General features: G+C 35.6%; 4 protein-coding genes across 7 annotated transcripts; 3 read left to right on the top strand and 1 right to left on the bottom strand.

The window, feature by feature from the left end:
* The first annotated feature begins 3,346 nt into the window (after positions 1-3,346).
* Positions 3,347-7,830, top strand: LOC136225618 (large ribosomal subunit protein uL6m). Its single transcript, XM_066013700.1, has 2 exons — positions 3,347-3,505; positions 7,172-7,830. The coding sequence occupies exon 2, from the start codon at positions 7,190-7,192 to the stop codon at positions 7,496-7,498; it is 309 nt and encodes a 102-aa protein (XP_065869772.1). The 5' UTR covers positions 3,347-3,505; positions 7,172-7,189; the 3' UTR covers positions 7,499-7,830.
* Positions 7,831-10,997: 3,167 nt separating this feature from the next.
* LOC136226337 (disease resistance protein RGA2-like) lies at positions 10,998-22,701 on the top strand. Of its 3 annotated transcripts, none has more exons than XM_066014778.1 (3): positions 10,998-11,234; positions 12,889-16,694; positions 22,473-22,701. In XM_066014778.1, exon 2 carries the CDS (start codon positions 12,918-12,920, stop codon positions 15,660-15,662), a length of 2,745 nt encoding a protein of 914 aa, XP_065870850.1. In that variant the 5' UTR covers positions 10,998-11,234; positions 12,889-12,917; the 3' UTR covers positions 15,663-16,694; positions 22,473-22,701. The 3 variants fall into 3 exon arrangements, with proteins under 3 accessions (XP_065870850.1, XP_065870849.1, XP_065870848.1); XM_066014777.1 differs by having other exon boundaries at positions 10,998-15,712; positions 16,620-16,694; XM_066014776.1 differs by having other exon boundaries at positions 10,998-16,694.
* Positions 22,702-29,259: 6,558 nt separating this feature from the next.
* Positions 29,260-40,092, top strand: LOC136226593 (TIP41-like protein). Of its 2 annotated transcripts, XM_066015168.1 has the most exons (9): positions 29,260-29,477; positions 29,857-30,042; positions 31,394-31,478; positions 31,918-32,028; positions 32,137-32,196; positions 32,297-32,338; positions 32,673-32,801; positions 35,386-35,485; positions 39,617-40,092. In XM_066015168.1, the coding sequence occupies exons 1-9, from the start codon at positions 29,338-29,340 to the stop codon at positions 39,622-39,624; spliced, it is 861 nt and encodes a 286-aa protein (XP_065871240.1). In that variant the 5' UTR covers positions 29,260-29,337; the 3' UTR covers positions 39,625-40,092. The 2 variants fall into 2 exon arrangements, with proteins under 2 accessions (XP_065871240.1, XP_065871239.1); XM_066015167.1 differs by lacking the exon at positions 39,617-40,092 and having other exon boundaries at positions 35,386-35,725.
* On the bottom strand, positions 38,428-39,605 carry LOC136226594 (zinc finger protein 4-like). Its single transcript, XM_066015170.1, has one exon. The coding sequence runs from the start codon at positions 39,577-39,579 to the stop codon at positions 38,998-39,000; it is 582 nt and encodes a 193-aa protein (XP_065871242.1). The 5' UTR covers positions 39,580-39,605; the 3' UTR covers positions 38,428-38,997.
* Positions 40,093-55,214: the final 15,122 nt, after the last annotated feature.

The following is a 55,214-nucleotide window of genomic DNA, read 5'->3' as shown; positions in this document are numbered from 1 at the left end:
ATAAATCCTAATTCTTTTAAGTGTTCAACAAAGTTTCCTTGTAATTATATTTGTGTAAAACATTTTACTGAAAACACCAGAACATTACTTCGAAAATCATTTTGTCAGAATAACATCAAAGTAACAACAGAAGAATATATTGAATAGAATAAATGTATTATTATAGAATTGTGAATCTTCACAAGTTAACAGAGAAGAAGAAACATGGATAGCATTTTAACTAATTTGAGTTCCGGGTTGTCAATCCTTTCCTCAAACTTTGTAGGTTTGTCAGACCCTAGGGCGCTTCAGCCGCTAGTTCTTCTCAATGAATCTTCGGAATAGAGATCGCCGGATCCACTACCAGAATGTGAACTTGTCTTCGAACAACTTTTAAATCTAAAATTGATATGGAGAAAGCTTACGATAGGATCGACTGGCAATTTTTGTTTGAAACCACTCGGCTTGCTGGGATTCCAGAGTTTTGGTGTCAGATTATTGACAAGTGTGTGCAATCGAGCTCGATGCAGGTAGCTATTAATGGGGAGACGACTTCAGTTTTCTATCCTTCTCGCGAAATCAGACAGGGAGATCCGATGTCCCCTTATCTTTTTGTCCTATGTATGGCTAGACTGGACCATATGATAAAGCATGCGATTACTTTAAAGAAAATTAATCCTATCAAGCTTGTCCGAGGGGGTCCGGAGATTAGTCATCTTTTCTTCGTTGACGATGTTTTGATTTTCCTAGAGGCTGATTTGGAGTAGGTTAGTGGCTTTATGGAGGTCCTAAATGAGTTTTGTTCTTTATCTGGTGAGAAGGTTAATATCCAAAAGTCTAGAATGATGATCTCTAAAAACGTCTCTAATCACCTTGCGCGTAGGTTGAGTTTGTCGTGTTCTATCCCTTTAACTAATTGCTTGGGAAAGTATCTTGGTGTTCCTCTTTTAGGAAGAAGAGTGGATAAGAATAGCTTCAGGGATACTGTGGATATTATTAGTTCTAAAATGAGTTCTTGAAAGCTAATAATCTTTCTCTGGCCGGGAGGATTACGCTTGTGCAGTCTGTCACCTCGACGGTTGCTAATCATGTGATGCAAATGAATATGCTCCCTAAAGGAAATTTGCGTAGGATTGATAAAGTGAATAGAGCTTTTATTTGGGGCCATACAGGGGAGAATAATAAAATCCATTTAGTTGATTGGGATTCGGTTTGTAAACCGAAGAGGTGTGGGGGGGATTGGTGTTAGGAAAGCGGTTGATTCGAATATGGTTCTCCTTCTTAAGCTTCTCTAGAGGATTTGGAAAGAGCCCCACACACTCTGGGCAAGAGTTCTATCTACAAAATATAGGAAGGATCTTATTTTTAGGGGATCGGTTTCAATTGCCAGTCGTCGATCCCATATTTGTCGTAGTTTACAATCAGTCTTTGATTGTTTTTTACAGGGTCTGGTTTGGAGTATAGGGGATGGGAAATCTACGTCGTTCTGGGATGATAGGTGGCTGGGTTCTTCCTGTCTTCGTGAGTTGGCTGTGCGTAGGGTGGAGGATGAGGACCTCAATTGGCAAGTGAGTGATGTGTTTGATGATAGTGGGAGTTGGAATTGGTGTAAAATTGAGCACTATTTGGATATCCCTACGTTGTTGTGTCTGAGATGTGTCCTTACGGCTCGTGATTCGGACATCCGAGACATGTCTAGATGGGTTAATTCTTCTAATGGTAATTTTACTTGCAAGGATGCGTATTCTCTTTTCATTGCTGATTGAGGTGGTGCGGAGGTGGATGCTCGGTTTGATGCGGTTTGGAAGATTAAAGTCCCTCGTCGTATCCGGACTTTCCTTTGGCTATGTCTTCATGACATGATTCTCACTAATTTGGGGCAGAAAAGAAGACATTTGAGTGAGGTGGATGTTTGTTCTATTTGCCATAGGGATCCTGAGTCTATTATTCATGTGCTCAGGGACTATCCTGTGGGCGTTCTTATTTGGCATGGGCTTCTTCCACCGAGTTCGTGGGGGTGGTTCTTTGAGATGGCTAAAGAATCTTGGCTTATTGACTGTATGGTGGGCTCTGATAAAATGTTTGGGATTCAGAACTGGGTGAGTCTTTTTGCTGTGACGGTTCATAAACTTTGGACTTGGAGGAACTTAGAGATTTTTGGTAATGGTGAAGGCATCCCGGGTGATCGAATTGCTTCGATCCATAGAACTTTGCATGGTGTTACTGCGGCTTGGGAGGTCTGGCCGAAGTTGACTGTAGGGGGAGGCAGGCGGAAATTGCTTCAGTGGCAAAAAGCGGATAGGGACTGGTTTAAACTCAATGTGGACGGCTCCTCTAATGTTTTGACGGGTCAGATTGCTTCAGGTGACGTGATTAGGGATAGTTCGGGGAACTGGTGTAGGGGGTTTACTCAAAATGTTGGTCAGGGTGATATTTTAACTGCTGAACTGCGGGGGATACATGCTGGTCTTAAGTTAGTGTTGGATTCTAATTGTCGGAGGTTGATTGCAGAGTCTGCCTGTCTTCAGACGGTTAGTTTGGTTAATTCAGATACGCTTAGTTTGGTTAATTCAGATACGCCTCTTCATCACCCGGCTCGTGCTTTAATTCGGGGTATTAAATCCCTTATGTCTCGGTTTGAGAATATTGCGGTGTGCCACATCTACAGGGAGTGTAATAAGTGTGTAGATTTTCTTGCCTCGGTCTGGCGATAGGTATTACGGTGTTACAGACAGCTCCTGCCTTGTTATCTCATCTTCTTTATGAAGATCGTGCAGACAGGTCCTGTTTGAGGCTTCTGGTTTCTTGATTTTTTTTCGATTCTGTTGCTGTTTGTTCTTGTTTTTCTGTTATCTACCAAAAAGAAAACATTTAGTATTTATTACAGTTGTTGCTTGGGAAGAGATTATAATTGTTTTTGCGTAGTTTATCCGATTTCTCGGTTCGAGGCTCATCAGACACCTTTTAAATAGATCATCTCCCAATTAAAGCTTTCTGCATACGTTAGAACTTGAACTTATCATTACAGCTATTTTAATAGTTATTTTTTTTTTAGTTTTTTTTATAGTTGAAAAAAGTACAAAACAAATATAAATTGGAAAAACTAAATTTATTACATAATTTTTTATTTAGTCCAAACATGAACCGAACCGAATTGATTCAGTTTGATTTTGATCAAACCATTTATTCGGTTCGATTCATAAAAATTCATCTTATTTGGTTCTGTCTTATCATATTTATTCGGTTTTTAAACTGAACCGGACCAAACTAACCTTATGTCCTAATTTTTTTAAGTTGGCATGGAAAACTATGTCGTTTTACCGTGCAAACTTAAAAATAATAACAAGAGAATCAGATTATTCAGACTCTATTTCTTAGAGAAACAAAGAAAAACGAGAGAGAGAGGTAGAGAGCATAGGAGGCGAGCAAGACCAATCTCAACCACGTCGACCGGAGAGAGGCGTCAGAGGCGTAGAACCGTCGACCGGAGACGAGGAGCAGACGATCGGCAACTGGAGAGAGTTAGGTTAGTTGATTTTTTTATTTATTTAGGGGTTTTCTTGCGTATATTTGTTTTAGTTAAATTAGGGATTGCTATTAGTTAGTTACTTGTTTTTGTTGTTAATTTTGTTTTGTTAATTATTAGAGATAAATTAGTTATTGAATTGATGTTTCTCTAACTCAAATAGTGTGGATTCTCCATCCTTGATATTAAATTGCTCCATTTCAGGAACTCAGTCTAGGCGAAATTTGTTCATTTTCATTTTCTTCTTCTTTTGTATTGGTGACTAAAGGTTTTTTTTTATCAGTTTATTCTTTTTCATCAGTGTCTGATTTTGTAGCCCCCATTCCATGTTTCTGATAGTTTGTTACTTGCTCTTAATTCAAATTTTTTGCTTAGTACTTGTTTCAGTTTATATCTGTTATTTGCTATGGAGAATCTATGTTTCCAATTCAGTTTGTTAAACTAGTATAGACTTCTAAGCCCTCAATGTAATGCAGTAGACATGCATTTTTGGCTCGTATTTTTCATGGTTTATCTGTCCTAGGGTGCTAACATTGTAAACCTTTTCTAATTATTGTGTGTGAATAACAGAGTAATTAGGCTTAATCATCCCTTGTGTTATTGAACCATTGATTGTGTGAAAAAAAAAATCAAAGCCCTCAATCGTTATCCAATTTTTTTTCTACATAGGATGGACTAGTTTGAGGGCGAGCCTTGGCGCAACGGTAAACGTTGTTGTCGTGTGACTGAGAGGTCACGGGTTCGAGTCTTAGGAGCGGCCTCTTGCCAAAAAAATTGGCAGGGGAATTCTTGCTCCCAGTACACCCTTGTGGTGGGACCCCTCCCCGGACCCTCGCTTAAGCGGGGACGCGTAATGCACCGGACCGCCCTTTATAGGATGGACTAGTTTGTGGTCCTTTATTTCAATGAGAAATCCAAAACCCAAAAACAATATGCAGATGATAACTCCTTTATGTACATTATCATCTTGAACATGTATTAGGACAAATAATTCTATTAATTCTAGTTGAAAGTTCAAAGTTGATGTTCAAACAAAGTGGGAAAATACTCTACAGAATTCAATAAGAATTCAACAACTGGAAAAGACAATTATCCACGGTTATCTACGGAGGATATACAGTATAGTGAGAGGTTGCAGGTTGATCAATTTAGTTAGGTACTTAGGTTAAGACGTTAAGTATATGTAATGTCTCTATGAAGTATGAACTTAACTTGGTGTTTTTGACATTTATTATTATTATTATGTTTTTATGTGGTTTTGTCTCATTTGTGTGGTCATAAGTGCATTTTTTTGGTTTACGCTTTAACTAGTAGTAGAGTATTTGTGATATTGATATCAAATATTGGGGTTAGGCTATGCTTACTTTGTTTTTGACAAAGTAATCCTTACTTTGTTTTTTCCATCATTGGATGGTGATGAACTTTGACAAGGTAAGCTCATCCAATGGTGGGAAAAACAAAGTAAAGCTTACTTTGTTAAAAACAAAGTAAGCATAGAAGGCACCCAAATATTGATATGCTTTAACTAGTAATAGAGTGTATATATATATGTATATATATCAGTGTTCTAAAAATCGGGCTAGGCTTCCGCCTAGGCAGCGATATCTACAACACCGATATGATTTTCAGTAATCGGGCGGTTCAAATCGGAACAGCCGATTTATTTCCAACTAGGTGGAGCTAGATGGACTGAGGTGGAATGAAGCGACGTTAGGCGGAGCTAGCCGCAAATCGCAGCCTTGCTATTTTTGCAGCGTTTTTCATATATTTGTGCATTCAGAAATATCCTAATTCCTAAAACCAAAAATTGAAGCCTCTAGAAAACCTAAAAAGTGCGATGAAATTTGATTCTATTTCTTGTTTTTGATTCTGTAGTGTAGCATTGAATTTGTTTATTAAATTGTGTAGCATTAAATTGGTGCCTTAGCGGGTATTCATGGTTAGTTTTCAGTTTATTATAGTAAAATGATGTTTATGAAGGAACTCTGGGGATAACCTGTTGTAACGTTGACTGTTTTCTGTTCTGCTGTAATTATATGGATCTTAAACCTTATCTGAGCTTTTGTCAAATAAGATTCCTAGGCAATTTAGGTGAGAAAATTTCTTGGAAATGTACATGAAGGATATGAAACTCCTGTAATTGCTTTCTTCATTCCAAGAGCAGTTTCAGTTCAGGGAAGGATTTGGATCCTAGATGATCTGTTAAACAGAAATAATGAATGAATTTTCTATTGCATTGTTGGGTTGCAGGGGAACTATGGCCTTTAGGCTTTTAGTTTCTTGTTACTTGAGAGACCGGGGCGACTCCGGAGTCCCTGATTGTTATCAGTTAATGGAAAAGGTGTGTTTGAGTGAGCTACAAAGTTTAATTACTGAAGCAATTACCAGTACTCTTGATATGGGCAATTCCAGTGTAGAGATGCTCGAGTAGTTGAACTAGAGTTGTCTTAGATTTAACTTGTCATTTTCTTTCAACTACAACTGAGGACTTTAGTATTAGTATTAGCATTTTACAATATTTCCCTTATTATCTAACTTATTTTTTAAATTTATGTTGCTATGCTATCTTATGGTCCTACATATAGTGGTACTTTTTTTTTATTCATGAGCTTAGCATGCAAGTTTCAGCTTTGAGTTGGTGCCTTAGAGTTCAGGGAAGTTTTCAGTGTCTTAAGAAATTGCTGTGATTTTCGCTCTTTGCACAGAGTTCAGGGAAGTTTTCATATTATTTCTTAAATTGCTGTGATTTTATAGAGTTCAGGGAAGTCTTTATATTATTGTTAAATTGCTGCGATGTTCGCTCTTTGTCTTAAGAAATTGTCGGTTTTAATACAATGTACATTGAGTCAATTTGATGTGTATATTGAAATTTCAGTACCTTTGTTTGGATATTGGGTTGTTTTAGATAGAATTCATATTTTAATTGTATTTATACAATAATTTATTTAATAAAAATTCAAAAAATTCAAAAATTCAAATCCGATTAATCCCTAAGGCCCTTGTCCGTGTGACTAGCGGCTAGCGTCTTTTACAACCTTGATATATATATATATATATATATATATATATATATATATATATATATATATATATTATTTTCTGCGCTTTGAGCCTAGTCTCTAACTAAGACCCCTTAGCGCCTTAGTGGGAGGATAAACTAAGTCTTGCTGACGATCAGCAAACTTACGAGAGTTTTACTCACTTGTCTTTTCACGAGGTTCTGAGTGCCTTGCTTTATTGGGTTGCTTAAGAGTGAGTTCTTTCCTTTCGCTCGCCTTTAACAACTATGATTGTATCGCATGTGCGATTTGATTTTCTCAGTAATCGAATTAGTGAATCAATTGCCTGATCCATGATTGGTTTGATGAATGTGAGATCTAATGAACTTTTCAGCAAATGTCTGAAGCCTTTTCTCTTATGCTTTGTGCTTGACTGCTCGGGGCTGTTAATCGAACCTTTTGCTTTGTGCGTGATTATATTTTGTAGTATTCTATGAAACAAGAAGCTTTCTAAAGTTAGACTTTCTCAAATGATATACTTAATTTGCTTCAAGAACAATGTTTTTCAAAGGGTATTTACTGTAGATGTTTTTTCTGTTTTCCAATTCATAACATTTTCTTATCTCAACAATGATATAACAAATTTACGCCTCTTATTTCATCTCAGGGTAGTTAAGGTGTCAAAATGGAAGCCAAATTTTTCCGATTTCTTAAGATTGTGGGCGTTGGATACAAAGCGAGAGCTGAGGCAGAAGGGCGACTCTTATACCTGAAACTGGGTTACAGTCATGAAGTTGAACTAACAGTTCCTCCTGCTGTTCGCGTTTTTTGCTTCAAGAACAACGTGGTCTGTTGCACGGGAATAGACAAGCAACGGGTGCACCAATTTGCTGCTACTGTTCGTGGTTGCAAGCCTCCTGAAGTATACAAAGGCAAGGGTATAATGTATACTGATGAAGTGATCAAGAAGAAACAAGGAAAGAAGTCAAAGTGATGCAGACAAGGACATAAATTCTATAATCTGAGCTTTGATCTCTGGTTTTTTTTAAGAGCTTGCAACAATAGAAGGTGCATTCTATAAATGAGATTTTTAATCCTCTTCAAAGCTTTAATTGTAATCATAAATTGCACTGAAATTTTAAAGCATTAGGCATCTGGTTAACCACTTGGAAGTCTTATGTTCTTCTTATGACTTGATTGGATCATTCTTTAGTTATGATAGGACTTAATAGTTGTTTTCATTCTTAAATTATGCTTTATAAATTTTACAAGTTTTGTAATTTGGATTTTGAATCTTGCTTCTATAAGGATTCAACTTTTGTAGCCTATTCAAAGTCATTCTTTTCCGTTCGGTAAATTGTTTGGCTTATTTCTTTTAGAGTGTAGTGAAGATATGAATCGTGATCCTCGGTCAAATGTAGTTCGGTTGGTAGTCACTTGAGTCTGTTTTTAGCTAATAAAGTCACTCAAGTTTTATTCTGGTACTAATACAGTTACTATAAACGGATTCGGCGAAAAGTCTTATCGGAAACTTGATATGACGTGCTAACTAGAAGTTAAAATTGCCACATCAGTGTCAGTCTATAAGACGTGTTGTTGATATGTGGCAAGATAAATTTTTTTAAAGAAAAGAGTTAATTTTGTGTCAATTAACTATAAATAAGTTATTTACACCATTATCTTAGAAAAAATAGTAACAAGATAATTTTTTTTAAAGAAAAGAGTTAATTTTGTATCAATTAACTATAAATAAGTTATTTACACCTTCATCTTAGAAAAAATAGTTGTTAATAGCTTTGAATTTTTAACACACTATTTAGTCTTAGACCGTGGACATTTAACTTATTACTATATTTGTAATAACTTATATGACAAACAATGTGTATATTAGAAGACATTTTAAATCTCGCAATATCTACCACTGAAGTATATAATTGAACTATATTTATACTAAAACTTAGATGGCAATTAACGTGTGTACAAGACATGCTAAATCTCACGTGAAAAGTCATATGTGACACGATAGATAAATGAAATTCCATAGTAGAAAGGAAGATAATATCAATTAGTATAGAGATAAATTAAAGGGCAAAAGCCAAAAAAAAAAAAAAAAGGCTTTATTTTGTACAATTTGCAAACACATTCACGTATTTTAAAAGTTTGGAGATTCAAGTTTTTATATTATATCGTTAGTTATTAAAGGTTTTTTAGTGACGCCATTAAAGAGGTAGAGAAAATTTACTATGTGGTATGCCAGGCCATTAAAAATATGACATCTGTCAAAAAGCTAACAGGTCATTAATACTAATTAGAAAACAAAAAAACCTTTATACCACGGTACAATTACGAAGTCCTTTGGTTTCTCAAAAATAACTATCCAGTCATTCGCCTTCTTTGCCTCTTCTCTTTCGTTTTCTGCTTCTTTTCTCAAAAATAACTATCCACTACTTCTCCTTCTTGGTCTCTTCTCAGGGGCGGAACTAGGGGGGTTGGCCGGGGCTCGAGCCCCGGCTGGCCGCCCGAGAATTGAGAAAAAAAAAAATTTAGTAATGGTGTCTCGTAACATTTTGGAGAGAATTATATTGACTCTATGTAGTATTATTTCAATATATAAAGGTAGATGAGATGGTTAAGTATGCTTGCTTTTATTTAAGAGGTCTTGTGTTCGATTTCCTTCGGTCTTATTTTTTTAAAATTTTTTTTATTTATTTTAATTTTATTTTTCAATAATTATAAAAACATGTTACCATTATTAATTTAAATGAACTCTTTATTTTTATTTTCATAACACTTTTGAATTCATTTTTAATACGCTCTTTACAAAAAAAACATATTTAATATTTATTTTTATTATGTCATTACCATTAAAAAAAGTAAACATGTTTAATTTTCTATTAGTTCAATGCTAGTTTCTAAAAAAAATGATAATATTTTTACAGTTTTAATACGTTGGAGGCTAAAAAAAGAGTCCTAACGGGCTGGACTTTGAAAACTTACCGTCAATTGCACAAGTTAATTTTGATTTTTTTTTTTTTACGTTTTGAATTTTTTTTATTGATATGTTTGAGCCCCGGGTTATCCGGAGTCTTGGTTCCGCCACTGTCTCTTCTCCTTGGTTTTCTGCATCTGTCAATGAGATTCATCTCTCAATCTCTTTTAGAACAACACTCCGGCATCCAATAAATTTCATGTGCGTTCTCCTTCAGGTCGCCGTCGCTTGTCCGTTCGTATCTCCACCTGTTCATTCTCCTCCGTACTATTTTCCATCTGCTCTTTTAATTCTCTTCCATTGCCGAAGTAAACGCCCCTTGAACCATATATGCCGGAGATGCAAGAAGAAGCAGCAAGTTCTGGCGGAAAATGAATTGGATCCAGTGTATTCTATTTTATTTCTTTTAGGCTTTGATTGGATGAGAGGTTTTGAAGGGTAATTAAAGGGAGGGTATGGAAGGGTAGGGAAGGGGAAGGAGGGGGAGAGAGGGTATTACCCTTACCCTTATTTGGGAGAAAGGGAAGGGTTCATCAAAACCCTTCAAAACACACCGATTTGGTGGGTTGAAAATCCATTAAAAACCTATTGATTTTGAACCCTTCAAAACCCTTCATTAACCCTTCAAAACCTTTACCCTCCTATTTTTTAATCTTCCAAACATGGGTTTCCATTAACCTTTCCCCACCCTCCCTTTAATTACCCTTCAAAACCTTCCATCCAATCAAAGCCTTAGTTACAGAGTCAATTTCTTGTTTCAATTTTTAATTTCATTTCTATTAGTTTCATATAAAGTGGGTTTTTAGAGTCAATTTTTAGTTTATTCCTTTTAGTGTGTAAATTTTTGAACTGTATTTTATTTTCCCTAAACCGAATTGCTCAAATTCATGCTTAATTTTGAGTAAAAACTGTTGGTAAAAGGAAACTGCCTTAGCTTTTGCTTCATAATTTTTGTATAAATTCTTATGTATCCACCATTAACTCAAATAATATTAGATTTTTTTTTTTTGAAAATAAATAATATTAGATTATTCTTTCATGGATGAGCTTTACATTTGATGGTTGGGGATGATATGAATGATTTTAACATGTACTGATTCTAACTTATACTAAAAAACAAAAACAAAGAAAAAACTGAAAATTATTACTAATTTTAACATTAATTGAACAACACAAACCAGCAACCTACCTACTTGGGCTAATTGTCTTCGAAAAACTAACAAATAATGAGAATTAAAATATCCTGAATATTGAGGGACTTGTTAGCAATAACATTTCTCATAAATAATTTAATATTTTTAATTATTAAGAATCTAACAGATGTAGGTTCAAAAAAAAAAAAAATCTAACAGATGTCATGTTTTTAATGGCTTGGCATACCACATAGGTGGTATGCCAGGCACATAGTAAATTTTCTCCAAAGAGGTGATGTTTGGAAAAACGAGGAAAATAAGAAAATGAAAAAAGTAATTTCTTAAAAAACAAAACAAAAAAATAAGGGAAAATAAAGAAAAAAAAAAAAAAACGAGAAGACGAAAAAAATGGAGAAACTGAACAATGGGAACAATGAAGAAAACGAATTCAGTGTTGAGAATCAAGTTCAAATGCTCGCCGCCAATCTCCAATCCATCCAAATTCCAAACTGTGCTCATCGATTGATGATATTTTGGATGGATGGAGCTTTCCAATTCTCAAACAACAAGTTAAGGGAGATGAATAGGCTCTGAAGCCTACAAGGAAGGTATGCTCTTTCATCCTACCTTTTCACAAGGTTGCTTTACGCCATTGTTCTATTGCTATTAAAATCAAAGATCTCGATGTAAAACTGTATGTTATTGCTACCGAGATAGATTATTGATGGACAAAAAATGAACTAGTTGAAGGATCTAGATGAATTGCAAAGTATAGTTGAGAGTATTCTTGCTTATTCTAGATGATGTGTGGAATGTAGATTCTAATAAGTGAAACAATTTAAGAATTGACTGAAATGTTGTTCAACTGGAAGTATTGGTGACCACAAAAGTGGCGGAAACTATGGAGAATCTGTGAGCACTAGCCTCCTTACAGTCGTAGAAGGATATAGTTGCTATAATAGGAATTAACAAAGTATTAATTCAACTTTTGTACTGCTGTCTTAAACAGTCCTAATGAGTCCCATAAGTGAATCTGCATGTTTCTTGGACCGGGATCTTAGTTCGACTCATTCCTGACAACTTAAATGACTGTGTTAGAGTATGTGTTTCTTGGACTCGTTGCATGTTTCTGGTAAAGAACTGCGACCAGATGGGGAAATTTAATTTGAAGTTTAGAAGAGCACTTAGTGGTAGTGACTATTAAACTGTTGATGCGTGTTTACTGATATTTTGATTCACTTACTGACTGCAATCTGGAATCCCTACTGAAACTAAATGGAAATTCAGAAGGTAACTTTAGGCTTTAATTTCATGATGCATTGATTTAATGGAAGGTGATTCCGTTGGAGACCTCAATTCTTTTCTCAAAATGGACTCCATACTGGCAGTCGAGCACGAATAGGATATATGGGTTTTACAAAAAATCTGGCACATTTGTTACTGCACATGTGTAGATTTATTTGGGTAACAATTGGCGAAAGATTCTTGTTCTTCATTGGTTCATCTTCATGCAAATTCAATTAGGTTGAAGCATCCTTAGAAACTGCTTATGGAGTTTGAGTTTAATTTCATATATGATATATCCTTAACTTGATTCCTAACTATTAATTGAATGAGATTCTTGCTTCAAACTTCAAACTTTCCAATTTTACTTATGGAGTTTGAGTTTAATTTGCATATCCTTAACTTGATTCTTAACTATTAAATGAATGAGATTCTTGCTTCAAACTTTATACTTTCCAATTTTACTTATGGAGTTTGAGTTTAATTTGCATATATCTGAATTATTTGTGTTCTAGCAACTAATGCAATTTCTTTGAAACTATAAATCCTAACTGTTTACAACAACAACAACAACAACAACAACAACAACAAAGCCTTAGTCCCGAAATGATTTGCATAAATCTTAACTGTTTAATTAGCAAAAAAATTCAAAATTGGAAATTTATATATACCTTTCGTAGACCACCATCAACTAATATTCTCCTTTTGCACAAAGAACATGAAACTGAGATAAAAAGAAAAGTAGAGAAATGCATATAGACAAATCATAACAGAAGTAAACCATTAATTTGCTTTAGCAGCAAGTGAAGAATTTATGTCCTAACCTTTTCGTGCTCTATAAATTTCAAAATGCTGACCAATATTATTATCACAACACAACCTTTTGAAAATATTTTCATCTGAATTTTCCCCTCTTTCATAAATTGAAAAACGCCCCTCACATTTCACTCTCACCAACCTTTTCCAAAATGGCTGTAGCCGATGCACTTGTTTCAAAAGTGTTGGATATGCTGATTTCCACCATTGGTAGGGAGATTGAGCAAGAGTTTCGACTTGTTGTTGGTGTCAAGAAGCAAGTCAAAATGCTCACGAACAATCTCCAATCCATCCAAGCTGTTCTCATTGATGCAGAGAGAAGGCAACTGAAGGAGGCAACTATTCAACTCTGGCTTGATAGGCTGAAAGACGTCTCTTACGACATTGATGATGTCTTGGATGAATGGGGTTTTTCAATTATGAAATCACAAATAGAGGGGGATCATTATGCTCCTCAGTCTAAAAGGAAGGTATGGTCTTTCATCCTATCACCTTGCTTTTGCTTTCGTGAAGTTGGTTTCCGCCACGATATTGCTGTAAAAATTACCGAACTCAATGAAAGACTAGATGTTATTGCCAATGAGAAAGATAAGTATGGCTTCTTATTATTGAAAGGTAATAATGAACAAGTTGAACGGCCAGTAACTACCTCTGTTGTTGACATATCAGAGGTGAAAGGTAGAGAGGTCGTTAAAGAAAAACTTGTAAACACGTTGTTGGCTGAGAGTACTGAAATGCCAAAGCTCCATCTCATCTCTATAGTAGGGATGGGAGGGATTGGAAAAACTACTCTAGCCAGACTAGTCTACAATGATGAAAGGGTGAAGGACCATTTTCATAAAAGAATTTGGGTCTGTGTATCTGATCCCTTTGATGAGATTAGAATTGCTAAAGAAATTCTTGAATCTCTTCAAGGTACTGGCCCAAAACTAGTTGCTTTTCCAAATATAATGGAGAATATTCAAGAGTCTATTAAGGAAAAAAAAGTTTTAGTTGTTTTAGATGATGTGTGGAATCAAGATCCTAAGAAATGGAAACAATTGGAAGATTGTCTAAAAAGCTGTTTGCCTGGAAGTAGAATTTTGGTGACCACACGTAATGAGAATGTGGGAAGAATCATGGGTTGTTTAGAATCAAATATATTCCGAATTGGATTGTTATCCAAGGAGGAATGTTGGGAATTATTTTGTATGATTGCATTCTCCAGGAAGTCTAGCCAAGAAAGGGCAAATCTAGAAAAAATTGGTAGAGAAACTGTCGGAAAGTGCAGGGGCTTGCCTCTTGCTGTAAGGACGATAGCAGGTCTTTTACAATTTAAACTATCTAGTTTGGAGTGGCAAAGCGTGTTAGATAGTGAGTTATGGGAATTGGAGGAAGTTAAAAGAGATGTTTTAGCCCCATTGTGGTTAAGTTATTATGACTTGACGTCACCTATAAAACAATGCTTCTTGTATTGTGCTCTCTTTCCTAAGGGCTATACAATGGAGAAAGGTGAGTTGATTGAGCTATGGATGGCTCAAGGGTACATTAAGGCAACACAAACTAATGACATGGAAATGATTGGTGATGACTATTTCCAGAATTTAGTCATGCGATCTCTCTTTCAAGATATTGAAGTAAATGATGAGAACATAGATCTCATTACTTACTGTAAGATGCATGACTTCGTGCATGATTTTGCTGAGTCACTAGTGAGAAAGGAATGTCTGGGCATAAAGGCTAATAGGGTTGAGGAGACCATTAGTAAAGAGGCTTCATTTAGTGATTTACATCATTTGAGTATTAAGTTTGGAGAAAGAAACCAATTTCCTGATTCATTTTATAAGCTAAGAAAGTTGCGTAGTCTCATTGTTTTAGGAGACCCTAGATTATTGATTGGGGAAGCTCGACTCAAAAGTTTGAATGAACTGACTTGTTTGAGATCACTAAAGTTAAGTAATTGTGGCATTGTTGAAATTCCATCCAATATAAGTAAACTGATTCATTTGAGACATCTTAACTTGATTAATAATAGACGTTTGAAGGAACTGCCAGAAACAGTATGTGAATTATATAACTTGCAAACCTTAAATGTGAATGGGTGTAACAGCCTAGAAAAGTTGCCCAAAGGGATAGCAAAATTAACCAATTTGAGATATCTACATGACATTGGAATAAACTCATTGCTGCCAAAAGAGATAGAGAGATTAACTGGTCTTCGAAGATTAAACTATGTAAACATCGATGTTGATAATGAAGAAGCATTTTCACTTAAAAATCTAAAGAATCTCAATCAGCTTAGTGGGTCATTGGTAATAACTTGGTTGAAAAGAAGTGATGGAAATGTAAAAGATGTTAAGCAAGCACATTTGATGGAAAATAAACACATTACTGTATTGGGATTATGGTTTAAGTTTAATGATATTGAAACAGATGAGGAAGAAACAGAGCATAATGAAGAGTTAGCTGAAGCTTTAAATCCGTCTCCAAATTTGGAAGACTTAACAATAGCGTCGTATGTAGGCACAAAAAGTCCAAGTTGGATCAACTCACTAACTACTTTGAAAAGGCTGTACCTAATTGGATGGAGTAACTGTGAGCATTTTCCTCCTTTGGGAAATTTGCCTTGCCTTGAGGTTCTGGAATTATGGGGTTTTAGAAGTGTTAAAAGAGTGGGTGTTGAGTTTTGGGGGATGAATGAGATGATGTTGTCGTCTTCATCAATTCTTCCTATATTCCCTAAGTTGACAACTCTGAAGCTTTCCTCTATGAATAAATGGAGAGAGTGGAATGATATGGGTGGAGATGATGAAATAATAATTATGCCATGTCTCACTTATTTGAAAGTTGAATCCTGCCCAAAGTTAAAGGCATTGCCAAATTTCATTCTCAAAAAGACTGCATTGAAACTGGAGATTTACCGTTGTGATGCTCTGCAACAATCTACCGCTACATAGAAGTTTGAAGGGAACCATATATCATCATTCAGCTTGTTGAATTAATTTAGGTAATTAAATACATATTCAATTTTTACTTTTATTCTTGAGCTTTGTAGAGACGTGTCAAAAACTTTGATTATTGCTTTGGTTTTGTGTCACTTTCTCAGTAGCTTGTTCTTTTGGATGCGAAAATGAACGGGTTAAACGCATCGTTGGGCCGTGAACTTTCTCAAAATGGTTACGCAAGTTCAATTTGTCTGAATAAAATCATCTAACTTTGAATTTTGTCTCAATTAAGTTACTCCATCGATTTCGAGAGCAAAAAGACGCCGGAAAAGTGACGTGGCCACCAAATCAGCAGTAGTCAACTTTCATCGATGACTGAAACGATATGTAACTGCAACCTAGCTGACCGATACGATACGTGATGCTACCTAGGTGGAAGCCATGTGTAATCTAGGCGGCAGCCACATGTAGTTTCGGTCGGTCAGGAGGGAAAATTGACTAGTGCTTACATGGAAGACACATCATATTTTTGTGTCTTTTTACTCTTGAAGTCACCAGAGTGACTTTATTGAGAAAAAAATTCGAAGTTTAATAATTTTATTGAGACAAATTGAAGTTGATTGAACATTTTGAGCCAACCATTAAAGTTATCAACGGTGTATTTAACCCGAAAATGGACTTAATATTAGATTTTCTCATTTCAATGCTTATGAAATTAATTGTTTTTTTTTTCTTTTAATTTTCCTTTTACGAAGTAAGGTCTACTTAATTTGTTGATAACTGATCTGAAATCAAGTTTCATATATCTGATTTGAAGTTTAGAAGATCACTAACTGATAAGTTTGATTAATTGTTTGCTGATCGATAATTTGTTGTAGCATGAATGAAGAAACATGAGAAATTGATTTCAGAATTTTGCAAATAATTTGGATAGATACTGATGATTGATATGTTTTCTTATTGTGGAAGTGAAATCACGGAGAAAGAGGTGTGTTTTGTTCTTGTTCTTCATCTATGTGGAAAAGATCATTTGACTGCAAAATGGTTAGTACTTGCACTTTGTAGTATGTTTGTTGTGTCTTTTTCTATCTTTTCTTCTTTTAGGACAGACTCTTGGAGGTTTTTTTTAGGGAGGACCGGGTCCTCCCAAGACACCCCTTGGAATTGCGACGCATGTTGCAAAATCTGATGGGGTAGACGTGACAATTATGTAACAATATGATTCTCAGTGATTGTTATTGATGATAAGTTTAGTATTTATACAGAATACAGTTTACTCTAGGTAAACAACTATAGCCAACAAACTAACCTATATTCTAGGCTAGAGATAAGTAACAAAATAAATACAGATAAGTAATAACTAAATACATAGTCTAATACACCCCCGTAGTCGAAAGGTTCGGAGGGCGAACATTGAGGCTATTTCGAAAATCTTCAAATAGTGTCGATGGTAGACCCTTGGTAAAGATGTCAGCAATTTGATAACGAGAAGACACGTGAATGACACGGACTTCTCCTTTGGCAACTCGTTCTCGGACAAAGTGAATGTCCATTTCCACATGTTTGGTGCGGTGGTGCTGAACCGGGTTGCCTGTCAAATATACGGCGCTGATGTTATCACAATACACTAGTGAAGATTTCTGAATTGGGCAGCCAAGTTCCAACAACAGGTTTCGGATCCAGCATGTCTCAGACACGACGTTGGCAACGCCGCGATATTCGGCTTCTGCGCTGGAACGGGACAGCGTTGGCTGTCTTTTTGTGGACCATGATATGAGATTGTCTCCTAGGAATACACAGTAGCCTGATGTTGATCGGCGAGTGTCGGGACAGCCTGCCCAATCGGCATCCGTATATGATATCAATTGACTGAGAGGAGATGCTAGAAGTGTGAGGCCGAACTCAATAGTTCCGTTAACATACCTGAGGATGCGTTTAAGGGCAGCCATGTGTGTTGTTTTGGGATTGTGCATGAATAGGCATACCTGCTGAACCGCATATGAGATGTTAGGTCGGGTAAGAGTGAGGTACTGAAGTGCACCAGCCAATCTTCTGTATTCAGTTGGGTCGTGATAAGCAGAACCAGAAGAGATACTGAGCTTTTGCTTGGTGTCCACTGGAGTGGTAGTCGGATTGCACGAGCTGAGTCCGGCTTTTGCAATGATGTCGGAAGCATACTTTCGCTGAGAAAGGAAAAGAGAGCCTGGAGAGTGAGTTACTGATATTCCCAAAAAATAATGCAGAGGACCCAAGTCTTTCATTGCAAATTCGGAACTCAATTGGGATATTATGGAAGCCTGAAGTGTGTCAGACGAGGTTATTAACACTATATCATCAACATACAGAAAAAGATAAGCCGTGTCCGAGCCTTGTTTGTAAACAAAAAGTGAGCTGTCAGATATGCTATTGGAGAACCCAATTTTGAGAACAAAGTTAGCAAAACGCTGATACCAGGCCCGAGGCGCCTGTTTGAGGCCGTATAATGATTTCTGTAGCAGGCAGACATGATCAGGATACCTGGAATCCCGGAAACCCAATGGTTGATGCATGTATACTGTTTCATGAAGATCCCCATGCAAGAAAGCATTTTTGACGTCTAATTGCCGAATTTTCCAATTTTTAGACAGCGCTATGCTGAGAACAGCACGAATAGTGGCTGGTTTAACCACAGGGCTAAATGTTTCACCACAATCAATCCCTGGCAGCTGTCCTGAACCATTTCCAACCAATCTTGCTTTATATCTCTCAAAGGAGCCATCTGACTTTGTTTTGTGCCTGAAAATCCACCAACTACGAATAATGTTAGCACATTTTGGGCGGGGTACAAGTACCCACGTCTTATTTTGAATAAGAGCCTCAAATTTATCAGTCATGGCTTGTATCCAGTTTGGATCACTTAATGCAAGAGCGGGTGATTTTGGAATAGGAGATATGGGAGATTGGGTTAAGACAGAGAGATTTAGCATGCGACGGGGTTTGTGGATTCCATGTTGGGCTCTTGTTGTCATTTTGTGAGTATTAGGAACCTGTAATTGAGAAGAGATGACAGGATTATCAGAAGATGTTTGTGGTGCAGTGGAGGAGGATGGGGAAGGTGAGACTGACTCGAAGGATTCTGTTTGCACTGTGCGCACGGACGATGGTGCGGCTGGACTGATATTGCGCGACGAGACTAGAGATGACATTGACGGACTGATTAAATTCGACGGGACAGCAGAGGATACAGACTGATTAATGGGAGTGGACTTAGAGACAGACGACGTGGATTGATTCGACACGACAGTGGACGACGACGCTGATTGGTTTGACACGACAGGGGACGATACGATTGACTCGGGGCTGACAGAATTTCAAAAATGAATAGCAGGTAGAAAATTGTTGTCCGACGCGGAATGAATTGGAGGGGAGGGATCGCGATTTTGAGGCGCGGTAGAAAACGGAAGTGTGGATTCGTCAAATACAACATGTCGGGAGATTATGATTTTGTTCTTAGACAAGTCCAGACACTTATAGCCTCTATGATTAGATGGATAGCCTAAAAATACACATGGATGAGAACGAGATTCAAGCTTATTTCGTGTTTGGGATGGAATTAGAGGGAAGCAAAGGCATCCGAAGACGCGCAGGTGGGAGTATGTAGGTTCCTGGTGATATAGAATTTTGGTTGGTGATTGATATCCTAGGACCTTGTGAGGATATATATTTAGAAGGTAGGTTGCTAATTCGAGGGCATGGTGCCAGAATTTAAGTGGAATGGAGGCATGATGCATGACTGTTCTAATCAGATTATTAATGGTGCGAATGGTGCGTTCTGATTTTCCATTTTGAGGTGAGGTGTACAGACATGAGAACCGGAATTGCATGGCGTTAGTTTGACAAAATTGTTTGAAAGAATTATTATTGAATTTACCCCCATTGTCACACTGAAAAACTTTAATTTCTCTTTCAAACTGAGTTCTGACATATGACCGAAAGATAAGAAAAACGGAATATACTTGTGATTTGTGAGCTAACGGAAAGGTCCATAGAAAATTAGTGTAAGAATCGAGAAATAGAACATAAAAACGATGACCACCCGAGCTAAGAACGGGTGATGTCCAGATATCACTATAAATTAAATCGAATGGCATACAAGCAAAATTGTTCGAGGACTGAAAATGTAATTTTACTTGTTTTCCATTAATACATGAAGAACAAACAGAAGAATCCTTAACTTTATTAAAAGAAATTAAATTCTTATTGACCAGGGCGTTCAAAACAGGAGGCCCTGGATGACCTAATCTATGATGCCAAACGGCGGAAGATAAAGCAGTAAAAGCAGAGTGAGACGACGATGAATTGGGGAAGCTAGAGGTGACTGGATATAGATTGCCGGAGCTTTTACATCTCATGATAATATTGCCCGTCCGTAAATCCTTCACAGAAAAACCGAAAGGATCAAATTCCACAGAAACTTGGTTATCTTTAGTAAATTGACGGACAGAAATAAGATTTTTTATAAGATGAGGTGCATGCAAGACATTGATTAACTTTAAAGGGTGATGTTTAGAAGCTAGAGTTGCATTACCAGATCCACAAACAGGCATACAATGACCATTACCGACAATTATGATTTCATTGAGACTCGAATTAAAATAAGAAGTGAGTGTACCTTTGTCGGCTGTCATGTGTGATGTAGCTCCTGTGTCCATGTGCCACTGATCAGAAGGTGGAGTTAGTGTCATGGTGTGCATAGCTTCAGCAATATCTGTAGGCACATATGATGGTGATTCCATATGGAGGTGTGCTTGTTGCATGTGAGGATGTGGTCCTAGAATACCAGACTGAGACGGTTGCCTGCCTGATGTGGGATAGGGGCAAGGAGGAGATGCCCATGATTGCGGTGGTGCCCAAGGGTAGGTATATCCCCAAGGAGGAATAGCAGCAGGGCGATAGTGCGGTGGCTGAGATGATCGGTGGTGGTGTCTGCCGCCTCTATCGCGATAGGGACGGCCACCGTGTCTGCCGCCGCGGTACGAGGAAGAGCCGCGATATTGCGCAGGTCGGGAAGATTGGTGTTGCGGCGGCGGAACAGTAGTGTCACTAGACGACACAGTTAATGCAACAGGTTCGGACGGAGGGAGATTCTTACGGGCACGAGCAGTTTCCTCCAGAATCAGCATGGATCGAACTCTCTGAAAAGTGGGAAGGGGATCCCCATGTCTAATTTGAGTGCCGACAGTATCATACGCGTCAGTCAGACCGGATATAAGCTGTAACACCATCTGATCATTGGTAACTGGGCAATCCACATTTGATAATTGATCAGATAGGGATTTGAGGTGCTGACAGTATGTGGAGATATCAGAATAGTCACTGAGTTTGGTTTTGGAGAACTCTTGTTGAAGAAATAAAGCCCGAGAATTTTTGTTGTCTGAGAAAATCTCCTGAAGACGGCTCCAGGCCCTGGCGGCTGTGGAGTCGGCTACAATAATAGTATGTAGAAGGTCAAGGGAGATGGTGCTATAGATCCATTGAAGAACAACAGCATCAATACGAGTCCAGAGAGCAGGATTGGATTGTTTGAGAGTATTAGCGGAAGGGTCTGTGGGTGAGGGAGGAAGTATGTGGTCCAGGACCTCAAATGCCGTGGCATGGAGTTTGAATAGGGCCGCCCAAGTAGGATAATGTCCCTTTTCTATGTCGAGGGTTATTTTGATGAAGGTAGATATGTTGGATACGGTGAGGGAGGGATGGTGATTAGGGTTTGTGTCTGTGGTGCTAAGGTTTGAGTTTGTGCTGTTGAGGTTCGAGTTTGTGTTTGGTGGTGTTCCGGCGGTGGAGTTTACCGTGTTGGTACTCGTGATCGGCGATGGGAGGAGAGGGATGGTGTTTCAGTTTGGCTGGATCGGTGGAGATGGTGGCCGGAATCTGGGACGGTGGCGGCGGCGGCCGTATATTGGAGAGGAGAGATAGTTTTTCGGTGAAGGTAGGAGAGAGGGAGAGGATTAGGGTTAGGTTTAGGTCTCTGATACCATGTAACAATATGATTCTCAGTGATTGTTATTGATGATAAGTTTAGTATTTATACAGAATACAGTTTACTCTAGGTAAACAACTATAGCCAACAAACTAACCTATATTCTAGGCTAGAGATAAGTAACAGAATAAATACAGATAAGTAATAACTAAATACATAGTCTAATAACTTATTGTGTTCCAGCCGTGTCATTTTCGGATTCGTGTTAAAAAGAACAAACCCAAATCCAACCCAAAAACTTTTGTGTCATATCGTGTTAACCTGTTCGGGTTAGTGTCGACTTTGTGTCGTGTTTTCGGGTTACATGTAATTTTGTTCTGCATATATATTAATGATAACTTTTAAAAATATAAGAAGATATGATACTATTTTTAAATACTTTATGTCATTTTTAGATTACTATGCAAAGTCCGCTAATATTATGTTAGGGGTCATGTAATTTGTTTATAACAATTTAGGTTTGAATCATATTTGCAAGTAACAATTATAATTTTATTATTTTTATTAATAAAGTGACATAACAACACGAGAGAATATAATAATAATTTTAAATATTCGTGTCATTTCCTGTCGTTTTCAGATTAACATATCAACCCTAACCCAACCCAAAAATTTGCGTGTCAATTCAAAAATGACACATTACCTACTAAGTTAAACCTAAATACTTGCATGTCAGTTTCGTATAATCAGGTCGTGTGTGCTTTTATCACCTCTAGATGTGGCAAGCAATCCAAGAGGTCCCTAAAATTTCCCTAGACTCTTATTATCAGACTAACTTAATTTGTTTGATTGATGTAATCCAGCTGCCATTGTTGAGGAGCATATGAATCAAATGGAGCATTGGTTTAAGTGGCATAATTGGGTGAAATTGTATAGCACACTTGGTGCATTGCGCCAAGCCAATAGGAAGAGATTACTTGTCAAACTTATATTTCTTTACACCTGTGTATATAACTATGTATCTTTTTTTTAATTGATGGAATCGACTCTGTATATATCTATGTTGTATATAACTACCTATCTTTCTTTTAATTGATCGAATCGACTATGTATATAACTATGCATTTTTCTTTTAATTGATCGAATATACTTACTGTAAAATTGGCTAACCACTTGATTCGTATATTCTTCTTATGACTTGATTGGATTTAAATAAATGCTCCATTGATCACTTAAGTTCGTTTTAAGTTAATAAAATTACTAAATTCATTCAAGTTTATTATGTATCAGTATTTAAGTTAATAAAGTTACTAAATTCATTCAAGTTTATTATGTATCAATGAAGTCACTGCAAATAGATTCGGCATAAGATCCTTTTAGAAAATTGACACGACGAGTTAACTTGAAGTTAAACTTGCCACATCAACGTTACATTGGATCTCTAAAATAAATTTTAGAAACTATTTGGAGTCAAAGTTACCCAATGTCACTAAAGTTTAGTGTTTATGTGTTGGTGATTAAAATTTATTTCATTCAATTTTTTTTTAAACATATATCATTCAATTCTAATTATATTAAAAAGACTTAAAAACACTCCTTTAGCTTTCACTTGTAATAAATGTTTGCATATATTTAACCTATTATTTTGTAGTATCTACTCCTGAAGTATATAAAGATATGTTAAATCTCACGTGAAAAAGCCAAATGTGACACAGTGGATGAATGAAATTCCATGTTGGAAATGGAAATAATATAAGTTCTCATAGAGATAAATTAAAGGATTAAGTAAAGAAAATCTAGATGTTTGCCCGATTTGCGAATGAATCCATATGGTTTAAAAGTTTACAAACTCAAAATTTGTAGATTGCACAATTAGCAATTAGAGGTTTTTTAGTCACACATTCAAAGAGGATTATATAGCAATTTAACTGAAAAGAAATATGTTTTAAATCCAAAGACATAATAATAATTAGGGAAAAGTACAGAAATAAACCTTGTGGTTAGACCCATTTTCGAACAACACCCATGTGGTTTAAAAGTTTGCAAAGTGGTGTCATGTACTTCATTCCGTTAGCAAACACATACCAAATTGACTAACGGTGTTAAAAGTCAAAAGAAAAAGAGTTAATTTGGTCCTTATATTTATTTATTTTTATAAATTGACCCCCTTATTATCTAATTATCACAAACAAACCCCAAAATAAAAAATAAAAATCAAATATACCATCTTCTCCATCTCTCTTTAATTTCTTTTTTTTTTCTTTTTTCTCTCTCTAAAATAAAGCTATATCCATTAAGACTTTCAAATTTCTATATATAAATTTTGATCATATATATATATATATATATACATGTCTTTCTTTGCATATTAATTCACCACACATCCCTTAATTTCTACTCGGACCCTTCCTCTCCCTATTATATAAATACACTCTTCTTCCCACTCGTCTCCTCACCACCCTTCTTTCATTTCATTTATGCCCTTAATTTCAATGGCAACACTTACTGATACTGTTTCCACTGTCTTCAATCACTCCACCCAAACCAAAAAACTTTATCATTCTTTTCTTTCAAACCCAGGTAACAGCTGGAAGAAGGCTGCTGAACCTATGCAATGTGCTCATTTTGATGAGGTTTTTAGAATGATTTCAAAATTTGATCATTCTCAAACTGTTCAAATCAATGGCACCAATCTCACTGTTGCCCAGGTCACTGCCATTTCTCGGAGGAGTCAAGTCAAGCTTCATCTCGACCAAGCTACTGCTCGTGATCGTGTTGCAAAGAGCACTGATTTGGTTTCTCTCAACATTTCTAGAGGAACCGATACTTACTTACGGTGTTACCACTGGTTTTGGTGCTACATCTCATCGGCGAACTCATAAAACTGCTGACTTTCAGGCTGAGCTTATTCGTTTCCTCAATGCTGGTATCATCGGAAAAGAGTTTCTTCCCACTAGATATTCCAAAGCTGCTATGCTGGTGAGAACCAATACACTTATGCAGGGCTATTCTGGTATTCGTTGGGAAATTCTTAATTCCATGGCCATGCTTATCAATCACAACTTGATCATATATATATATATATATATATAGAGAGATCAGGTGTGACACATCTTTTATGGTGTGACAAGCCTTATTGTGTGACAATGATCAATTTTATAATTAACCAAAAGGAGGTGGCAAATTTGTAAATAAAAGGAAAGAAAAAATTGTTTTATTTTTTTTCTTTAAAATGCATTTTCCCGACTTTTCCAACCTTGTTTTTCAAAAAAATTTATACCGTTGGACTCGTCTTAATTAAACGGTCATTTTAAGATCCATGAAGCTCAAGAAAAAAAAAATCCGGTGAACGGAATCCGGGTGGGCGTTTTCTGGCAAGAAAAAAAGTGTCCATAAAATTCTCAAAAAATTCCAGAACATGTAAAATATTATTCTAAGAAACTTTAATTCTTGGGTCGAAACGAGATTTCTTACGGTTTAGTTTCAATAAAACTTTTTCCTTAATTTTATCTATTTTACATGCTTCAACAATTTGTTGGGTAAAAACTGTAAGAAATCTCGCTTTGAGCCAAGAATTAAAGTTTCTTAAAATAATGTTTTACATGTTTTGGAATTTTTTTATAATTTTTTGGACACATTTTTTATCCTACTTACGTTGTTCAAAATCAATGTACATTTGTTCCAACATAATACTCATATTGTTCCAACAGAAAATTGTTTTATTTCTTTTCTTTAAAATACATTTTTCTAACATTTCTAACCTCGTTTTTCGAAAAATTATATACTATTAGACTCGTCTAAATTAGACAGTCATTTTAAGATCCCTGAAGCTCAAGTAAAAAAAATTCCGGTGAACGGAATCCGAGTGAGCTTTTTCTGGCAAGAAACAAAAATTGCTTAGAAAATTCTAAAAAAATTTCAAAAAATGTAAAACATTATTCTAAGAAACTTTAATTCTTGGGTCGAAGCATAATTTCTTACGGTTTAGTCCCAATAAAACTTGTTCCTTAATTTTTTCCATTTTACATGCTTCAACAATTTATTGGGTCAAAACTGTAAAGAATTTCGCTTTGAGCCAAGAATCAAAGTTTCTTAAAATGATGTTTTACATGTTTTCGAATTTTTTGATAATTTTCTGGGCACGTTTTTTTATCCTACTTACATTGTTCCAAATCAGTGTACCATTTGTTCCAAATCAGTGTACTATTTGTTCCAATATAATACTTGCATTGTTCCAACAGAAAAATGTTTTATTTCTTTTCTTTAAAATACATTTTTCCGATATTTCTAACCTTGTTTTTCGAAAATTTTTATACTATTAGACTCGTCTAAATTAGACGGTCATTTTAAGATCCTTGAAGCTCAAGTAAAAAAATTCCGGTGACCGGAATCCGGGTGGGCGTTTTCTGGCGAGAAACAAAGTGCCCAGAAAATTCTCAAAAAATTTCAAAAAATGTAAAACATTATTCTAAGAAACTTTAATTCTTGGGTCGAAACGGGATTTCTTACGGTATAGTCCCAACAAATTGTTGAAGCATGTAAAATGGATAAAATTAAGGAAAAAGTTTTATTGGGACTAAACCGTAAGAAATCCTATTTTGACCCAAGAATTAAAGTTTCTTAGAATAATGTTTTACATTTTCTGGAATTTTTTGAGAATTTTCTGGGCACTTTTTTTCTCGCCGGAAAACGCCCACTCAGATTCCGTTCACCGGAAATTTTTTTAGTTGAGCTTCAGGGATCTTAAAATGACCGTATAATTTAGACGAGTCTAATAGTATAAAATTTTTCGAAAAACGATGTTAGAGATGTCGGAAAAATGTATTTTAAAGAAAAGAAATAAAAAAAATTTCTCTATCATCTCTTTCATTTTATTTACCAATTTGCCACCTTGCCCTTTTTAATTATCATCAAAACTACGTAGTTTTGTTATGTCACACAATAAGCTTCTTGTCACAACTTAAGCCATTGTCACGCTGGATCTCACCAACATATATAAATATATATATATGTGTGATGGTGGTAGCTTTATTTTAGAGAGAGAAATTATGAGAGAGGAGAGAGAAAGAATAAAAAAAAAAAGAAATTAAAGAGAGATGAAGAAGATGGTACATTTGATTTTGATTTTTTATTTTTGAGTTTGTTTGTGATAATTAGATAATAAGGAGGTCAATTTATAAAAATAAATAAATATAAGGACCAAATTAACTCTTTTCCCTTTGACTTTTAACACCGTTAGTCAATTTGGTATGTGTTTGCTAACGGAATGAAGTACATGATACCACTTTGCAAACTTTTAAACCACATGGGTGTTGTTCGAAAATAGGTCTAACCACAAGGTTTATTTTTATACTTTTCCCTAATAATTATTTATAAGTATATTTTTTTTTTTGAAAAAAAAAAACAATGAATTAATGAGCCAAATCATGACAAAATTGTAATAATGAATTAGAAACATAACTCGGTAATAAATTAAAAAAAAAGAAGGGCAAGTGGATAAACGAGAAAACTGTGCCAACACATGTATCATCCCATTCGCTTGCCGTCGTATCCATTTGACTGGGTAAGAGTCATTTGATGTTAGAATCGATCGTATTTGAATAATTCTATCCCCAAATTCAGAATCATCAACATAACTAGAATTTATTGCGTCAATCACTTGTTTAGCATCATATTTGAAAACCACATTCCTTATTCCATCAGCTTTTAGCCATTGCAGAACATGTAATAGAGCTTCGGCCTCACATTCTCGTGTTGTCGGACAACATAACAAACCCGCACATCTCCCCATTACAAACTGCCCATTTGCATCTCGTACTGCTACTCCCATCCCTGCACGACCATCAGCGTTAAAGCATGCGACATCAACACAACACGAGAGAAATCCTTCCGATGGCGGGTGCCAAGCCGTGCAACCGGCAGATGAAATATTTCCTGCTACTGTATTCCCGATCCGCTGTTCTCCCGTACCAGTCTGATTCCTCAAGGCATTTGCTTCTGACCAATCATTAAGTACTGTGCAAGCTTGAGCCACTATTTGATCTGTTGTGCGAATCTCATACTGCCAAAGACGGGTATTTCTAGCCTGCCATAAACTCCAGAGGTGCATCAAAAATGTTTTTACAATTTATTCTGGTACTGCTCTAATCATATTCTTTTAACAATTGAAATCTCAATAGTATTATAATTGAATAAGTTTTGGGATTGGAGGCTCTCCTAATTAGGAGGCCTTAGGCGAACGTCTAGACCAGATTCCTCTAGAGCCCACACTACACTCAATGTTGCCATTTGCTAACATAAAAGTCTCATATGAAAGTGAACGATCTTAAAGTGAAAAAGTCTTGGAATTAAAGTTGTTTAAAACCACATTTCATATTGAACCACGTCTTCAATTTTCCAACTCACGATTTTCGAAAACAACCATTTCCTCATTTCTAACTAAAACGATTTAAATGGTCTTAAAACTAGAAAGTTAAAGAATTAAATATAATTGATGTTGCAATTAAGAGAAGTACAAAATAAGTCCGAGGAAACACCAAAAACAGATTGACCCTTAAAGACGGGTCATTCTGGGAAGCCCAGACCACAAAAATCAGAAAAAAGAATGTCCTAGATGCCTGCAGAATGCGCATCACACTCATGAAGACCTAAACTCAAACTCCCTGCGTAGTTTGCCATCCAATCAGCTGCCCCGTTCCCTTCCCGTAGGATATGAACGAGCCGCACCTCCTAATCTCTGTCATATAAATCACGACATGCCATAATAAGCCAAGAAAAACGATGACGTTGAACCACCTCATGACTAATAAGTTGAATTACTACCAAAGAGTCCATTTCGAATACTACCTTGCGGTAATGCCTAACTCATGCGTACTTGAGGCCAAAATACAAACCCTATAGTTCTGCCAGTACTGCAGTGCAAAAACCAAGATTCACCGCCACACCTTCTAACCACTGACCATACTCATCACGTAGGATCCCTCCAGCTGAAGCGAGCACGAGTTCCCCTTGCTTGCACCATCATTATTAAATTTAACCCATCCTGCATTCGGGGGATCCCACCTAACCAACACCTCTCTAATAGGTCGATCACAGTACCTCTGTTCTATATGAAACGCCTTGGTAATTAATTTCGCCTTAACCAAAATAAAATCCAGCTTATTGGAGATATGAGACCTAATTAAAGTGAATTAGCAAGCTCAATCCCCCTCTTCTCTCGTTGTCGTTGCCTCTCCCTCTCCCTCTCAATTTCGATTTCATATTTTTAATTCGTGGATCATTGTCTCTCCTCCTAATATGTTTCAGTGTAGTTAATTCATGATTTTTTTTTGAATCAAGTAATTCGTGATCTTAATACACAATTAAGATTTGTTTTTCCATTGGAACCAACATAAACAAATTTCGAGCTTTAGAAGATTATCCATAAATTTATTTATTTAAATTAATTATTGATTAATCCCGACAATAGAAAATAAAAACATTTTTCTATCCTTAAAAAATAACCTGTCCTTTATGAAATAAAAATAATTCTCTCTTACTTTTATATATATATATATTTTTTTTTATTTACCAAACAATAAAAAGTAAGAAATCGTAAAAGAAACGAAAGCTTTTCATATATATAAAAATATAAATATCGGAAACCCGAAGAAAAAGGTAGAGACAAAAGAATATAAAAAACCGGGAACCGGGCTAATCGGTAATTTCAGAACAGAAAAGCTGACGACGATGGCACTGGAAGTAGATGAGAATGACCTCAAGGCCGCCGGCGCCGAGCTACTGAACGACGATCGCCATGGACTGCGTATCCATGGCTGGGAAATCGCTTCTCACAAGGGCACCATTCTTAAGTCTTCCACTCTTCAAGAGTAATCTCTCTATTTGCTTCTCTATTTGATTGTAGGCAGAAGTTATCAAACGTTGCAGTAGCTTTAGAAAGTTTGGCTTGTTTATAGTGTAGTTGATGTAAATTTAGTGGATGTTGACGTGTTATTTGGTCAAGGATACTGAAATTACGGACTTAACTTGATTTTCTCATATCAATTCTTGCGAAATTTTGTGTATGTTTTTCCGAAGTAAGGTGAGGTCTACGATGTTAGGTTATTGGTCTGAAATCAAGTTGCATTTCCAATTCCATATATAACTTGAAGTTTAGAAGATCACTAACTGATAATGAGTAGTGATAATTAAGTTTTCCATGATCAAACGTGAGAAACTCATTTCAGAATTCTGCAATTATGTTTTCAGGTGGGAGCAAAATCTTCAGACATCTCACTTGCCGGAGATGGTTTTTGGGGACAGTTCTTTAGTTCTTAAACACATAAAAAGTGGCACCAAAATTCATTTTAATGCATTTGATGCTCTTACGGGCTGGAAGCAGGAAGCCTTGCCACCAGTTGAAGTTCCTGCTGCAGCTCAATGGAAATTCAGAAGGTAATTTAGGGCTCTCTCTTATCCTTTATACAGTCCTGTGTTCATAAATTGACTTCATACTGTAGTCTATCACTGTAATTATTTCTTTGTCTGGTGGGAAAAGAAAATTCATTCAGGGAAAAGGTGGTTATTACTTGGAGGTAGTAGCATCAAATAGAAAAAGCTACTAAAACTACTGATAATTAGTTTACTATAACCCACCAATCAAATTGTATAGCATTTGAAGTGACTTTTGTGGAAGTACCTTTGTAGTAGCTAGTAGAAAGCAGGAACAACATTCTGTCCTCAATCGAACAAAAGATGCAGATCGAAGCTCTACCATTATCATGTTGTGCATTCTTCTCTGCCTGAGTACTTTTGACTTTTATTTGTGCAATATCTTGGGTTTTTGTCCATAGGCATGTGTGCTCCACTGCTGGGACTGTTTTAGTTACATGTTGAAAATAAATGAATAAAACAAATGAGGTGAGTGGATGTGGAGGAGAAGGAAAGAGAGAAAGCTGTTACAGTTCATAAAAACATTCAGCATTGCAACACAAGTCTTTACTGTTAAATTATATATTGTTGGTTATTTTCCTACATATGAGATGTGAATATGATTGCCAAGAGCTTAAGTAACTCGTAGAGAAAGAGGTGGAAAATAATGTCATCAAATATTACTTATTCAGTTGGACCTTTCTGTAGCAGTGGCTTCTGTTGTCTTTTTCTTTGTAAAATGTGATTGCATCTACAGTCTCTGAACAAGACTTCTGATTTGATTTTAAACTTGTTAAAGCCTTGAATTCCCAATTTATTTAACCATTGTTTTACCTTTGAGTCATACCAAATTCTAAGGCAGTAGTAATATCAACTTGTAGGGCTTAAGCCAAGCCAACATAATAATTGTGATATAAGCAGCTCTGAATTCCCAGCTGTTACACGTCAAGTTCTTGATAAATTGATGAGTCATTTACATATGTTAATAATAATCAAGGTTGGGAGCAACTCGCTCTTCAATGTGAGCTCATTGGTAAGTGAAACTGTTATATGCCATTGACAGAATGATCTGGACCTTGCTTTAATCACTTTTTCCTCTTGTCTTTTCATGGTCTGATGGTGGGATTGTAAGAACTTGCTGCATCATTTCAATGGCTGGCATTTAAATTTATGCTGTCGGACATAAGATAATTGTAATAAATGGGTGCATCATTTCACATGTGCAACTTGAGCCTTTGCAATTCTTTTTTTTCCTCTGAATGTCTTTCATTCTCTTTTTTTTACTCTTTCCTTTTTTCTTTAATTGATATAGCAGAATTTACAGACTGAAAAGATATATCTCTTGCCTCACATAGCAACTGCTGTGAATTTGCAGCAAACCATCTGAGCAGGTGATACTAGATTATGACTATACATTCACAACACCTTATCGTGGAAGTGAAACCATTGAGCTGGAGAAGGTATGTATTTTTCTTAATCTATATGAAAAACAGATCCATGAAGCAGAAAAATGCTAGTTTTTGAAGCCCCTGCTTCTGAGGACTTAGTATATGGGGAATATTGTCCTCTCCATTCTTCAGAAGTTTGCTATATCTTTTTCCTTTTAACTTCTTTTTTAAAATTCACAAAAGATTCATCCTTGTCATTGTTTTAAGGTGCCTTTGCTTTCTTTCTGTCTTTCTGTCAGTCTAGCTGCCACTATCTTTTTTGCTTGCATTGCATCATCATCGTTTGGTGCAACAGCTAGAATTTTTCAAAGTTTGTATTTTTGATGTGATGTTTCTTTATCTATGGAGCAAGGAGAAGTGGTTAAATTTAGAGTTTGGGATCTGAAATTTTCAATAGTGTTACCTTTATCAACTTAGCTAGTGATGGTGCTATCCTTGGTGTTGTAATCAGAATGGAAGCAGTGAAATCTCAGAAACAAGCTCACTTTGTTGGGAGGATTGCAAGGAGCAAATTGACGTGGTAGCGCTGGCATCAAAAGAGCCCATTCTTTTCTATGATGAGGTAGTCAAATCGTATTATACTAAAATCGGACATAGCAAAGTTCCACATATATATTTTGTTATTGGTTGTTTGCCTGCCATAATGATAATAGTCTGTTTTAAAATGCAGGTAGTCTTGTATGAAGATGAGTTAGCTGATAATGGAGTGTCCCTTTTAACTGTGAAAGTGGTAAGTACCTATAAAATGGTTGTTTTCTAGATGCACTTTACTTGAAAAAATTAAAAGTGGAGCTTCCTTAGAATGAAGACTTAACATTCTGGTTTTGCAGAGAGTCATGCCAAGTTGTTGGTTTCTTCTCTTGCGTTTCTGGGTGAGTATTTTGATCTGATCCTGGAAGTGTAAATCCATTTCTATATAATACAACTAATGATGCAAAATTCTCTATCTGTCCCTCTATTCACCTCTCATGTTGGTACATGGAAGAATGATTCACGTTCACCTGCTTTGGGTGCTAAAATATTAATATCTTTTACTAAGATATAGCCAATTTCTTGCCACCTTTAGAAAAGGAATGTAGTCAACAGGGCACTTAGAATGACATCATTCACTTTTTCCCTTGTTTGACTGATTTCATCAATTTTCATCTGCAAATACCTTTAATTGTATTATCTTCTTTTTGTTCTCTTTTCTGGTTATGGTCACAGCTTAGAGTTGATGGAGTCTTGATGAGATTGAGGGACACTCGCATGCATTGTGTTTTCAGTGATAGTGGTAACCCTATCATTCTTCGAGAAAGCTGCTGGAGAGAAACCACATTTCAATCTATTTCTGCTGTAATCTCTCTCTTTCTCTCTCCACAATTTTAAAATGATTATGTTCACAATCATGTGCTTGCACTGCATGCATATTTATGCCTATTTGATGGATGAGTAGTCATTTTACCTTTCATACATCCAGGTCTGCTAAATGCTCTGCTGCTTTTCTATTCTTTTTGGAGTCAAACATATATTACTTTTTTTCGGTCATGGAACCATCTTTTTGTAGTCTGCACTTAGTATGTACAATATCTACATTTGATACAAACTGGGTCTCTCGAGGGGAAAAGGTAAGAGAAAGAAATAAAAGGGTGAAATAAGAAAGAAAAAAAAAACAGATTGTGGAGAAGCTAGAGATTTTGGCAAGCTACAAGCTTGAAATTTTAGGTAGAATGGTTCTATAATGTGATAGCAAAGGCTACCAAGCTCCAAGGTATATAGTTTGAGTCTTGCCTGACCATATGATAATGAAAGTTTCAGCACATGGTGGGATTGTGTGCCTATATATTCTTTGATTCTTGCCGGCCCATATATATGTGGGTGGAGTGTGTTAACAGTTTTAGAACTATTCTTGCCTTCGTCACCCACAATAGATTGTTTGTTTCTAGTTTCAGCACATGGTGGGATTGTGTGCCTATATATTCTTTGATTCTTGCCGGCCCATATATATGTGGGTGGAGTGTGTTAACAGTTTTAGAACTATTCTTGCCTTCGTCACCCACAATAGATTGTTTGTTTCTTTGACTCGCATATTTCTAGTGTAAGATCAGCTGAATCCAAGGGTAAATTGCACAAAGTGCAACACTAAAGTTTGGGGTCTGTTACAGATCATTGAACTTCATTTTCTTTCAATAACAACAACAAAGCCTTAGTCCCGAAAATTTCAGTAAAATGGTTAAATTTCAGTCATTCCGGCCAATTAATGAATAAAAACTCATTGGAATGTTGATGTGGATAAAAGACAGTTGACTATATGCCAATTATTATGTCGGACAAGGATGTGATTTTCTTTTTTGTGGCTTAGGATGTTTCAAGTGGCACATACGTGGTTGCCACCTTTCTGCCACGTCAACCATCAAAGTCAGACATGTCCAACATATAGTCAATTATCTTCTATGCCATGTCAACTTTCCAGTGAAATTTTGCACATAAATTGGCGGAAAAGATATTATTGAAATCAAATGTGAAGTTCAAAGATTTATTGTGTTAAGAGATTAATATAAAGCTATTCTTGGGCCTTAACTACCAGCTTAAACTTTTGGTTCAATTGGTTTCATGACATGGTATCAGAGCCTCCTTGACCAAGTGGTCGTGGGTTCGAATCCAGACAACCCCATTGGTTGGTGAAATTTCAAACACATGGTTGGATGGGCCTGTATTATACACGCTTCAAGCCGGGGTGTGTTAGAGATTAATATAAAAGCTATTCTTGGGACTTAACTATCAGCTTAAGTTTATGGTTCAATTGGTTCCATGACAAATTGAAAGAAAATGAAGTTTAGTGACCTTTGTGAAACACACCCCAAACTTTAATGGTCATGGGTGAATTTTACCCGGATCCAAGAAACTTAGGATGTAAATGTTGTGCTGTTTAAAACAAGTGATGCATCATTGATAATTCATCGTTCACGTTGTTACTCAATTCAAGAAATAAAAAACAGAATCTCCATTGTACTGCCTAGGATTTTAATATGTTGGGTATGCTTATCCTATTGAGTTATGGCTACTACATGTGAACGCACTCCATGCTGAGGGCTCTTTGTGGTTCTATAGTGGAACTGTGAACAGATGGGCAAATATAATCTTCATGATACCTTTTGTCTTCTGTGTGTGTGTATGTAGACTTTTGGAAAATAGGCTTTAGACTTTTTGGAAAATAGGCTAACATCATTCTTTACAGGGTAAATTACACCCATGACAACTTTGCCCTGGCCACTCAACTTCAAAAATGAAAGTCACTCAACTTTGCCATTTACTAACATAAAAGTCCCTTAACTTTTGAACACTCCAATAGCAAGTAACTCTCCATTATAGAACTGATGGAAATGATATTCTTAAGCAACTTTAATTCTTGAACTATTTGGTTTTGAGGTCATTTTGGTGTTGTTTGGTTAGGAGAGAAAAAACGGTTGTTTAGAGAGAAATCTCCGAAAATGGTATTTTATAAAATTGCAAACTGGGTTCCATGTGAAATGTGTGGTTCTAAACAACTTTAGTTCTTGGACTTTTCCATTTTGAGGTCGTCTAACGGTCATTTTGAGGTCCTTAACTTTCATAAGGGACTTTTTTATGCTAGTAAAAGCAAAGTTGAGTGACTTTCATGTCCGGTTTTGAAGTTGAGTGCCCCATCAAGTTAATAAGGGAAAAGTCGAGTGGTCCTAGGTGTAATTTACCCATTCTTTGCATTATCAATGTTCCTTTGACAATATATAGTGGTTTTGCTTGCTGATTCATTTTGGTACTTGGCACTTCAATTAGATACATGTATCTACTTGCACTGTCTTACTTGCCCAATGATGTGACGAGTTATTGTTGACAGTTTTGGTTTCTAAATATTGTTATTAGGGCCTTCATGAATTGATGTTTCATTATTATGGTGCAGAAAGGGTATCCTTCTGATTCTGCTGCATATAGTGATCCAAGCAGTATCAGCCAGAGGCTGCCTATCATCTCGCAAAAGACCCAAAAGCTTAAAATCTGTGGTAATTCGTGAGCCTGTAATATTCTTCATGCAAAAGATTTATGTTATTTGTCATGGAGAAATCACATTCTATCATGTGGATTGTATTTGCAAAATGCTTTTCCATTTTTCTTTTCTCAATACTTGTTTAAATTAGTGAAGTATTTGGATGAGTTTATTTTTGAAGAGTATAACAAACAGAAGTGTTGTAAGCCATGATATCATTGCATAATCTTCTATTTCACTTCTTATAATTATTTCATCATTTTAATGAAATTGGCGGAAACATAGAAGCAAAATGAAGGCTTAATACATCTATTACTCCATGTACTTGGCCCAAAACTTCAACTGCCCCTGAACTTTCAAAAGTTCCAAATAACCTCTATTCTTGTCCAATTTCATTCAATAACCCCCTATTCTTGCTCAATTTCATTCAATAACCCCCTATTCTTGTCCAATTGCATTCAATAACCCCCTATTCTTGTCCAATTGCATTCAATAACCCGTGTTCTTGTCCAATTGCATTCAATAACTCCAAAACTTCAACTGCACCCTGAACTCTCCAAAAGTTCCTAACCTATTTGTCTATTTGACACGTGACGAGCACTTTGACACGTGGCGGAGTGCGTCTCTCATTTTCTGCATCTAACAAATTCTATTGAGAAATAAAGGTTATTGAATACAATTGTACAAGAAAAGGGGGTTATTTGGAGCTTTTGAAAGTTTAGCTGTTGAAGTTTTGGGCCAATTACAAAAAGCAACAATAACAGATGCATCAGGCCCAAGAAGAAAGAGCATATGCATGATAGCACTTGGACAAACAAGCACGTATAAATAACTTTTGGATAACGATTTGAGCAAAAGTAGCTTTGAGTTAGAACTTGGAAACCACTCACAGTAGTCAGTATGTGAAAAAGCACAAGTGAAACCTCTTGGAAGGAAAGGGTTGAAAAAGACTCTTTAGGATAAAGGTTGGAATTATTTTAGGGAACCTATAATGCTTTTTGAGGTTGCATCAACTGTAACATATGATAAGGTTTTAGTGCTTGGAGGACAGAATGTTCAATGGGAAGACAAGGACTAGTGAGGCATATAGTTATTTATTCAATTAGATTAAAATTAGGTAGGTCAACTGTGCACATTTGGAGTTGCTGAATAATAGTGATGGATCATTTCCTTTTATCTGGGTCATGTACGATCTATACTAGATCTGACCAACTGTTTATCTTACCTCCTCTATGTCTTTGACAGCCCATCTTTGTCTCAATCTTTCAGTGGCATGTTTCGGTCCTCTTCCCCTTTATTTAGAAAAAGTGAGCCACCAGTTCGGGTACAAGATACTATCATTATTCCCTGGACAATTAGACATCCAAACTGTAATCGCAATGATCCAATTGCAAGAGCGGAGCTCTACCAGCTGGGCTATACCCCACCAAGCCAAATGGAACATGCATGAAGAAGTCAAATGCTTATTCTATTCTTTTCTTTGGCGCAGCTAGGCCATTCTGGACTTGAAGCGGAGACTTTGTCGGTGAAGTGAATCATTGCACGTACACTCCAACCAATTGGGAGAGAATCAATAGATTCCTTTTTCGGGAGCGATTCATCCTTTCCAAAGGCAACATACAATTCCTTTGTTATACTATGCTTTCCAAGTGTGTGCTTGATCTCTCCTGCCTTATTATGGCAAGTCTTTTTGAAATAACTTTGATAAGAAGAAAGAAGAAGGCGTTAAGAGACCCTCCTGGCACCACATATTATCAATCAAATAAAGATTCAACAACTAAACGAAAGAATGAGTCTTTGGGATCTTACGAATAGAGATAGAATCAGACCATTCTCTAAATGTCTTTCTAGATATTCCTCAATGTCAACTATTCACTACCTGGGCTGTAGTAAGTATGTTCCAAGGGTTGGGTTGTTCGCCCATTAAAGTGGTACACAAGCTGGGTCCAGAGTGTCGTGAGACAGTTTGGTCCATATCCGATTTGAACGTTAGAGCATTGACATGACCTTCCCTTAGTATGAGAGGGCCAGGAAGGATGCTCATGATGTCTCTCAACTATCTTAATGCAAGAATATGGACCTCAAAGGTGAACTAGGAGAAAGATTCGAGATGCTTAGAGCATTGTATAGATTAAACACATTCACATTGATGAATGAAGAAATATCGAATCTAAAATATTAGAGAACTTGATTCAAGGTAGATATGAGCCAAGAAGATGGATGGATGGATGGGCCATAAATGACATGTTTTGAGTTGGGGATGAAAGAAGGGGAGTTGGGTTTATTAATAATAGGAGTATCAAAATGTGTTATTATCGTATTACGTAATCAATATATTCCACGTGAGTATATATGTTTATAAATGACACAAAAACGATGATGATGTCAAACAGGTTATGTCAATCAGATTGTTTTTGTTGATCGTGTTATCGTGCCAGAAATTGACAACCCTCGATGTGACTCCTGATATAATTAACTTTAAAATGATTCATTATTTACCAATTTGTCAAGTAGGTTGTAATCGACAATCTATTAGCTGAGATTTTTATTCTTTCTTTCAGCTGTCAAATTCCCTTGGCGATGTCATAGCACAGGGTCAAAACTCTGCTCATTATAGGGACAGCTAATTGCTTGAAATTTGTTGAAGTTTTTAGATATTTCATGACATTTAGAAAATATCTGGTTAGTGTAGCGAAAATTTGAAATTTTAAAATAGAAGGTACTGCATTAGTTAGTGAGTCATGAAACATCCATTTATTTAAGCCTTATAGTGATTGAACTTCTGAAGACCTTAACACTGTCAATTTCTGACATGACAACACGATTTACAGAGACAACTTACCTGACACGACCCGTTTGACACAATTATTATTATTGTTGCATTTATATCATATGTAATCATATAGAATATATAGATAATCATATAGAATATACAGATCATATAGCACAACAATCCATTTTGACACCCCTAAACCTGATAACAATTTGACATCATAACTTATAATTTGAGCCTTCTGATGATTGAACTTCTGAAGACCTGATAACAATTTGAGCCTTCATAACTCATGGTTTATGCCTTATGATGATTGAACTTCTTATGCATAGAGAATCTGCGGTTTGTTGCTCATGTTTGTAAATAACATGATACAGGAATTGAAATGTAAAATAGTTTCTGGAAAACAGTTGCTATCAATGTCAAAACAGACATGAAGTAGAACTTTGTGATTCATAATTCGGATACAAAAACCTGTACAGCTTGGCTATAATATAGATAAGGGCATGGAAATTTATTTTTCAGGACGAACGAATAACCGGAGCATTTTCTTTTATATGTTTTGTGTGCTGAAGCATAAACAGAAGATCATTCTTCATGTTACTTTAATGAGGAAGACCATTCTGTACTTCGAACTTTTCAAGTGGGGTAGTTTCCCTTTCTATGCTAGTTTCTGCAGTAGAGTGTTGGAGTTCTGAACTGTTACAGTAGAAGTAACATGATAAGAACTTCTGAACTAGAAAAGTCGGGATGGTCTAGAGTCGAAGGTTTAAGTCAAGGTTGCGTGTTTCTGATGGATGCTCCGGTAGTCTATGGTCTAACCGAAAGCTACCTGGCCACATCATATCCATTGCGTCCGCAAGAGTGAAGGGCACACAAGCCATTCCGAACCCTGAATTAGCTTGGTGAAACCTTGGTGAAACGGTAGTTCCATCCCTACTCGGCTTGTGCACAAGTGCATGAGGTTGGACTGCTAATGATCTGTTCATTGGAGCATTCATAGGAAAACTCATTGCTGTCGTCATCATCCTCCGAGATTGATATCTTCTGGCAGCACCTCTCTCTCTTTTGTGAGCATTTTGATGACCCCCGAGCGCTTGCGAACTATAGAACTTCCTCCTGCAAAAGTTGCAGGAGAAAATCTTGCTAGAAGTAGGTCCTGACCGGATATCGGTATCTCCTGCTGTTAAGATTGAATTCCCGTTCCCACCTAGGCTCAAACTCAACCACTCTTCTGGATTGCTGCTTTCATCTGCTTCATTGTTGCTGGTTTCTAATTCATCTTGGTGTTGTTTGTTTGTTGTTATTTCATTGAATTCCTCTTCCTTGAAAATCATTTTTCTCCAAATATCAGAACTGCTTCCTTTTCTGCAGAGTGTTGAGGAAGATGAATTATGAGTGCAGAAAAGGTGGATTAGTTGGGAGAGACTTTTGAAAAGCTTGGATCAAAGTAAGTGAGAAATAAATGGAGAAAGGTATCACATTTGTGAAGAAAGTTGGATTGGATTGGATATTTTTAAAGCGTAAGTGCAAAAATAAAGCTTTTAGTTTCGCACATTTGCAAACACGTCCCTGCAGTTTAAAAGTTTACAAATACAAGTCTGAGGTTTTCTAAACTTGCAAAGATGAGACTTTTTCACTAGAAACTGTTAGTCAACAAGAGGAATTTGAAACCATTTTGACAAAATTGGATGATTTTAGTGAAAAAGTTGTCCTTATAGATAGAGGAAACCTCAGACTAGCGTAGCAAACTTTTAAACTACGAGACTATCTTTGCAAATACATGAAACTGCAATGTTTATTTTTATAAATTATACTATAATTTCAATATAGTGAACCCACTTGAATGATGCTTAGTGGTCCAAGTGACAATGTTTATGTCATGTTAACTGTTGCCTTCGTCAAGCTTCTTAGGATTCCCCACTAGCATTCTCTTTCTTCAAATCAAACCAACTTTACATAGTTTTCTTTTTGGAGTAACTAAAGATTAGATCCCCCAAGATTTGAAAATGCAACAAAGGTCAAAATACCAAGAGTGCTTTTTATCTTCAAGTAAACATATCAATATCTTCTTTCTTTTTCTTTTTCTTTTTCTTTTTCTTTATCTTGGTGTGCTGTCTTTTAGTTACTGAGCTTTATTAGGTGATTGATAGATCCATAGCCACATAGAAGAGATACACGTACTTGGATTGATGCCTTTATGGAGCTTCCATGTGTGGATTTAGCAATTAGAGTCTCTAGTCTCTTAAACTAGTTCTCATAGAATCTTTAGTCTCTTAAACTAGATTTCGAGTTCGATTCTAAGTAATATTGGAAAAGAGGTCCTCATAGACCTCGAATTAATTAGATCCTCTGACCCAAAAAAAAAACAGAAGAAGACGTCGAATAGGGTTGCAATCGAGCCTAGCTGAGCTTTTCGCTGCTCAAGTTTGGCTCGTTAAAATTTACGAGCTCGAGCTCAATATCTTGTTCGTGAGCTGCTCTTTAATTCTATTCATGAACTTTGCTCGCGAACAACTCAATAATTATGTTAATTTGGAATTTTTTTAACACAAATTTACGTGGTTTTGAAACCTAACAAACTAAATTTTACACAAATATACATTGTTTTACATTTCCCCCTTTATAGAAATATTATTATTAAAAAAATAATCGAAACAAGCTTGTTCATGAATGTGTTTATAAACATTATAATCAAACTTGTTCATGAGCTTGTTTATGAACCTATAATTGAGTCTGTTCGCGAGCTTTGAGACTGAGTTTTGCCATACTGAAGCACGACTTGTTTATAAATCAAGTCGAACACGGTCGAGCGAGTGGTTCAGCTCATTTGCAACCCTAACTTTAAATTTGAAAGGAGAAACATAACATCAATTTAACACTCGAAGTGAATATAATATCAACGAGATCTTTTTTTACTGTAAAATTGGATGAGATTCACAATAAATAAGAGTTGATGGCTAAGTTGATCTCTTTTCGACTTGATGTACTAATTTACTGTCAGGTGTCTACTTTGAAGGTCAAATTGATATAGAAGTGGCTTTATGCAGCTTTGATAGCTAGTATGTATAGCTAAGGGTGAAAGCGGTTTGGTTTAATCCGAGGATTTGAAATTGTTTAGAAGTTCAATGAAAGTCAATGGTACAATTCAATTTAATCTTGAAGTAAAGTTGATATTTTTAGTCGGGTATTTGGTTCGGTTCAAGAATTTCTAAGATTTATGCTCGGTTCTAAGTTGGGGAAATCTCCAGAACTGTACGGGTAAATTGTACTGATGGTCAATAAAGTTTTGGGTTTGTTTTAAAAATGTCACTGAATTTCATTTTATTTCAATAAAGTCATTTAATTTTTCTTTTTATTTTAGTAAAGACATTTAAAGCCAATTCAGAGAGAAAACGTCATCGGAAGAGTAACGCGGCAACCACGTTGAAAATGATTGACTTTTTTTTGAAATAACATTTTTCTATTTACTTAGTACACTGCTTGAAACTGAGGCATGTGTTTTTTTTTTTTTTTGTTGCTACGTGGTACACATGTGACAATCATGTTATATGTAAAAGTCTTTTTCGACGTGACTGTCATGTCACATTTCAGTAACTTTTCTGCTTGAATTGGTCAAAATGATTGGTGAAATAAAAAGGAAAATCTAATGATTTTATTAAAAGAAAATAAAATTGATAGACGTTTTTGAAATAAACCGCAACCCTCGGTGACTATCGATGCAATTACCTAGAAATTTATCTGAAAATCCCTAGTTTACGTGTTTGTTTAGTTCTAATTTTTATATCTGAAAATCCCTAGTTTACGTGTTTGTTTAGTTCTAATTTTTATAACTCTTTTTGTTGTTTGTACTCCAAACAGTAGATATAGTGTTTGGTTAGGATTGTGATCAGTAAAATAAATTGGGTCAATTTTCAAAAAGGTCATTGAATTATAAATTAGGTCAATTTTCAAAAAAGTCATTGAATTTTATTTTGTTTTAATAAAATTATTGAACTTTCATTTTTATTTCAATAAAATCATTCTGACTATTTCAGACAGATCAAATAAGTTAAATAGTGACATGACAGTTATGTTGGAAATAATTGATTTTTACTTATGACATGGAAGTCATATGACAGTAAAATAAAATAAAATTTATACTTATTATTTACTTAATTCAACTGTTTGAATTTGTTTGCGACAACTAAATAATATACAATTTCATTTTTTTTTACCGTTGTGTCATATTATAAGTAAATGAGTTATTTTCATCGTGGTTATCACACCACTATTTCAATGGCTTTTTTTTCCTGAATTTATTTGAATAACTCCATTGAAATAAAAAACAAAGTTTAATGACTTTATTGAAATAAAATGAAATTCCGTATCATTTTTAAGCTGATTTTAAACTTTTGTGATCATGGCTGCAATTTACCCAAATTTAATAACAACGGGTAATTATGTTAGAAGAAATGAGTTAATATCTACCTGCTATCTTAGCTTAATTCTTGTTTGGGATGAAGTTATTAATGGAGGAAAATGAGGTGATGGAATGTAAAATATCACATTAAACCTTGTTTGAGATTTTTGTTAGAGAAGAAAGGAAGGTTAATGAAAGTTAAGTTGGTAATTCCTTTAACCTTCAACGGAGGGTTAATTGAAAGTTAAGCTTTTAATTCCTTTAACCTTCAAATTCTACTCTTTCTTTTTTTTTTTTGTCTGAGTAGAATGAATTTCAACTTTCCTTCCCCTTAATATTCAAACTACCAAATAAAGTTTAACTTTTAATTTTTATTTACATTTTATAAATTCTCAAATAATGTCAATTAACTTTCATTTCGATCACTTCCTATGAAGCACCGATACGGATACGCATATGGGTGCAGCAAACGACATTTCTAAAAAATATGAGATACGGGTATGGCGGGGGTACGACAAATTTTATATATAATTAATAATATATATATCATTTATAATGAAAATTCAAAAGATACATAAATATATAAATCACAAATCATATTCATAAAGTCGTTATAAAAACACAAATAATACTCTCGAGTCATTATAAAACCACAAATAACATTTATAATATTAGCTAATAAGTTATTAATTCATAAAAAAAAGCATAGGAGAGATTTTCAATTTTAGTTGAGGGTTCAATCGATTTCGTGCCTGTATATACTAGTAATCCTGAGATTATTTCATTTTAATCCTTATATTTTCTGAGTTTTTTTTAAAAAAAAAACCCTTATACTTTCAAAGTTTTTTTTTAAAAAAACCCCTAAAGTATCCCCGACGTGTCTCCACGTATCCCCTCATTAAAAAAAGAAAAAGAAAAAAGGGGATACTTTCCAGGCGTGTCCCATACGTATCCCGCCGAATCCCCGCACCCGAAGTATCGGATACGTGTACGGTGACCTCTGGGAAGTATAGGTGCTTCCTAGGATAGTTTAGAGACTAATAAGATATTCTTTAAGTTTAGAGACTAATAAGATATTCTTTTTATTATATCTTTTAACTCTGGCTTCCATTAGGGCAACTCCAACCCTCACCAAATGAGGGTTGGAATTGCTAAAATGGCGGTGGTTGGCACTCCAACCACCGCCAAATCTCCACGCCAATGAGGCGTGGAGTGCCAACTTCAACCATTTTTGGTTGAAGTTGGCTGTTCCACTAAATGGTGGAACAACTATTTTATTATTTTTTTTAATATGTAATTTTTATGTTTTGATAAAAATTAGTATTATTTTGTTTTTCTCGATTGTTAATTTAGGTTTATTTTTCAATTTTTTTTAGTTAAATGTTATTAAAAATTGTAGGGTTAACGTACAAAAATACTCTTAACGTAAAAATAATTTGATTTGGGTCATGAGTAATTTTACCCCTAATGTTTAAAATGTTGCAATTTTATCCCTAATGTTTGTAGCCAAGAGCAATTTTACCCCTAACGTCAATAATTTGGGACTAAATTATTTCTCAAATTGACCAAAATCATCAACGTTATGTGTAAAATTGGTCGTGGCTACAAACTTTAGCGGTAAAATTGCTCGTGGCTACAAACTTTAGGGGTAAATAATAATAAAATATTAATAAAAGTGTTAGGTACAATGGAATAAAGTAGAGAATATTCTTTTTGATGTAATAAATGGTGTAGTGGGTTGGAGAAAAAATAGGATTTGATGTATAGAAAATAGAAAATAGAGATAAAAATAGCGTAATGGGTTGGAGATGCCTTAACCTAGGTAAACAATAAACAACTTTAACCAAAGAGGCAAAACCAATTGGTGCAAGAGAATCAGTATCCAATAGCAAACAGGCCAAACCAAGACAAAGTTTAGTGTGCAATAGTAAAACCTGTCAAGTCAAGTAGGTATTGGGTATCAAGAAGATATTAAAGGCTATGGCAGTTCCCACACAAGGTGGTATGTGAATCACAAGCTTCAATATATTAATTGAATTGATTTGTGGTAGGGTTCTTGATGGACCCTAAAACTTGCTAATAATGGTCTTAAAAGTAAACTGAGTAATCTTTCTATTTTTAATAATGCTTTGCCTTACAGCAGGTGTATTCATATCTGTTTTGGTCTAATCATGCCTGGATTTTATGTCTTTCTCTTTTTATAACATTTAGTGGCCACTGCCAAAGGTACTATGTAGAATAGCACTTGTTATTAGAGCATCCACAATGGTTGGTAACAACCATTGTGACTTAAGAGGGAGAAGTAATAAGACTCAGTAACAAACCATTAGAAGAGAAGAGTTTTTTAAAATTTTACAGGGCAAAAAAAAATTATTAATTACAAATAGGTATTAAATCTATAATTTACCATGTACTGAGCAGCATTTTTGCAAACTTTGGCAACATAATAAAGCAGCCACAATTGGCACGTGTACGCCACGCGCCGAATCTGGCGCATATAGCGCCATGCGTGGCTGTCAAAGCTTATTTTTTTGGATTTTAGGGATATTGCATTTCTTTGTTACTAAAATCTGTAACAAATCAAAATTTATTGTAACTGCTCTACTGGTTTGTTATAACTCCACCTAGGATTATAACAACAAAAATCCTCCCATTAGAGTTGGTCTTATTATAGTTTCTCTCTTTGAGCCACCTGTACCTGATTTTTTTCATTGAGGAGAATTTAGATTTAATAAACTCTTTTCATCCAAGAGGGCGAGCCTCGGTGCAACGGTAAATATTGTTGTCGTGTGACTTCGGTCATGGGTTCAAGTCTTAGGAGCAGCCTCTTGTAAAAAAAAAATTGATAGAGGAAGACTTACCCCTCAGTACACCCTTGTGGCCCGGACCCTCACGCGTAGTACACCAAGCCGCCCTTTAAACTCTTTTCAACCACTTGGTTTAGACCAAGGTTTTTTAATTTTTTTTTAAGTAATAGAATATATTATTAAATTAATTAGTAGGTCCTACATGATTGAGTTGTTGTAGTGTTTAAACATTGGAGGAGATAATTTAATAGAATGAAAATTTATTAAATTGATCTCACGTTGATGATGTGTCGTTGATGTGACATGAGTATTGAGTTGTCGGTTTAATAGAATGAAAATTTATTATATTGATCTCACGATGATTATGTGTTGTTGATGTGACATGAGTATTGAGTTGTCGGTTATATAATGTATTGAAGATGCTCTAATATAAACATTAGAGGAGATAATTTAATAGAATGAAAATTTATTAAATTGATTTCACGTTGTTGATGTGACATGAGTATCGAGCTGTCGGTTATGTAATGCATTAAAGATGCTCTAATATAAACATTGGAGATAATTTAATAAAATGAAAATTTATTAAATTAGTCTCACGTTGATGATGTGTTATTGATATCACATGAGTATTGAGTTGTTGGTTGTATAATGCATTGAAGATGCTCTAATATAATTTAGAGAATAAGACCCTTTCAATAATATTATCATTTTTATATTATATGGACAAATTATAGTTATAGCTACTCAATTTTATCACAAATATATATTTTTTTTTTTTGAAAATTGTATCACAAATATTGAATTGAAGAAATAATGTTGATAATTGGTAAATCACAATTTGGGGGAGATAAGGTTTTAGATAGTGGTTAGTCTCTAATGGTAGCATAAAAAGCTAATAACCTATAATTAACCATAATAATAATGAATCTATAATTAACTAATCTTGGTTAAAAACCTATTTAACTCTAATACACCCCCCTTATCTGCAAGTTTAACAATCCTAATGTATTTGGCTGCTGACAATCGAATAAGGCCATCTTGAACTTTTTCTCGCAAGAAGTGACTGTCGATTTCAATGTGCTTGGATCTTTCATGAAAAGCTGAATTATTTGCTAGATAAACTGCATATTTATTATCGCAATACAAATTGGTTGCAATTAAAAGAGGAAAACTAATAGAATTTAATAAATAAACTAGCCATTGTATTTTGCAAGAAGTAACAACTAATGATCTGTATGCAGTTTTAGTAAAACCTTAAGAAACCACATTGTTTTTGCTTTTTTTCAGGAAATTAATGAATCTCCAAGAAAAATAGCATAACTAGTGACAAAGCGCCTTGCATTAGGAAATCGTGCCTAATTTGAATCATTAAAACCTCCAAATTGCATTGCAGAAGAATAAGAGGAATCACTAAAACCCCTCAGTTGCATTGCATAAGAATAAGAGTAAAATAAACTATGTACATGACTGCTTTTAAGTTAATCAATCGAGACCCAAGGAATTAACTTAATTGATTTACTGCACATATCATACAAAATGACATCATATTGATGACTTCATGATCATACCCTTTTGCTCGATAAAAGGCCGCGTAAAGACTAAAGCCAAAACCTAACAACAAAAGGCCTAATCGCAGCTGATCAAAGCCAATAGCCAACACGTAGCGTTTTGGGTCAAGAGACGCTTCTAGAATCCTACGAGATAAAGGATTCCTCCTAAGATTCAGACTCTTTCATAGAATAGGAATTCTAAACTCACAAGGATTCCTAATAGGGTGACAACCTTAACCTAACCAAACACTAAAAATAGATAGGTATAAGTACAATGTTCGGTACATTAATTACTATCTCAAAACATATTCTTGCCCTGTTATTGGGAAACCTATTCTTGCTCTCTTATTGGGTCCTAAATCATAAACTGACTTAGGCATCAAAGCGAGTTCACCGGACTCCACTCCCGCCTGACCTACTTACTGTCTTGTAGAGCCATTACGATGTTGGATCATAGTTACGATCTTGACACGTAAACAGGATCAAGTAACAAGTTATTATTGGTGCGGTGAACGTGGATTCAAACAATCTGCCGTGATTATTCAGAATATCAAGTGATGGCTACATTCCATCGAATTCAGTCAAAAGTTCATCGAAACAATGAAGAAGAGGTTCAACAACTACTCCAGCTGGATCCTCAGTACCGGCTATTGGCACACGAGGTTTCTCAGAGATTTGGCCAAAATATGATCGCCATGCAAAAATGAAGCGAAAGCAACCCATCAACGGGAGATGATCGTTCTCCAACAACAGCTGAGAAAGGCAAAGGAAGACCTTCACAATAAGATTGTTCATGTAGCAGAGTCTGGTCAGGAATCTACTAAAACTCTAAAGCCACGCTCCTAAAGCGTATCACCAATAAGGAGACATTCTCGGTCAAGAACTCCCCCACGCTTACAGAAAAAGCCTAATGAGAAAGATCGAACCCGAGGCCGTAGCAGAAACCATTCCCCATCCAAACATTCTAGCCATTGACACAACCGCCTAGAGCTAAAACCAAATGAGGCCACACCTCTTAGCAAGGAGGATGTATTGGAACTCCTCATAAAAGACACGCTGAAAAAAAACTCAAGGGATGGATATTCAGGTTTTTTGGATACTTGCAGACCTTTATCCAGGGAAATCCAGTGGCAAACGATGCCCAGGGGTTTCCAAATCCCAACTTTTAGCTAGTATGGAGGAGTGGGCGATCCAGTTACACATGTTATGAATTTTTGAAGAATCGTGAAAGCAACCACGGCCACATACGCAGTGTTGTGCTGTCTTTTTCCCACGACCTAAAAGGAATCGACAACCTTTTGGAAAAACAATGCAAGATCTCAATCGTACTGTCCAAGCCGAAGGAGAGACGTCAACCCAATTTATCAAAAAAATTCAGGCGCTAGCCATTCAGGTCAAGGAATTCAGCGTTGGAGGAGCCATAGATGTCATGGCAAGCAACTGCCGAAGAGAGCTTTGCAACAAAGCATCATAAAAACTAGGCCAAAGGACTTCCAGGACCTTATGAAGAGGGCCCGAAGCTATACAAGGTGGGACGAGCACAAGTCGAACCCTTTATTAAGAAAAGAGTCCATACCTGGAGGTGACAAGCTTTCCCGAGACAAAGACAGAAGAGACCGAAGCACCAACAAGCCTCGGGAGCAAAGAGATAAAGCACAACTATCCTTTACCGCTCACAGGAAAGAGATGCTCTTTTGGATCGAAGACAATAAAATGTGAATTGAGTATCCTCTAAAACTAAAAAACGATCGGAATAATGAGAAGTACTGTTACTTCCACAAAAGTGAAGGTCACGAGACAGAAGATTGCAGACAGCTCATCATAGAGCTAGAAAAGTTAGCAAAAAGTAGCAAACTCGACTGTTTCCTCAAATTTACTTGATTAAGTGTTTTTAATTAAATTTGAATTTTAATATTTTTAGTTAATATTTAAATATTAAGTTCAAAGTGAATAGATTGATTTTTTTTTCTATTAATGATTGACCGACTGAAATATAGGCTAACCGATTGAAAAGTAATAATTATAAATCGATTATAATGGGTTGGTTATTATATTGATAAATTTATAGTTAATGATTAATCGATTATATATAATTGTCAATTATCTTTTGTGTCACGTTAATAGTTTAATATATTTTTATATAAAAATTGATTGGAATAATTTTATTAAATTAAATACTAAATTTAATAATTTTATTAAAATAAAATAAAACTCAATAAACTTTGTAAAATATATCTCAAAATTCAATATGCTTCCACTTTATATCATTGTCTAATTGGTGTAATCTGACTCTTAAACAATAAAGACATTTTGGTATCAATAATCTATTTTTGTGCCACCAAATGTTATCCTGTAATATCCCACCTTGTAGACAATTTTTATTTAAATCCCACCAATGAAATGGGTTAAGGGGATGTTTGGTTTCTACTTTTCGTACTCTTGTTTGCCTTTTCACTTCCTGTTTGCGTTTTACACATGAAAAGTAACCTTTTACAAAAGCATGGAATCCCTGCTTTTTGGAAAAACAGTTTTTTCCACAGCAAACAACAAATTGTAACAACAAACATCAACAACAAACAGTAAGTAAAACAAACGGCTCTAAATCTAACTTAGTAAGAATTAATTTGAAACACTAAAAATTATATTTTTACTCTCTTTTTTTTGGAAAAATATCTTTAAAAAAAAGTTCCATTTTTAAGTAATTTGAGGCTAAAAATTCTCAAAAACTACCTTCAAATTGAGGAGTTGCCAAGCTTTATTTGTTAGTTTACAAACTATTATCACTTTTTCTAATAAAATTATCTATATATAAAAAATCATGATATATATTTGCATTTACAAGGACATTCTAGTAATTTTACTTGTGTACCTCCTAATACCAAACATGATCATTTCACCAATATTATTGTATTCCTAATTATTTTATCTTAATTAACTTCAAAAACCTTCCTTATATTATCCAAGCATTAAATATCTAATTAAATTAAGAGGAGTGGTTTGACCGATTTACAAAAACATTCTTCGTGGTTTAAACAGGAATCTGTACTTTATGAAAATTTCAGTTTAATATGACAAAATAAAAAATTTACTAAAATTCATTATGTATAAAATTAAAAAGGAAATATACTTTTTAAACTAAATAGTTATTATTTTTATAATATATTATTGACATATAAATATAATATAATAAAATGATGGGATATATATTTTATAATTTAAACTTAAACTATATAACTTACTAAACTTTTAAGTTTTACTTGTATATTTTTTAATTGAAAGCTGGTTAGCGAGGAAAGGTCAGATAAGGACATCCCTTAACCGAATCCCAAAGCTTCCGAACCGATATTATTAAAAAAGAATAGAAAAGAGTTTCGAATACAGAATAATGAAAGAGAAAAATAAAATATAGTAAAAAAAATCATGAAAAACGATAAAAAAAACCCCGTCTTCCAATGTCATGAAAATAGGCCGAACTACAGAAGTCCGGAATATCACTCCACTAAGAGTAACCAGAAGAGGTTCGACCATAGTTAGCAAGCAAGTTGGCAACATGATTTTCTTCACGATAAATATGGGAAAAAACACAGTTCATAGCTTCAACCTGAGATAGACATCGGAACTATTTATGTCTAAGCATCCAAGGGATAGATTTCGGTCTTGATTTCAGCATTTGCACCACATACATTGAATCACTTTCAAGCCGAATTCTCCGCCACCCCTTTTCGATATGACTATCGTATTACTCTTGGAGTGATTTTTTCTGTTTGAAAGTTGAGTAACTTTAGTAATTCAAAGTTTTAATGATTATCCGTACAATTCAGGCATAGTTCATTGATAGTGGGAGTTTGATGGACCACAAAGAAAGAATTGGTAATAATGGCAAGTAATGGGTTATAAAAGCAAACACTAATGTTGCCATTTTTAGTAATTTGTTTGTCTAAAAAAAGATAGTATCTATTTGGGTGTAATCATGCTTCGATTTCATGGCTTTCTTTTTCTGAAACATTTAGTCGGCAATGTCCATGGCTACTATGCATGCACACTTGCATTTACACCCATTTATTGTACTTGGGTTTTCAGCCTTAAATTAAACCCTAATAATACTTCATCCGTCTCATTATATAAGTCATTTTAGGATTTTTCACGTAAATTAAAAAATACAATTGATATAGTATCAAATAGGACTGTAAATAAGTTGAGCCGCTGATGAGCGGTTCGTTGGCCGCTCAGCTCCGCTCGACTCAATTTGTAAACGAGTCGCTCGTGAGTAGGGATGTAAACGAGCCTTGATAGTTCGCAAACTACTCGAGTACGGGATCGACTCGAGCACTAACGAGCTGAGTCCGAGCTTCCTCAGGTTCGGCTCGGAAGCTCGCGAGCAGGCTCGATTACTTTTAATTACTATATATATTTCATTATATTTATATATATATATATATATATCATTGGTTAAAGCTCGATAAAAGCTCGGATCGGTCAAAACTCGACCAGATTCAGTCAAAGCTCGTCAAAGCTCGATTCGAAAGGGCTTGGCTCGAGATATTAATGAGTCAATACCGAGCCTACATAAGGTTCGGCTCGGTTACACGCCTACTCGTGAGCATGATTCACCGGCTCGGTTCGTAAATGAGTCGAGCTTGAGTAGGACAAATTAAATGTTTAGACCAAAAAATCAAATTAGATATTCTTGAAAAATTAAAACGACTCATATTTTGAAAAAAAAATCACTTTTTAAAACGATTTATATATTGAGACGGATGGAGTATTAGTTTATACAATATAATCTTTTTAACGCAATTATTATTTTTGTGTTATTTTGTGAAAACTAAAGCTTAGATTGAAGAGAATAAAATGGAGAAATATCAATCTTATTATATCATACAGTAAAGCAAAGGAGCAAGGTTATATACATGAAGAATTGATAACAGAAGCTGTTATCTTTCTGTTATGAATCAATGAATGAAATTGATAGTTGAGATCTAATGGTTATAAATAAAAGAAGTGGTAACAATCACATGTGGTATAGTGCATTGAAACTGAACTGTAGTTGTTTCACACCCTCTCCTCAAAATGAAGCTTAGTTAGCTGTTTGAGTATCTGTTAGTTTCATTTTGGCTAAAGCTGGCAACATGTGTTCAAGGCTGAGAGATTTGGTAAACATATCTACAAGTTGCAGTTTTGTATCAATGTGTGGTGTTTCGATGAATCCATTCTCAATATGCTCTCTGATAAGATGGCAATCAATAGCAATGTGTTTGGTGCTGTCATGTGAGACTGGATTTTGTGCCAGAGCTATGGCGGACTTACTATCACAGTGCATCTTAATTGGTAAATCAACTATAATACCAAAATCCTCCAAAATGAACTGCAACCATTTTAACTCACAGCTTGTATAAGCCATACTTCTATACTCGGATTCTGTGGATGATCTGCTTACTGTAGTTTGTTTCTTGGTTTTCCATGATACAAGAGAATCCCCAAGAAAAACACAGTATCCTGTTAGAGATCTCCCTGTTTCCTTGCATTTACCCCAATCTGCATCGCAGTATGCAGTGATCTGATGTATATTTGAACTATTTGAATACAGCAGTCCATAACGTAATGTGCCTTTTAGATATCTTAGAACATGGATTGTAGCCTTCAAGTGATGTTCACATGGTGCCTGCATAAACTGGCTTAACTGTTGTGTTACAAAAGTCAAGTCTGGCCTGGTGAACTGTAAATACAAGAGTCTTCCAATCAACCTTCTGAAAATTGCAGGTTCCTTCAATAGAACTCCTGGATCAGTCAAAACTATCCCATGTGTCATAGGATTTGCTACTATAGTAGCTTCACACATACCTGCATCTCTTAGAATATCAGTGATATACTTTGTCTGGCTCAGCAAAAGACCAGAATTTGATCTAGCAATCTATATACCAAGGAAGTATTTTGCAAAACCAAGGTTTTTAATGGTAAACAACTGATGCAAATGGATTTTAACTTCTTCAATGTCCTTCTCATCTTCCCCCATTATCAAAATGTCATCCACATACATTAGCAAAGCGATAAATCGTGATTTCGGATTGTCTGCCATAATAAACAAACAATGGTCACTCTTTGATCTTTTAAAACCGTAACAGATGAGCTTGGAAGAAATTTCTTTGTGCCATTGTCTCCCGGCTTGTTTAAGCCCATACAAGGATTTAACAAGTTTACACGCTTTCCCTTTTCCTGCTTTTGAATACCCCAATGGTATCTGTAAGTAAATTTCTTCATCTAAAGTTCCATGCAAATACGCATTATTCACATCCACTTGGTGTATATGCCAATTCATGGCTGCTCCGATTGCAAAAAAAACCTTGACTGTTACTGACTTTGCTACAGGGCTGAAACTCTCATGGTAGTCAACTCCAAACTCCTGGTTATACCCTTTAACCACCAGTCTTGCTTTATATCTTTCAATTTCCCCAGTTGGTTTATATTTGATTCTAAACACCCACTTAGTAGGCAATGGCTTCATTCCTTCAGGCAATGTAACTACATCCCAGGTATGGTTCTTTTCTAGTGCTTCCAACTCACTTTGCATAGCTGCAATCCAGTTTGGATTAGTGCTAGCTTCATAGTAGTGAAGTGGCTCTTTCTCTTTCTGAATATTTGTCAAAAAAGCGACTTGTTCAACTGATAAGAAAACGATGTTCAGTTGACTTGGGTTTGTTTGTACAAAGTTTGCAACAAAATCTTGCATCCATACTGGTTTTGCTGTTTTTCTAGTAGACCGTCGAACACTTCCTTCAACCGTGTGCATAATTGATGGAATCTGTGCAACTTGAGTTGTAGATGGATCTGCTGAAGTTGCAAGCGTTTCTGTCAGTACTATAGAATTGTCTGAAACACTAGAACTGATATCCTTCTTATAGGGAAAAATGTGTTCCTGAAAACTAACATCCCTGCTTATGATGACTTTGTTTGAGGCAATGTCCAGCACCTTATACGCCTTATGACCGTGAGCAAAGCCCAAAAATAAGGCCTTGTAAGCTCGAGGACTAAACTTATCCTTGCTGGGATGAACATCTGTATAGAAGTATTGACAACCAAAATTTTTGAACATACTGTAATCTGGTTCCTTGTCGTACAGAACTGTATGAGGAGTTTTCCACTTCAGGACCCTAGTTGGAAGAACGTTGATTATGGCGACAGCCATTTGTATTGCTTCACCCCAAAACGTACTTGGTAATCCTGCCTGAAATAAGAGTGCCCTTGCTACCTCTAGTAAGTGCCTATGCTTCCTTTCAGCTGTCCCATTTTGCTGAGGGGTATATATGCATGTTCTCTGGTGTTGAATGCCCAACTGACTGAATAAGGCCTGACATGTTTTGTTCACAAATTCTGTTCCATTGTCAGTCTTGATAGCTTTTACTCTGACCTGATGCTGTGCTTGAATCATATAGAAAAAAATCTGCAATGTGGAACAAGTTTGTGATTTGTGCCTTAACAAGACTATCCATGTAACTCTTGAGAAATCTTCTACCACAGTTATGAAATACTTAGCTCCGGTTAATGAATACTTCCTATATGGCCCCCAGAGATCAACATGGAGCAAATCAAACTTGGAAAAAGTTGAAGTAACACTTCTGTTAAAAGGCATTCTATGCTGTTTTGCGCTATGGCAAACGTCACAGTCTCCACTGCTGCAATTTACTTGTGCATCTTGTATATGACTTAACACATCAATTGACGCGTGACCAAGTCTATAATGCCAGATTTTGGAAGCCTCGTGATTTGAAGTTACAGCTTTACAACACATTTCAACTTTCTGTATAACATCTCTAGTAAAAGACATAGGATCCAACAAGTACAAACCATTCACCAACCATGCTACAGCAATTACTTCTGCAGTTTTTAGATCTTTCAAGCAACAATACTCTTGATAAAAAGCAACCGTGACATTGTTCTCTTTCAACAACTGGCTTACTGACAAAAGATTGTACTTCAAACTAGGTATGATAAGCACATTCATTAATTCTAACTTCCCTGATAATGGCACATTGCCCATTTGCTTTATAACTTGAGAACTACCATCAGGTAAAATAACAGTTTGATGACAATTCACTGTACTATTTTTTATAACAAAATCTTTTCTAGGACACATATGTGAAGTGGCACCACTATCTACAATCCAACAATTTTCATCAGAAATGTTGATAGAAGACTTACCAGTACATCCTGCAAAT

Source organism: Euphorbia lathyris, chromosome 4 (assembly GCF_963576675.1).
Source record: "Euphorbia lathyris chromosome 4, ddEupLath1.1, whole genome shotgun sequence".
Taxonomy (NCBI): Eukaryota; Viridiplantae; Streptophyta; class Magnoliopsida; order Malpighiales; family Euphorbiaceae; genus Euphorbia; species Euphorbia lathyris.
Note: the sequence above shows the minus strand (reverse complement) of the source record. Positions and strands in the feature narration are given on the sequence as shown.

Bases quoted from the DNA above. Each gene is read 5' to 3' on its own strand.
- LOC136225618 (XM_066013700.1), top strand. From the start codon at position 7,190: ATGGAAGCCAAATTTTTCCGATTTCTTAAGATTGTGGGCGTTGGATAC.
- LOC136226593 (XM_066015167.1), top strand. From the start codon at position 29,338: ATGGCACTGGAAGTAGATGAGAATGACCTCAAGGCCGCCGGCGCCGAG. The intron at 32,029-32,136 runs GTAGTCAAATCG...TTTAAAATGCAG, and splicing joins CCATTCTTTTCTATGATGAG to GTAGTCTTGTATGAAGATGA. The intron at 32,339-32,672 runs GTGAGTATTTTG...TTATGGTCACAG, and splicing joins TTCTTCTCTTGCGTTTCTGG to CTTAGAGTTGATGGAGTCTT.
- LOC136226337 (XM_066014777.1), top strand. From the start codon at position 12,879: ATGGCTGTAGCCGATGCACTTGTTTCAAAAGTGTTGGATATGCTGATT.
- LOC136226594 (XM_066015170.1), bottom strand. From the start codon at position 39,579: ATGATTTTCAAGGAAGAGGAATTCAATGAAATAACAACAAACAAACAA.